At 40.1% G+C, this 52,751-nt stretch overlaps 1 protein-coding gene and 1 long non-coding RNA gene across 3 annotated transcripts; one reads left to right on the forward strand and one right to left on the reverse strand.

Annotated features, from left to right (window-relative positions):
* Positions 1-9,725: 9,725 nt before the first annotated feature.
* LOC144598985 (uncharacterized) lies at positions 9,726-12,591 on the reverse strand. Of its 2 annotated transcripts, none has more exons than XR_013547938.1 (6): positions 12,328-12,591; positions 11,522-11,545; positions 11,112-11,144; positions 10,978-11,028; positions 10,796-10,900; positions 9,726-10,721 (listed from the first exon to the last, which is right to left on the reverse strand). It is a non-coding gene; the product is annotated as an uncharacterized LOC144598985 (long non-coding RNA). The 2 variants fall into 2 exon arrangements; XR_013547937.1 differs by having other exon boundaries at positions 11,522-11,548; positions 12,328-12,585.
* A 183-nt stretch (positions 12,592-12,774) lies between these two features.
* Positions 12,775-48,606, forward strand: get1 (guided entry of tail-anchored proteins factor 1). Its single transcript, XM_078409675.1, has 5 exons — positions 12,775-13,065; positions 39,314-39,479; positions 40,487-40,554; positions 42,737-42,851; positions 44,843-48,606. Exons 1-5 carry the CDS (start codon positions 12,841-12,843, stop codon positions 44,914-44,916), a joined length of 648 nt encoding a protein of 215 aa, XP_078265801.1. The 5' UTR covers positions 12,775-12,840; the 3' UTR covers positions 44,917-48,606.
* The last annotated feature ends 4,145 nt before the right edge of the window (positions 48,607-52,751 follow it).

The following is a 52,751-nucleotide window of genomic DNA, read 5'->3' on the forward strand; positions in this document are numbered from 1 at the left end:
TGTTGGCCAAACTTAATAAATCCATGCTGGCTCTCTAATTGACTGAAACCTCTCCCAAGTACTTGTTTCTCCCACCCTCCCCCTGCCCAATTGTTGTTTCCAAAACCTATGCTAAGCTGACCAGCCTACAGATAAAATAAATGTCCTTACAACCAAGAACAAGGGCATCACATTTACCATGTTCTAATCTTCTGAGTTTTTTTTCTCTATATTTAGGAAATAGTGGAAGCTCATCTGTTCACAACTACATACAAACCATCTACATCAGATTTATCGAGTCCAAGCAATCCCAATCGTTCAAGTTGGTCCTGCCGATCAATATTCACTTCATCCATTTGTTCCATCATTTCTGTCTCTTTCAATGTCTTTCTAATATCTTCCACAATGAACACTGTTACAAAGTATATATTAAGTATTCTACCAATGTCCTGTGCCTCTAAGAATATATCACTTAATATTATCTGACAAGCTACATACTTACTTGAAATGTGACATTATCATGAATTGGATTATGTACGTTACTTACAGATCTATAAAGTGTTACAGCATCAAATGCGTTATTTGCTCCATTAAGTCAGTTGCTGTGATTATTTTTCTACATCAGTGATGTAGATTATTAATTTCAATGTTACACTTTGCCTTATACTATTTTAATCAATGATTTAATTTCCATTTGGAAAAGATTCATGTTGGGTTTGCTTCTGAGTGGCTCAAGGAAGTGACTCTAAACTCTTCTCATAGCTTTATTTAATTATTGGGCTTTTTTTCCTTTTATGCCAGCATATTGCCAACTTGAAGATATTCATAAGGTTGCATCTCAATATTCTTTTTCCTCCTTTTGTGATCTGATTTGACTTTAATATATATTGAACTTCTGGATGAAGACATTACGCTTTTTTTTGCATCAAATCTCCAAGTTGCGCAAGTGGGATATCTACAAATTCTTATCTATCATTTCTCAAAATTCTTCTTTTCCTTTATTTGCAATGTATTATTTTATAACAATTAAATAATTCCTCTCTTGTGTTTGATTGAGGAAATGTGTGGTTCTCAGTCATTTGCAGTGATTCAATTTGTTAAATATCTGATATGAGCAGGATCAGATTAGCTAGGATACCCATTAATAAAATGCAGATCGGATGAACAGTTTGCAGAACATCTCCAATTCGTCTGCAAGAGTAATCCTGAGCTCCCAGTTCTCCACTCCACTCCTACTTTGGCCTCTCTGTCTTTGTACTGTTCAACAATTGTCATTGGAAACTCAAGAAACAGCACCTCCCCTTCAGACGGGGCATATTGCAACCATCAGGTGAAATATAGAATTCACCAATTTCTCTATACGGAAATTGCTGGATATTTCAGTTTCAATTTGTTCTTTTGTTTCTTTTCTCTTAGTCTCTAATTGCTGGAATTTAAATAAATGTTTTCCTTTATCACTTTGGCATTCATCCTGACAGAGATAAATATTCTCAGTTCACTTCCCTGTTCTTTAATGCCACTAGATCTTGTACATTCACTGATAGAATAAACAAAGCTTTGGTTTAATACTGTATCCAAAGCTGGAAACCATTGCATTGGACCAATCTATATCTTATAGTCCAGTCTTTGGAGTGAGATTTGAACTCAGAACCAGGAATAAAAATGCTAATATCTGACCATACAGTAGCTGACACTTTAACCTCATACACTTTACAGCTTTCCACAATTCTTAATTGATTTGGTCGCAGTGTTAGCATAGAACTACTGTCCTTCCCTATCTACACCACCATCCCTGTTGCCTTTGAATTAAAATTAAACATTTTAACCAAGGAAAATATAAAAATGACAGGTGAAATAGTGGATGGGAGAGGGGAAGATGTAATATTAGTCTGTTGTTCATAAGATCATAAGTGATAGGAGCAGAATTAGGTCATTCAGCCCTTCAGATCTACTCCACCATTCAATCATGGCTGATCTACCTTTCCGTCTCAACCTCATTCTGCTGACTTCTCCCCATAATCCCAACACCTGTTCTAATGTATTTAGGTAAGACTTGGTGTGTGAATGCATTGGTTGAGTTACTGGAAGAGTATTTCAGAGGCCTGGCAGAATAATTTGGACACCACAACTACTAATGAACCATTGCAATTAGAATCATACTGCAATGAAATAGGTCCTTCAGGTCCATGCTGACCAAGATGCCCCATCTAATTTAGCCCCACGGACCTCCATTTGGCCCATATTTCTCGAAACCTTTCCTATCCATGTTACCTATCCAAATGCCTTGTAAATGTTGCTATAGTGTAGTAAAGTACTCTAATTCACCCCTTCTATTTCCCCTCATGATTTTAAACCCCTATGTAAGATCACACCTCATGCTCCTAATTAATTTGGGATCACAATGGCTTTTACTTGACCTTGCCTTCTGTTCCTTAGGATATGGGCACATATTCCTCCCACCATCTCCCATCTTCCGAATCACCCTGGCCCTTTCCCCAAGTCCCATATTCCCCCTTTATCCCTCCTCTTTCTTCTCCTCCTTGTCCCGTTTCACATATCCATCCATCCGATCTTTACATTTCACTCCTACTCTTCTCTCCTTATCTCACACCTTCACCTTTTCACCTCCAGCCTTTGTCTCTTACTCCACCCATCTGCCCCCCCCCCCCCCCTCAGCTGTATCCACTTGCCTGGCTTTGTCCCATCCCAACCTCTCTTTTCCAGCTTTCTTCGCTCCACTACAATCAGTCTGATCAAGGGTCCTGACCCAAAATATCGTCTGGCCATTCCCTCCACAGATGCTCCTGACCCACTGAGTCTGTCCAACATTTTTTTTTGCTCAAGATTCTAGCATCTTTGTGTCATAAGGTCATTAGAAATAGGAGTACAATTAGGCCACTCAGCCCATCAAGTCTACTCCACCATTCAATCATGTCACATAAGCAGAATACAAAATTGTCATAGAAAAACACAAACAAGATATTGCTGAGGCATAAAGTTTATTCCATACCTGCAATTAAGAGTTTGAGTTCCTAATTTAAGCTTTGTCTCTTTGACACCATAAACTACTCTTTCTACATTTATTCGCCTATGCTGATCCTTCAGGCAAACCTCTAGTTTTCACTAATTAGTTTCATCAAGGAGGCTGGAAGTGTTGTCAAGGATGCCTACTGCCCCACCATTCTCATTTATTTTTTACCTTCTGGGAGAAGATACAGAGCTTGAAAGCTTGGACAGCTTTATGCGAATAAGGAATTTCATTGCATCCTAGTGTATATGACACTAAATTAATCTAAATCTGAAATCATTCTGTACAACCTATTATTTATTGAAACCTGTCACAATCATATAGAAACATAGAAAATAGGTGCAGGAGTAGGCCATTCGGCCCTTCGAGCCTGCACCGCCATTCAATATGATCATGGCTGATCATCCAGCTCAGTAACCTGTACCTGCCTTCTCTCCATACCCCCTGATCCCTTTAGCCACAAGGGCCACATCTAACTCCCTATTAAATATAGCCAATGAACTGGCCTCAACTACCTTCTGTGGCAGAGAATTCCACAGATTCACCACTCTCTGTGTGAAAAAAAACTTTCTCATCTCGGTCCTAAAAGACTTCCCCCTTATCCTTAAACTGTGACCCCTTGTTCTGGACTTCCCCAATATCGGGAACAATCTTCCTGCAACTAGCCTGTCCAACCCCTTAAGAATTTTGTAAGTTTCTATAAGATCCCCCCCCAGTCTTCTAAATTCCAGCGAGTATAAGCCTAGTCTATCCAGTCTTTCTTCATATGAAAGTCCTGCCATCCCAGGGATCAAGCAGGTCTTCAAAATTGGCTTCCTGCATTGACACTTCTTCCTCTGATTTCAAACCTCTGTCATGATCTCATATTACGATTTAGTTTGTGGTATGGTTAAGGTTCTAACTTTAGTTTTGTGTGTGATTCATCTGCATTATGTCTCCAACTCTTAGATGAGGCAAATCTTTGATAGGCATTATCATCCTACACACTTTTGCACTTTTGTTTCTAGCAGCTGACCTGTTATTCAGAGAAGACTTGTAATTGACTCGGCACAAATTGCTTGTCATCCCGTGGGTTTAGGTATTGCAGAAGGTAAAGATGTTAATTTACGGGGAAGACAGTGATTCTCCAGTTCCTGGACTCCAGCATACCCTCCACTGCTTTTCCATTACTTTTTAAAAGGTTGTTGATATTATATGATGCTCACAGTACTGGATCTTTGAGAAGCTTAGAAAGCTCTGGTATGACCTGTAGCCTCTTAGCTATGATCACCACCTTAGGAATATTGTCAGGAATAATCTGTCTTTTACATTGCTTTTACATTGTGATTAATTTTGATAAATGGATGATGGCAAGAAACATGGACAAATAGGTGCAGCAGGCTATTCGGCCCTTCGAGCCAGCACCGCCATTCAATATGATGATGATTGATTCTGAAAATAATCAACTATCACTCGATACATTTTTCCATCTCGATGAAACAGGTGACCAGTCTTTAAAAAAACAAAAAAAACAAACAGAAAATCTGGAAATATTTAGGTCATGCTGCTTTGGAAGGTGTGTGTACCATTCAAGCAAAAAGTGCAAAATTTTTGCTTTTCCATCACTAACAATATCCATTGGGCTGAATGATGATAAAGAGGCCCCTCCATGCACAGCCCTTTAAATACACCAAGAATCTCAGCACCATTCTAAGCTATCCTCAGGCTCGCAGCAAGAAAAAGACCATCACTTGCAGTTGGAAAAATGCAGAGAGCGATGAATTCGTAAATTTTACACTTCATTCCCAACTTTGAAGATAACTCATATCCGCGAACTGCTCCCAGGTTAGCATACGAAGACAGCAGCAACTGCTGTTGGAAGATCATTAAAGCAATGTAAGGAGTATTGTGGTAGATCCGAGCTTGTACAATTTAATGTTGCCATTATAGTATGCTCCAAGGTCCAGGAGTATGTATTGCATGATGTACTCATTGGGGATGTGAGCAATGCTTTGGATCTATGAGACATGCATATTGAGTAATGACTTCCCTACCAATACATTGCACTTAAAAATGATAGAACTTCCTTTTACAACTCTGTATTTTCCATGACTGGAAATATATGTATTGTAAAAATATAAACAGGTGCTAAAATAATATATATATAAATTTTCTATGAAATAAAGTGCCTACTTCCGTAAAATAATTTAGATAATGTGAAAGAGGCATATGAGAGCTAATGTGGTCTGAAGAGAAGATACACTGAGGCAGGACAGAAACAAACAATAATGGAAGTATGAAGCTGATTCACAAAAATCTTTTCACCAGATGATGTTTACCCCAAAAATCGTTCCCTCAAAATGTTTTTCATACTTTGCCAGGAATTTTAGTCATAGAGTGATACAGTGTGGAAACAGGCCCTTCGGCCCAACTCGCCCACATGGGCAAACATTGAACCAGCTACACTAGTCCCACTTGCCTGCACTTGGTCCATATCCCCTCCAAACCTGTCCTATCCATGTACCTGTCTAACTGTTTCTTAAACGATGGGATAGTCCCAGCCTCAACTACCTCCTCTGGCAGCTTGTTCCATACACCCACCACCCTTTGTGTGAAAATGTTACCCCTCGGATTCCTATTAAATCTTTTCCCCTTCACCTTGAACCTATGTCCTCTGATCTTCGATTCTCTTACTCTGGGCAAAAGACTCTGTGCATCTACCCGATCTATTCCTCTCATGATTTTGTATACCTCTATAGGATCTCCCCTCATCCTCCTGCGCTCAATCAAATAGAGATCCAGCCTACTCAATCTTTTGTTAAGTTTGACTAATATGTACAGTATTTGCTACATTTACCATATATTTTATTGAGACAATATTGCAGGTACCCACAATACTTGTTATTCTGGTAGGCTGTGATAAGTTTTCAGTTATCGGTGATCCAGATCTATGTCAATGATTTGTTCCCACTCGAGTGTTGTGTAATACCATTGCACCATTATTGTATTTCTTGTCTGGTTAAGCTTTTGACATGAAACCTTTTGAATGCCATTTTTGTTAGTACCTGAAATATCCAATGTTCAAAATATTGCTATAAACCTTCTTGGGTGTTTCAAAATGCCAGGACTTGTGCTCATCGTGCTGTCTTGTCAATATTGGGTATTGAATTGTCAGATGTTTGTTAATATTGGAAGGACTAATACCATTGTCATCAGTTTCTATCACAAACTCTATCCCTTTGACATTGACTGCAAACTGAAGTTGAACTGGAATGCAATCTTCATTTCCTATTTGAGTCTGAGCTGAGATACCAACTCTCTGTGTTCCAGGGCTAGGTAGCCCTACCACGAACCTTATCCATCTCTGAACCCTCCTCAGTTTATTTGTCGGAGATTGTCTATTCCTGGCTTTCCTTCCATCATCTCTCTCCCATTAAAAATATTTTCTTTTTCCAAGACTTTGGTAAAATTTTAGTATCTCATGTGTGAAATTTGTGCAATACTCAAGAGTGTTTTATTGTCATATCTCCCAGATAGAACAATGAAATTCTTACTTGAAGCAGCACAACAGAATATGTAAACATATTAGTCTGTAAGCAATATAATAAACAAGAGGAAAGTTCAGTGTATGTGTGGATATATATATATTATATACATTCTCGTATATACACATTATTTACACGCTCGTAAAAATCAAATAATAGTGCAATAATAATCTATTTAGTTCAGAGCTTATTTGAGGTGTTTAATAGCTTGATGGCTGTAGGCAATAAGCTGTTTCTGAACCTGGACGTTACACTTTTCAGGTTTGTTTCTTGTACCCGGTGGCAGGAGTGTAATGAGTGCGTTACCAGGGTGTGTGGGTCTCTGATGATGCTGGCTGCCTTTTTGAGGCTGCGACTCGTCAGTCCCTTGATGGTGGCGAGGTCAGAACCCGTGATATACTGGGCAGTGTTCACAACTTTTTGCAACTCTAAACACAGCCTAACCATAGTCCTGTAAAGGTGCGTCATGATTCCTGACTTGTACTCAATACCCCAAACTATGAAAGCTAGCATGCCATGTTACCACTTCTTTACCACTTGTGTTGCCATTTTCAGGAAGTTATTTAAAGAAGGCTAGAATACAAAAACAGGGATGTAATGCTGAGGCTCTCTTAAGGCGCTGTTCAGGCCACATTTGTATTGTGAGCCATTTTGGGCACCATATCTGAGGATGTGTTGGCCCCGGAGAGGGTCCAGAGGTTTTCAAGAATTATCCCAGGAATGAGTGGGCTAACTTATGATAAGCGTTTGACAGCACTAGGCCTGTACTCGCTGGAGTTTTGAAGAATGAGGGGGACCCCATTGAAAGGTATAGAATAGTGAAAGGCTTGGATTGAGTGGATGTGGAGAGGATGTTTCCACTAGTGGGCGAATCTTGGACTCTCCTCAAAGCCTCAGAATTAAAGGATGTTCACAATTTTTTGTAGCTGATCGATATCCCGTTGTTACCTTGACAGCCTTCATTAGTCTGTGACCCCCAACAACCTTGGTGTTAAATGCAAACTATAAACCAACCCCTTCACACTTACAGTTTGTGAGTGGGTAAATTCAGAGGCACTCCGGTGTATACAAGTCCTTTATTAGCAGATCATTGGCAGTACAGATGCTGGCTACCGTTACCTCCAGCCCTCAGGATAGTCTCCTAACTAACACCAGGATAACGCAGTACAAAACCCAGCCTGGATTATGGAGCGGATGCACAACAGTAAAACCAGACATGGATCTACACTTACGTCCAAGTTGTTGATATATTTCAGAAACAGCAGAGGTCCCGTCCCAGCACAGATCTTCACTGGTCACAATTCTCCAGCTTGAATATTTTCCTTGAAAACCCTATCAGTAAGCCACTTCTGAATCCATGATTACGTCACTCGTGCATCTTAATCTGCTGGATCAGCATACCATAGGGACTTTATCAAACGCCTTAGTAAAATCCATGTAGACAACATCCACCACCCGACCCTCACCAATCACCTTCATCACCTCCTCAAAAATCTTGATTGTTAATGAGATATGACCAACTGCATACAAAGTCCCTAATGAACCCAGTCTCTTTCAAATGGGAGCATATCCTATCCCGAAGAATCCTCTCCAAGTTTCCCTAGCACTGACACGAGTGTCCAATCCCTTACTTGAGAAGATGCATTTTTTTTTTTTTTAAACTCCCACAATCTCCTTTCTTGCCTCTGAATAACCTGGAATAAATCCCATCAGGTCCTGGGGATTTATCCACTTTACTGATTTTCAAGAGCCACAATACCTCTTCCTTCTTAAACTCAAGCTGACCTTGCATATTAGTATTCTCCTACTGCCCTCCATATCCTTCTTGGTGAAAACAGATGCAAAATACTCTTTTAGTATATCATTACACCCAACTCCATGCACAAATTCTCTTCTCCATCCTTCACCTAGACTTTCAGCTAATTTCCACGTACTCCCTATAAACCCTATTAGATAAATTGTTTGTTCTCTTCAAAGTCTGCTGTATTATTTTTAAATTATTGATGCACTAGACATTTGATCAAAACTTTCAAATTCAATTCACATAAAATCTTAATTGAGATTTATCCATTACCGCAATACTTATATTTTAAATAATGTGATTAGCTACTTAATTTCTTAATACAATAAATATTTCTGCATTTACATTTGGAAAATTGTACTGCTAATTAACTTCAATAGTGTTGCTCCTTCCTTTGCACTCGTTATTTTTTGTAGGTTTGTTCAATGTTTTACATTCAACTATTTCATCATTCTCCTTGTTGGCCCTCACTTTACTTCTTAAATTTTCAAACTGAAGGAGACGATAGTGGAGTGCTAAGTGTATTCGTAATATTAAGGTACCGATTAAGTATTTTATTGAATACTTAAAATTAGAATGAGAGAGGAATAGTGCAAAAATCTCTTTAAAAGGTTAGTGCAGCACATTTCAGAAAGCTTCGTTCAACTCTGCTGCTTGCACCCCGACTTGTACCAAGCCCCATTCGCCCTCACTTGTGCTCGGCTTATAATGTTGACTCCAATTCAATGTCTCAAACTTACAATTTTCACCCTTAAACTAACCCTTTCCAGGGAAATAAAATGTGTTCTTCCAAAGCTATCCTTGAATATCCCCAATTAGTTTAGTTTAGACAGCACGGAAACAGGCCCTTCGGCAAACCAGATCCGCGCCAACCAACTATCATCCTTACACTAGTTCCACTCTACGCCGTAGGGATAATTTACAGAAGCCAATTAATCTACAAACCTGCACATCTTTGGAATGTGGGAACAAATCAGAGGAGCAAACCCATAATGTCACAGGGAGACCAGATAAACTCTGGTCAGGATCAAAGCCAGGTTTCTGGCTCTGCAAGGCAGAAACTCAACTGCTGCACCACTGTCACCTGTATTGTATTGCCGATTTAAAATGTAAAGTTTTCCTAAAATCTGCCCATATCTGGATGTTAACCATTCCTCTTCCCATGTTATGCATTTATCCGTTGTATTTTTGCTGCATTGGTCTTTTCTCTTTAATCCTTGCTCACCTGTTCCAATGTGTTTCAGTGCCATTTTTTTCCATCAAAACCTCCTCTCATATTTTCACATGTTAAAAAGTTGACATCTACAATCCAACTTGGTGTTTTCAACAGGTCCTCTCAATATGCACATTTCAGATATTAATTCTGGAAAAATTCAGCCCATTCCACAAAGTACACACTTCAACCATGAATTTTATTTAATCCACCAGTACACAGATATAGCTATAAACAGCCTGTACAATCCTACATAGAACCTGTACGGAAATAGAAAATGTAAGCCTCCAATATATGTAATTAAATGTTAATACCATAATTCTAAACTTCCAGTGACTTTTCAGCATGATTTTTGTTTGAATGACAGCAACTATAGGGTACAACATTGACCAAAAATACCTAAGACTTTTGATGTGCATCTCTGGTGGTCAGTTTTCATTGCAGGCAACTGCACATATTTGCGCTTCTAATAAATCACACTATAAACCCCAAAAACTAGACTTAATGAACCCATTCACAGCAGTTTTGTGAAAAGAAAATGATAATCCAAGAAGCACTATCACAAATATAGCCAGGACAACATTGCCACAAATTATTATGAGGGAAATCCAGGATTAAAACAGGATATGAGGCAAAGTTATCTATTAAAAATTCAACAATGGGAACATTAATTTTCTGACATTTAACTTGTTCATTGTACAAATGCTATATATCTTTTAAAAAGTACCAGAATTAAAATTCTCCCTTAAATGTCTGAGTCAGGCTAACCAACCTTGCCCATGGAATGTTACAGTATGTCTACATTGTAAATGGTCTTTCAAAGCCTTCCAACTTACTAGTGTATTTAATAATGTATTTGTGGATTTCTTAGTAAAAATCCCTGTAACATCCAAGTACACATAACTTGTTATTTTTTTTATATTGCAAAAAAAACCATTTACAGACATTAACATCCTTAGATGTAAAAATGTATGCTTGGGGGGGAAGAGAGGGTAGAGGTGCTGGGATTCCCTATTTCAAAGTGTGTTGCCTATTACTAAGCTACTAAAACCTTGCATTTACAAAATAGTTGATAAAAATATTCCTCTGAATTGTACAAGAGGTGCATCGACCAATGATAAACATGCAAGACAGGTGTTATTCTGACTTGGTTTCAGTTTCGCCAGCTGCAGGTACCTGTAAAATATGAATGTGTATTAATATCCAAAATAAACTAAATTCCACATGATTATTTTGATTAACTTATTTACCTCGTTGTTTTTCCGTTCACCATTTTCTGAGGGTACAGAATCCTCGTTGGCTTCTTGATTAGCTTGTGGAGGATTTGCTTTTGTAGCCCGGGCCTTGGTTTTTTTCTATGGAAGAAAGGCAGCCTTATGGCACATTTCCAAAGAGAAAATACTGAATCCGTTTAAATACAAATAAAACTCACTTGGGTAGTTGCTTTCTTGTTTGGGACGTCATTGGTTTGTTTTGACTGTCTCTAAGAATGCAAACGTAGAAGTCAGCCATTTAAATAAAACCTTTATCTGAATAATGAAACAATACATTCACTTTGCACTTTACCTTCCTCAGTTGCATGAGACTTGGTGGTGGGGACTGAGAAAAAGAAAAAAAAAGTTTACATAGCAAAAATTTACATTCCTCCCAAATTTTCATCAGCATTTCAGGGGTATTTGCTACTGAATTTAGTGTATTTGCAAAAATAGCATAACGTGGGTTAATAAGATACAAGAACTCTATTGATTAACGTTCATTAGGAATTAATATTGTGCCTCCATTTTCACGTTAACTCAAAGGGAAAATCACTTTGTTTTATTATGCCATAAAATACACCATTTTGCCTAAAAAGACTTCTCCCATGAATTAAGCACGGCTCTTTCTTTCACGAATTCAATTCCACCCCTGCATAAAAGATGTTTTAGTTCTCAGTGAATGTTCGAAAACTATTCCCCGCTAAAGAAAATGCATCTTACCTTGTCTGTTACTGTATCAGATGTCTGCTAAATGAAGAAGATAAACATGTTGAAAGCATTACATTACTTAACTGCAACGTCACTAAAAGGGGTGGGAAGAGAGAAGAGAAAGATTTAAGCATAAGGATGGCAGTGTTGTGTTTGCAAACAGTGTGGGGATGCGAGGAATAGGCGCGTAGACAGGGAGGATGCCGAACGCAACAAGGGACGTAATGCAAATCCTTCCCGCCTATTTGTAACCTGCTGGACGAACTTCAGAACTCCGTTTTGCAGTCTCTCCCCTGCAAATGGTAACAGAACATTCGAGATCCCAAATGGAGCTGGGAATTAACAGGCAGGAGCATCGACAGCCGAACAAAAACACGGCTCTTACCCCAGGCGCTTGCCCGTAAAAAAGCCCGCCTTCAAAACGCCGCAAATTAAAAAAAACTTTTATTTATTTTTTAATCTGGGGTGAGATGATTAACAATAAACGTCTATTACGCATTTATATAAATGTTTTGACCTTCCACGCAGAAGTAATTAAATGGTCTTCATTCACGGGGTGCAATTTTCCACGTCTGCGTCTGGAAGGGGAACCTCTCCATAGTTACAGACACTTTGCTATTTTTACTCAAAAAACAACAAGGCTTTTTAAAATATATATTATTTTTAAAACCCAGTCCATTATTATATAACCACACTCCGTCACGGTACACTACAACATTCCGGACACAATCACACGCAGGAGCAAACGCATAAATAATTTTCCCTCCCTTTTTAATCCACGTCCTTTCTGCCAGAAAGGGAAATTTAAAATTACTCACCTGTTTCCTGGGCATGTTTTTTTTTGGGGGGATTTTTTAAAAAATAATTAAATAATGCAAAATTTAAAATTGGGATAAGCTAGAATGCAAGAGGATTGCACTGCTTAAACATCAACTTACTCAACCCCGGAATCGTATTGAACTACCTTGCTACAATACAACTACTGCACGTTAATGCTGCCAAGCGAACTAGTTCGAACCAGATTTGTCCTCGCTCCGTCCTGCCGAACGTCCCGATGTATCGCCGCCTCCCATTGGCCGGATCTGCTTGTTATCTCGCACGCCGTCCGTAACGCGCTGTCCTGTTGGTCAGCTCGACGCATCTTCGCTCGCTGCTCCCCGGGACCCCTATTTTTTTTAAAGTTCGGTTGGCTCGAGCGGGCAGAGCTCCCCAGGATCTTGCTGATTGGAGCTATCCTCTCACATGTCTTGCAGCCCAACAAAGGGACGAAGCGATGTAAATCTAAGTGTTTAGATGCATTCAATAAATGGCGTTGCATTGCATATATTTCCATGAGTTGTTTTTTTCTTGCCACCTGCTCTGCTGAAGAGGAAAGTCCCCCGCAAAGAGATTACATTGGAGTGGAATGGCTTCTATTTACTGTTGTCGTGGTCCTTCGGGGTGGGGTTATGATAGGAAACTTAAACATGGCGGAGAGCTGTGCGTGGTTGTTAGTGCTTGGCTCCGTTTTGCTTTGTAGTCTGTTTAAGATGCTGCTCCCGACCCTTTCTTTGCTTGTAAGTATTTGTTTACGAATGTACAGCAGCAGTAACTGTTCAGTAGGAAGTATAAAAACGGCCACTGGAACTGTTAATAAAATGCGACCATTTCGAATTGTGCCAGTCCCCTTTCCTGCAGAAATATTTTGCTGAGGCGATGTAATTTGAAGTGAAAACGTAAAGCTTTGGAAAGAGACACCTGATATATTATATATTTTTATTCCACGAAAAACAAACGAAACTATTCCAAACAGAAAACCCTATTAGTTCACAAGGTGCTGTACCGCAATTGTGCTGTACCGCAATTGGAACTAGAATTACAGAGTAAAGCTTTTTTTAGGGAAAGGTATGATGATGTTGACCAAAATGAATTATTGTTGTGACCTGTGAAATGTAGTCCAAAACTGGGAGGGATGCTAGGGTGTTGCCTTGGATAATTGGGCAACTACCAACAGCAGTGGAAATATACTTTTTTTTAAAAAGTATATATTTTTGTTAGCTGTAGCTTTTGGATGTTATTCATTTTTATTATTGATGTCGTCTAACATGAGTATCATTGACTTAGATAAAGATTTGGGGAAAAAACGTTGGTATAAAAACAACAAAATGTAGATTTAAAAAAAATGTTTATCAGATGTGAAGTCTGAAATAGCTGCCAAATTCTTGTATGTAGTAATGCGTTAAACTGACCAATTAGCAACCTTTGAACTTGGAACCAAAGTTGTATGTATATATCCCAAAGTGTAAATATTTTGGAAAGTTAACTTTAATCTTGTTTGAGTTTGCAATGACGATAAAATAGATTATAATGGGAACTGATGTGGTATTCAGACAGCTGTTTTTAAACTATTTGAAGAAAGGGGCTTGATTATTTTAAAAATCAAATTGGGTGAAATAAGTTTTGTGATTGTATTGTATTTGATAAAGATTTGTTGCTGATGCGTGGAGCAAAAGTTTAGTTTGGTGTTAGTGAAATAATTCTGAATGAAGAAATTTGTGATTTGACTTTGGTGTTTTCAAAATTGGCCAAACCACATTTAATTGTTTCTTTTTGTATCAAAAGAACCTGGCAATATTGTTGCAGCAGAAAGCTTTGGTAAATGGGTATAAAATGTTTAATGGAGAATTTTCAGATGTGAAAGTGCCCAGCTTTTGATGGAAACATAATGTGAAATATTGCAAGTGGAGTTCTTTTCCCTAAACGTGTTCACACACAAACATAGCAGTGGAATGCATTGTTGTCATCCTCTGCAACAGCTCTTCCTAAACACTTGACATGCCATTGCTTGAATCCACTGAGGAACTGGTGCAAGATGCCGAAAAAGCAATGTCTGTAAATGACTGAAAGTTCACAATGTTCCAGCAATTTGGCATTATTTTGGGATACAATTGTTTCTGCTTCTTAACTTTTTGGAGGGTAATTTATTATCACTTTTTAAAATAAGTACTTATGGTCCAAATTGGAATTAATCTACTAGTCTATTTTGATGGGGTTAATGGAGTGGGATTAATTAACAATCTGTAGCATTGTGTTGACATTGACTAAAGGAATGGACAAATGTGATCTGACGTGGTGGCATTGACAGTAGGGACATGGCCCACTGACAATTCTGATATTGCAGCATGATAGACCTAGTAGGCCATTCAGTCCCTCAGTGCTGCTTTAATAAGATCATGGCAGATCCTTTACATCATTGGCTTTCCTTGATGTTTCCAGTGACCCAAAGATTAATCTTGAATGATAACAGACTAGCTGCAGACCTGAGGAAGGGTGGAGAGGGAGAGATTCTTAAAGGTATTCAAGCCACGGCAAGAAAACCTAATGGAGATGTGTGGTACAATTTTTTTTTACAGAGTGGTGGGGACCTGGAATGCATTGCCAGGGGTGGTGGTGAAGGCAGATGTGGAATTTAAGAGGGTTTTAGGTAGCCACATGGAAGTGTGGGGAATAAAGGGATATGGATCATGCACAGGCAGATGAGATCAGTTTAACTGCATCATGCTCGGCACAAGCATTGTGGGTGTAGGGCCCTTTCCTGTGCTGCACTGTTCTTCTACATTAGGATAACTACCACTTCCTAGCGATGTCATAGCTCTAAGTGCTTATCTGGGTACTCTTTGTAAAGGTGAGGGTTTCTGCTTCTGCCTTCTGAGTAGGTTCCTTCCAACTGTGTGAGCAAAATGCTAGGAAACATTCCTCTTCTTGATGAATCTAATTAATTAATCTAATTCAAAGTTTTACATAACTTTATCATGCTGATATATTTAATGTGTTTGCCAAAAGGTTAAGTATGTTAAATGCTCTCTTAATCCCAACCTCTAGAAACATTGAAAAATAGATGCAGGAGTAGGCCTTTCGAGCCAGCACCGCCATTCAATATGATCAAAGCTGATCATCTAAAATTAGTACCCCGTTCCTGCTTTTTCCCCATATCCCGTGATTCCTTTGGCCCTAAGAGCCAAATCTAACACTCTTGAAAACATCCAGCGAATTGGCCGCCACTGCCTTTTGTGGCAGAGAATTCCACAGATTCACAACTCTCTGGGTGAAGAAGTTTTTCCTCATCTCACTCCAAAATGGCCTACCCCTTATTCTTAAACTGTGACCCCTGGTTCTGGACTCCCCCAACATCGGGACCATTTTTCCTGCATCTAGCCTGTCCAATCCTTTTTTATACAATTTTATATGTTTCTAAGATCCCCTCTCATCTTTCTAAATTCCAGTGAATACAAGCCCAGTCGACCCATTTTTTCATCATATGTCAGTCCCACCATCCCGGGAATTAACCTGTGAACCTACGCTGCACTCCCTCAATTGCAATAATGTCCTTCCTCAAATTAGGAGACCAAAATTGCACACAATACTCCAGGGGTGGTCTCACCAGGGTCCTGTACAACTGCAGTAGGACCTCCTTGCTCCTAAACTCAAATCCTCTCACAATGAAGGCCAACACGCCATTAGCTTTCTTCACTGCCTGCTGTATTTGCATGCTTCCGTTCAGTGACTGATGTACAAGCACACCCAGGTGTTGTTGCACCTCCCCTTTTCATAATCTGACGCCATTCAGACAGCCTGCCTTCCTGTTCTTGCCACCAAAGTGGATAACCTCACATTTATCCACATTATATTACATCTGCCATGCATCTGTCCACTGGCCCAACCTATCCAAGTCACCCTGCAGCCTCATGGCATCCTCATCGCAGCTCACACTGCCACCTAGCTTTGTGTCATCCGCAAACTTGGAGATGTCACATTTAATTCCCTCGCCTAAATCGTTAATATATTTTGTAAATAACTGGGGTCCCAGCACCGAGCCTTGCGGCACCCCACTAGTCACTGCCTGCCATTCTGAAAAGGACCCGTTAATTCCTACTCTTTGCTTTCTGTCTGCCAACCACTCTATCCATGTCAATACTCTACCCCCAATACCATGTGCTCTAATTTTGCACACTAATCTCTTGTGTGGGACTTTGTCAAAGGCTTTTTGATAGTCCAGATACAACACATCCACTGGCTCTCCCTTATCCATTCTACTTGTTACATCCTCAAAAAATTCCAGAAGATTAGTCAAGCATGATTTCCCCTTCATAAATCCATGCTGACTTTGACCGATCCTGTTACTGCTTTCCAAATGTGCTGCTATAACATCTTTAATAATCGACTGAAGCAACTTCCTCACTACCGATGTAAGGCTAACTGTTCTACAATTCCCTGTTTTTTCTCTCCCTCCTTTCTTAAAAAGTGAGTTACATTGGCTACCCTCCAGTCCACAGGAACTGATCCATTTCTACGTCTGGCATTGTGGATTTGCATTCCAGGATTCCTATGTTCCTCCATGTGACTCACTCATGCCTTTGTTTGCTCTGCCTAAACCTTGCATTTGAATTCCATTTATTATTTTTGTTCCCATCTTGTCAAATGATAGATTCCTGCAACCTAGAGGTTCTCTCCATGTGGCCAATTTTGGTTCAGCAGCAAACTGTTCAATTGTGGCCCATTATACGTTAATACAAGACCTTGTACTGAGCCCAGGAAGCTCGTGCTCGTCAAAATCTGGCAAATACGGACTCATTTTGAGAAGGCAAAGAATAATCATTAATTCAATGTTACTTTCTTTTGGATTTCCAGAGCTTTGACGTTTCTAGTCAATGTAAGGTGAGTATCAAATACCTCTCTGAAATCCAGGTAGACCACATAAAATAGGATGCCTGGGGAACCAAAACGCTGCACACACTAGAAAATGGAGCAAAAGATAAACTTCTGGCGGAACTGAGGGAGTCAAGCAGCATCTCGGAAGGGAGGAGGAAAATTATTTATTTCATTGATCCTCTTTATTGCCAAGTACTTCAGATGTAAATCTACGCCGAGTCCAAAATACTGATTGTGTTGTCCCTAAATTTTCCCAAAGTCCCTGTGAAGACACTACGAGCTTGACTTCATGCAGCACTGTCTCTTTGTGGGGTACCGCAAGGTTCGGTGCTGGGACCCCAGCTATTTACAATATACATTAATGACTTAGACGAAGGGATTAAAAGTACCATTAACAAATTTGTAGATGATACTAAGCTGGGGGGGTAGTGTGAATTGTGAGGAAGATGCAATAAGGCTGCAGGGTGACTTGGACAGGTTGTGTGAGTGGGCGGATACATGGCAGATGCAGTTTAATGTAGATAAGTGTGAGGTTATTCACTTTGGAAGTAAGAATAGAAAGGCAGATTATTATCTGAAAGGTGTCAAGTTAGGAGGAGGGGGAGTTCAACGAGATCTGGGTGTCCTAGTTAATGAAAGGAAGCATGCAGGTACAGCAGGCTGTAAAGAAAGCCAATGGAATGTTGGCCTTCGTAACAAGAGGAGTTGAGTATAGGAGCAAAGAGGTCCTTCTACAGTTGTACCGGGCCCTGGTGAGACCGCACCTGGAGTACTGTGTGCAGTTTTTGTCTCCAAATTTGAGGAAGGATATTCTTGCTATGGAGGGCGTGCAGCGTAGGTTCACTAGGTTAATTCCCGGAATGGCGGGACTATCGTATGTTGAAAGGCTGGAGCGATTGGGCTTGTATACACTGGAATTTAGAAGGATGAGGGGGGATCTTATTGAAACATACAAGATAATTAGGGGATTGGACACATTAGAGGCAGGAAACATGTTCCCAATGTTGGGGGAGTCCAGAACAAGGGGCCACAGTTTAAGAATAAGGGGTAGGCCATTTAGAACGGAGATGAGGAAGAACTTTTTCAGTCAGAGAGTGGTGAAGGTGTGGAATTCTCTGCCTCAGAAGGCAGTGGAGGCCAGTTCGTTGGATGCTTTCAAGAGAGAGCTGGATAGAGCTCTTAAGGATAGCGGAGTGAGGGGGTATGGGGAGAAGGCAGGAACGGGGTACTGATTGAGAGTGATCAGCCATGATCGCATTGAATGGCGGTGCTGGCTCGAAGGGCTGAATGGCCTACTCCTGCACCTATTGTCTATTGTCTAAACCAACATCTGCATTTAGAAACATAGAAAATAGGTGCAGGATTCGGCTCTTTGAGCCAGCAGTGCCATTCAATATGATCATGGCTGATCATCCAAAATCAATACCCCGTTCCTAAGTTTTCCCCATATCCCTTGATTCATAAAGTCATACAGCACAGAAACAGACCCTTCGGCCCAACATGCCCACACCGACCAACATGCCCCATTTACACTAGTCCCACCTGCCTGCATTTAGCCCATATCCCTCTAAACCTGTCCCATCCATGTTATTTAAATGTTATTGAAACATTGTTATAGTACCTGCCTCAACTACCTCCAGCAGTTCGTTCCATATACCTACTAGCCTTTGTGTAAAAAAGTTATTAAATCTTTCTCCCCTCATCTTAAACTTATGTCCTCAGATTCTTGATTTCACTGCTCTGAGTAAAATACAATGTGCATTCACCCCCGGTCTATTCCCCTCATGATCTAAAACACTGAAGGTCTGAACAGTAGGCAAGTGATTAAATAAAAATTATCCGTAATGACGACATAAATCTCTTGGATTGTTGTGATTCTATCTGGTCTATATGTAACTCCAAATGTACAGCAATCTACTTGTGTCTCTGAACTGACCTAGCAAACTGCTTGCTGCAGTAATTAGTGATGATTCTGTTAGCCCGAAGAGCTAAATCGAACTATCTTGAAAACATCCTGTGAATTGGCTTCAACTGCCCTCTATGGCAGAGAATTCCACAGATTCACAACTGAGTGAAAAAGTTTTTCCTCATCTCAGTCCTACCCCTTATTCTTAAACTGTGACCCCTGGTTCTAGACTCCTCTAACGTGGGGAACTTTTTTTCCTGCATCTAGCCTGTCCAATCCCTTAAGAATTTTATATGTTTATATAAGATCCCCTCTCCACTGAAATTTCACTGAATACAAACCCAGTCAACCCATTCTCACTTCACATGTCAGTCCCGCCATCCCAGGAATTAACCTGGTGAACCAATGCTGCATTCCCTCAAAAGCAAGAATGTCCTTCCTCAAATTAGGAGACCAAAACTGCACACAATACTCCAGGTGTGGTCTCACCAGGGCCCTGCACAACTGCAGTAGGACCTCCTTGCTCCTAAACTCACATTCTCTCGCAATGAAGGCCAACATGCCATTAGCTTTCTTCACTAGTTCATTTTTTCTACCCATTACTTGTGTTCAGCTGAAACTGCTACAGCAGGACTATATTTCTCCTTTTAAAACAATGGTATTAGACCTATGCATAATGAGAAAAGGGGAGATATATCATTTACACCCTTACGGCTGTTTAAGAGCCTGGAATACTAATTTCTCAAAACCTACATAGAACAATACAACACAGCAACATGCCCTTCAGCCTACAATGTCAGTGCTGAACATGATGTCATGTTAATCTCTTCTGCCTGGATGTGATCCATATCCTTCCATTCTCTGCGTATCTCTCTGCCTATCTGAAATCCTCTTAAAAGCCACAATCATATCTGCTCCACCACTACCCCAGGCAGTGTGTTGCAGGTACCCACCGCTCTTGTTTTTTAAAAAAACTTGCCCTGCGCATCACCTATAAAATTTACCTCTCTGACTTTAAAGTTATGTCCTCTCGTCTTTAACATTTCCACCCTGTGTGGTGTGTGTGTGGGGGGGGGGGGGGGGGGTGTGAGGGTGAGGTTCTGGCTGGTTACCCTATCTATGCCTCTCATAATTGCATCTACTTCTGTCTGGTTTCCTTTCAACCTCTGAAGCTCCAGATAAATCAATCTGAGTTTGTTCAACCTCATTATAGCTAATACACTATGGTCATTTTTGTACTCTGCAAATCTGGACATATGGGTCATCAGAAAAAGACCTAGAACAAGGGGGCATTACCAGGCAGCATTCTGATCAACTATTTCTACACCCTCTCCAAGCCTCTTGATCCTTCCTATAATTGGACCACCTAGAACTTCACACAATACTTTAAAAGTCGTGTAATGGAAATTTTCATTTTCCTAAGCCTTGCATTTTCTTCCTTTTTCTTTATGACCAAATTTAGAACCTCTGGTTATCTGAGGTACGATTACCTGACCCTCCTTATCCCTCCACCTTATTATAACATGCCAGTCTCGAACTCTGTTCAGCTGCTCTTTAAACGACTTCCACAATTCTGATGTGTATTTTACAATAACAGCTGCCTTCTGTAATCTACCTGAAGGATCTTGTTCTTTCCAGGTGTATCATTGGTACTGATGAGGACCAGAATTTACTTCACCTCCTCCCCTTTTATATTCTGTAGCTACTTGATAACATCCAATACATACCACCATGGAATCTCATCTGTGGCCACTGAAACATCTCAAATCTTAAGGCATCTGCTACTGTATCCAACACTGTATTGGCTCTTCTGTCCTTTCCAACTCCCTGCTTTTCAGGAGATTCATTCACAGTGCCATGGACTTATACCGTTTGCCTACTCATCAGAGACGTACAGGTTTGTAGGTTAATTGACTGGGTAAATGTAAAAAATTGTCCCTAGTGGGTGTAGGATAGTGTTCATGTGCGGGGATAGCTGGGCGGCGCGGACTTGGTGGGCCGAAAAGGCCTGTTTCCGCGCTGTATATATATAATATGATATGATATGATAAAATCTGTTAACGTCATCCTCTTAACCTGAGACAATGCCCCCTTGTTCTATGTCTTTTTCTGATGACCCATATGTCCAGATTTGCAGAGTACAAAAATGACCAAAGTAATTATTTTAGGAAAGTAGCACCATATAACTCGTAGATTGGTTTTAGTTTAGAGCTACAGTGTGGAAACAGGCCCTTCGGTCCACCGAGTCTGCACCGACCAGCGTTCTCTGTACACTAGCACTATCCTACCCACTAGGAACAATTTACAATCTGTACCAAAGCAAATTAACCAACAAACCTGGACATTTTTGGAGTGTGGGAGGAAATCAGAGCACATGGGGAAATCCCACAAAGTCACGGGGCAAATGTACATACTCCATGCAGACAGTACCCATAATCGGGATTGAACCTGGGTCTTTGGCACTGTAAGGCAGCAACTTTACTGCTGCACCACTGTGCTGCCCCTGTATGTGGATATTTACATTGTTTAACAGTTATCCAGAATTTTTTTCAATGTTTTTGTAGTTTTTTAATTTTGGGCAGATCCATTAAGATGCTAGATTTTGACAACCAAATGTTTTGTTAAGATTCACTGATCTTCCTTTAGACCGTAGGCGTTGATCAGCCTCACTACAGAGTAAGTGGTGGTGTGACAGGATAATAACTTTTTTTTAAAGCCTAAGAGCCAATTTCATTACCATTGTCTCAGAGTACTGTGATGTTTAGATATGCATTTTTTTGACAGAAAATTATTTTATCTTGGAGCAAAATACCTGACGTGTTGGTGTTTAGTTTCTTGTGTTAATGGTTTAATCCTGGGTGTTCTTAATAATTGTTAGGACAATTCTGCATAATTAGGTAATGGAAGGTTAATGGTTGACCATTACAAGGGCTGACTGCTTGGTTTGTTTAAACTTTTATCAAAAAAAGGCTTAATAATACAATGTGTATTTTGATAGAGAACCATTGAGGCCTTGTATTGCTGAACTTATCCTTCAAGTGATTTTCAAGACTTTAAAAAATAATCAGACTCTCAAGAACATATATAAAATAAGAGCAGGAGGCCAGAACCATTGAGCCAGTTCTGCTAATAAGTCCATGGCTGAGCTGATGTAATCTTAGCTTCAACTCGACTTTCCTGCCTGTTTGAAATATCCTTTGGCTCCCTTATAATCTTCCGATGAAAACCCAAGGTCAGTTAAGTTACTTCAGCGTTTTGTGTCTATCTTCCTTGTAAACCATCAACCGTAGTTCCTTCCTATACCTTTTGTCATTTAAGGAATGTTTAAAAAAAATTCTGGTCTGATCCAACAAAGGGCAGTCCCTATAAGGTATATTTTCTCGTGCTGCCTTGGATGGGATGGGGTATTTAATTTGTCTAAATCTATTTGACTTAAAATGTCTGCCTCAAGTCTCAGTCTTCTCATCCACCAGGAGAACACATTTAGCCCTCCAATTTATCCACACAGCTCTAAATTGCAAATCTCTCCCAAGGCTTCATTCCCTTCCTGAAGGCCAGTGCCCAAAGTTGAACACAAGGTAGGGCAGATGCTGGAATCTTGAGAAGCTGGGAATGAAATGGAGTTTTGTAGTCTTAGCATAACCTCTTGGATTTTGCACTACTGGCATTTATTCATTATGCCCTCAATAACCTATATTTATTGGCTGATTTCTTAACCCGCTCTGCCATGTTGAAAGATCTATGTGCAAGTACCCCCCAGGTGTGGCGGTCCATACACTCTCTTTAAAATTCCCTATTTGCATTTTCTCTCAACCAAGTTTCTCAATTTCCATCGATGGACACAAAATGCTGGAGTAACTCAGGGGATCAGTCAGCATCTCTGGTGAAAAATGTTCTCACTGAGTTACTCCAGCATTTTGTGTCCACCTTTTATGTAACTCAGCGAGTCAGGCAGCATCTCGGGAGAGAAGGAATGGGTGAAGAAAGGTCTCGACCCGAAACGTCACCCTTTTCTTCTCTCCCGAGATGCTGCCTGACCCGCTGAGTTACTCCAGCATTTAGTATCTACCTTCGATTTATTCCAGCATCTGCAGTTTTTTTTCCTGCAGTTTCATTAAAGTACTTTCTCAAATTTCCAAATTGAATTTCATCTAATATGTGCTTGTTCTTTTCAGCAGTAGTTCTTCTGATGCTTATTTCTAACTACTAATTGAGTTCATTCAAGCCAACTGCAACTTAAGCCTGAATTGCCTATGATTTTAAAAAAATAAGGATATCTCTTAATCAGCATGCATTGCAGTCATTATGTTGGGAAATCTTTGATCCATTTCTCGCCATGAGTAAGATCAGTAAGGTTTATAAATAGAATGTGGTAAGGTAGTTGAATATCAAAGGCAATGAAAGCTGCTCGTTGTCATTTATTAACGATCAAACTCATGAAAGGATAATATTTATATTGCGTCTGAAGAAGGGTTCTGACACAAAATGTCTGCCCATTCTTGCCATAGATGCTATCTGAGTTGTTGAGTTTCCCAAGCCTTTTTTTGCTCAAGATTCCAGCATCTGCACTTTCTTGTATTTCTAACATTCATTATTATTGTATTAATAATGGTGAGAGCAGTTTGAATGTTTTAGTTCCAATAAGTTTTGGAATATGAGGTATATTAATTCAGAAGGGAATGCTTAATGACATTGTGGGCTGCAGATCATGGCAAATCGGGAGAAGTGAAAGTAAACCAAGACATGATGGAGTGGCGTATTGGTTAGAAATGTAAGTTACTTTCATACCTGCCTCCAAGACTCGGCCATGAAACAACCAACTAAAACTTAAAGTGAGTGCAGTGAAGGACCTGAAATATAGCCAATAAAAGGAGCTCTCTGGGTCAATGATATAACCATCAAACCATTCTGAAATGGGGGCATTGTAACATGTGCATGGAAATTATATCCAATGTAAGGACAATAAAAAGGGAAAATCGGCAACTCCAATGTATCTGTGGAAATCTTTGTTAATTATCCAGTGAACCTATGCACGTCAATTGGGGAAAGTCACATGGAACAAATAACTTAGTCAAGTCAAGTCAATTTTATTTGTATAGCACATTTAAAAACAACCCACGTTGACCAAAGTGCTGCACATCTGATTAGGAAAAAAAAAAAAGAAACATACAGTGGCAGGGGGATACAAAGATGCATTCACGGTTTTCAAATCTACCTTTATACAGCCCTTTCACTTTTATTTGATATCTGCACTTTCTCTCTAGCTGTAAAACTGCATTCTGCATGCCCCCTGTGGTACTCGTATGTATGGTATGATCTGCCAGGATAGTACATAAAGCTCAGTTTTTCACTATCTCTGTATATGTGACATTAGTAAACCAACACCAGTTATCACATTGTTATCCAAGAATGAGGAAAACTTTAAGGAACAACTGAGAGTACTAAACACTGGAAGACATTTACCATGGAATCCAAATTTTAAAGAAAGCTGCCTGAAATTTAAAATAAAAGCAGAAAATGCTCAACGCGCATGGCCAGGTAGTATCTATGGAAGGGGGATGAGAGAGAGTGTGAGTGAAAGGTAGTATTGAGGTACATATATATTTTAATAAACCATGCTGGTTGGAAGAGCTCCAAATTTATCCCCATTTATTTTTTTAAAAACAGGTCATCAAAGAGGTTCAGGCTGGATTCATAAACCGTATGAATCAACAGATTGCAAAAGATTTGAGCTGTTGCTTTTAGGTCAAGTACTTTGATTGCAACTTGATTGCAAGTAAAATTCATGGACATTTGCTGGGGCAAGCCCAGGTACATGGAATCTGTTTCTCCCCTCACACGCTGATGCACAATATTTCAGCTAAATTAGCACTGCACCTTTTGGCTTCAAACTGTTAACTCTGTCTTGCAGACTGGTTTGACATCTGCAACCAAATATGTTGTAGCATCAATATATGCTAAAGGTATATCTTGAGCTGCCTGTCTTAGATCCTTCTAGTCTCATTTGCGATAGACTGTAAATTAAAGACCAATGGATTAGAGAGCCTCATTGAATCGCTTAAACCTAGAAGGATGGTTATTGATTTGATTTAATGTCTTATCCAAAAGCTGTTCCTTTCAGCTGTGCAGCTATCCCTCAGTACTGTACCAAGGGTTGGGTTCAGCTGTTGCTCAGAGGAGCAGTGCTGACACTGTGAAGGAAATCATTTTAGGAATGTAAAAAACATTGAAGTTCCATAATATCATGTTCATAAATTAATTTGTTTATTTCACGTGATGCTGAGGCAATGTTTGACAATAATGCAATGAGCTAAATTATTAGTGCTTCCGATTAATTCAGTAGTTCCTCTGTCAAGAGTTGAAGGGGAGATGTTTCTTTAATTTTAGTTGAGATCTTTTTGCAAAAATGGCTGCTCTGTTCATAACAGAGTACATTTCATCAGCTGAAACTCCAGGGATGGTTTTTAAGGTGCATGGTGTTCTATTAATTCCAACCTCTCTCCGTCACTGGTCTTCTGCGAAGAACAGAACTATAAAAATTGGATTTACCATTTTAAGTGGAGACAGTTGAATAAAAAATAGATAAACACGAGTTTTCATATTATTGAACCTAAATGATCTGATGATATTTCCGTGCCTCATGAAGAACAGTAAAATGTTCCAGATGCCACACATCTGGCAACTTGGGACCTTGCCAGGGGTATTGCCAGGAAACACAAAGACCAAGTCAGTCTTTTCACATTTGCTGTGTTGTCACGTGTTTACAGTCATGTCTTTCAGAAGGAAGATATCTGGTACTTTCCAAAGGTTGATGGATTCATTTCTAATGAAGATAATGTTGTAGAGTATATTGATGCTACACCATTTTTGGTTGCAGATGTCAATCCAGCCTGCGAGACAGAGTTGACAGTTAGAAGCCAAAAGGTGCAGTGCTAATTTAGCTGAAATATTGTGTATCAGCGTGTGAGGGGAGGAACAGATTCCATGTACTTGGTCCTGCCCCAGCAAATGTCCATGAATTTTACAAAGTTGCAATCGAAGTACTTGACCCTAAAGCAACAGCTCAAATCTTTTGCAAACTTTTGGAAGGTTAAGGTTTATGAATCCAACCTGAACCTGATTGATGAGTTTGTTTTTTTTTGTCGATAAATGGGGATAAATTTGGAGCTCTTCCAACCAGCATGGTTTATTAAAACAGTCTTGAATGGTGCTGAATTACAAGCCAGCAACAGGATGTATAAGTTTTTACAGAGTATGCAGTTATTCCTTATCATAACTAATTTGTGACGAGTACACAATTTGGCAAAGCAGCAAGACCATATAAAAACCTTACCATAAGATTGAGCATCTTTAGTAGAGGCAAGAGAAGATTGTAGAAGGAAAATAAATGCATTAAATGACTAATTTATTTAGATTCAAAGAATGTTCAGTCTCCAATTTGCATATCTGTGGAATGGGGCGTAATGAGGCTGATGACATTTTAGAAACACAGCTGTTTTCCTAAGATTACCTCTTGTTCTTCTAAATTCCAATTGATCTTGCCCCACTCTGCTCCCACTTTCCTCATAGGAAAACACCTCATCACAGGAAGCAGCTAGTGAATCCTGTTTAAACCAATACTAAAAGGAGGGTCATGGTAGCACCCATGCTAGTTCCCTGCTGAATAGAACTAATGGCACACTGAGGTATTGCACTGTACACTGTGCAAGATGCTGCCTTGAACAAGAACACAATTAATTTGTAGGAAGGAACTGCAGATGCTGGTTTACACCAAAGATAGGCACAAAATGCTGGAGTAACTCAGTGGGACAGGCCGCATCTCTGGATAGAAGGAATGGGTGACATTTCAGGTCTAGACCCTTCTTCAGACTGTTACAATTAATTTGTAATGTTTTTAATAACAGTGTCTGATTTAAACTGATCTACTGGTTAAAATAAAGTGTTAGTGGAAGAGTGTTTTTTTATTTGTCGTGAAACAACATTTACCAATAAATCTATAGTTAAAATGCATTCATTTTTTTAAATTATTAATTATATTTCTACATGGGTGTTAGGTAACAAAGGAGTGTTGTTGGCTATTGTACCCTATAGTGTGCAGAATGCTAGAACGACCATTGGTGACAATGTTCCCCCTTGACTTTCCATTCTCCTCTTTACCTCATTCCCTTCCTGAATACAATGTATCTGTAACGACTTTGATTATTTTTAACTTGGATTACTTTAAAATAAGATGAGGAATGTTTTTATTTGTGCTGTACCAGAACATGCTGTTCTTTGTCCACCGCAGCTTTATAAAATTTTGATTAGGCCGCATTTGGAATACATTGTGCAGTTTTGGTTGCCCAATTGCAAGAAATAAATGGAGGCTTTGAAGAGGAAGCAGAGGAGGTTTACCAGAATGCTGCCTGGATTACAGGTTGGACAAACTCGGATTGTTTTCTCTGAAGCGTCAGAGTTTGAGGGGAGATCTGATAGAAGTGTTTAAAATGATGAGAGGCATAGATAGGGTAGATGGCCAGAACCTTTTCTTTTCCCAGGGTGGAAATGTCAAAGACCTGAGGGCACAGCTTTAAGGTCAGAATGGGAAACTTTAATGGAGATGCATGGGGTAAGTTTTTTTAATTTCACAGAGTAGTGGATGACTGAACATGCTGGCAGGAGAAGTGATGGTAGCCGATCCAATAGTGGTGCTTTAGAAGCGTTTCGATATACACATCGAAGGTATCACAAAATGCTGGAATAACTCAGCAGGTCAGGCAGCATCTCTGGAGGGAAGGAATGGGTGACGTTTCGGGTCGAGACCCTTCTTCAGACTGATCAGTCTGAAGAAGGGTCTCGACCTGAAACGTCACCCATTCCTTCTCTCCAGAGATGCTGCCTGACCTGCTGAGTTACTCCAGCGTTTTGTGATACCTTCGATTTGTACCAGCATCTGCAGTTATTTTCCTACACAACCAATGGAGGGTGATGGATCACATGCAGGCAGATGAGATTAGTTTAACTTGGCATTATGTTCGGCACAGACTTGTTGGCTGAAAGGTCTGTTCCTATGTTGGACTGTTCTTCGTTCTATTTTCTAACGATTGATGCACTGAAGTATTCATGTTAAATCTGTTCTATATATCCTATAATACATAGTTTAGTCAGATTAACATTTTGGCCAAGCCTTAATCTTTTATCAACCTTGTAAACATTCAACCAGCTGTCATTAACCCAGGAAGAATTGTCCGTATGTGGAAAGCAGAGAGATCCATATATAATGCTTGTTATTGAAATCTCAAATGGTGCTGATTACGTGACGACACAGATTTGTTTGATACTTATTTTAAATATCACCGCTGAAGTAAAGACAGTAAGATGGAAATTTTGTCTGCTTGTTGTGAGTGCAGATACAGATATTTAAGCCTTCAAAGTACAGAATGCAGAATGTTTGAATTGCCTTTTAATAGGCCGTGGGTGAATGTGAAAGTGACTCCGTGATGTTCATTCAAACTTGAGGACAGTGTTTGAAAATCGTGCATTTAATTTTACACTAAATTTGTTTTTGAGTACGGTGTTCACTGTTACTTTAGTTGTTTTCAATAAAATCAATGTAGAATTCTGAACACCTTTTAAATTAATTCAGTGCTAATCACAACTAAACTCATGTTCTTAAGTTGTAGAAGAATAAGGCCATTTGGCTCATCAAGTGTATTGTGCCATTCAATCGTGCCTGATCTATCTTTCCCTCTCAACCCCATTCTCCTGCCTTTTGCCCCTTGATCCCTGACTGCTGACATTTTTAAAGATTGCTCCCATCTAAATTAGTTTTAAGATATTTAAAATTTGGAATATATGCAAGGTCTGCGTACAAACACTAGCTAAGCTAAAGTGCTGTGAACAGCTCTGGTCACCATACAACAACATGTAATAGTATTAGAGAGTGCAGAGGAGATTTATAAGGATTTAGAGTTGGAGAAATATAGTTATGAATATAGTCTACACTAAACTGGGCTCATTTTCTTTTGAATAATGGACATAGAATAAGGGTTAACCTCGATGTTCAAAATTATGAGTAATTTTGAGGGGACAGAATGAATAAGAAGAATCTATTTCCTTGAGGCAAATCTAATTTCTTGGGCATTGTGGATTTATGTTGTAGAAGAATTAAAGAGTTTGAAGATCTTTTTTGTTTCTCTTTAAGAATAGCTGATATCCTCTATCTTTTTAAGTTCCCTGGGATTAACGATTACAATGTTGCTGTGACTTAGTCACCTGCAGGTACACTGAATGAATTTGTGCTCTTCCTAAACTCTGTAGTAACAATGATGAAAAGTCATTGAATCTGAAGCGCTGTTTAGAGATGCAGCATGGAAACCGCTTCAGCCCACCAAGTCCGCACCAACCATCAAGTTCGAGTTCTATGTTATCCCACTTTCACATCCATTCCCGACCTATTTGGGAAGAGAAGTGAAGGCAGAACATAGCCTGTACGTGATAGGTGGATACAGGAGAGGGTTGATATGGCACATGGTTGGACAAAGACCAGAGATGAAAAGACAAAAGGTGTGAGAAAAAGATAGAAGTATGAACAGTGAAGTCTGAGGAAGCGATATAGGTTGGGGGGGGGGGGGGGGGTGGAGAGGGAATGGAAGGGAAGAAATGGGTGCGAATCTAGGTAGGGCACAGGGAAGAGAAGGATGAAAAGGGGGAAGGGATTATTCGAAGATTTAATACGCTATATTTGACATTGTATTTTGCTTTGACGTTGATTCTGAGGAAAGTGTCACCAAATTGTGACAAATTTGACAGCTGTTTTCCGAACGGTTTACTCCTGGAAACAAAATCGGAAATTGTTTCCCAAACCTTGCACCGTCAGAGTTAATGAACTAATTTCAGCAAATGTCTAAAATTCACTATAGCCTTGCAGCACGAGAGCCCTGGCTTCAATCCTGATTACGGGTGCTGCCTATACGGAGTTTGTACGTTCTCCCTGTGACCGTGTGGGTTTTCTCCGGGTGCTCTGCTTTCCTCCCACACACTAAAGGCGTACAGGTTTGCAGGTTAATTGGCTTCTGTGAATTGTAAATTGTTGCTAATGTGTAGGATTGTGCAGACTCGATGGGTCGAAGGACCTGCTTCCATGCTGTATCTCTGAAGTCTAAACTACAATTGATTTGGTGGCTTATTGGACTGAAAATGGGCTGAAGAATTGCACGTCAATGTTTCATTTTAGATCTGTCGATATTATCAGCTAATGGTAATGATATCATCACGCAGTGGGGTGTCACAATGGTGTAGAGGTTGCCGTTATTCTGGTTAAAAAACCTGGATTTGATCTTGGAGGCTCTCTACGTTTGTTCTACCTGTGACCGCACAGACTTTGCCTGCATTTTCTGTTTTTCGCCTATGTCAGAGAGATGCTGGTTGATAAGTTAATTGGCTCCTATAAATTGCCAACAGTGGGTAAAAGGGTGCTGAGCCTTGGCCATATTGATAAGGATTCTATAGTCAGGGTACAGTCAGACATTTCTGTGGCCACAAGTGAGACTCTGGGATGGTATGATGCCTGTAAACACAAGGAACTTCAAATGCTGGATTATTGCTTCGACGCAAAGTGCTGGAGTAATTTGCCTGACCTGCTGAGTTACTCCAGCACTTTATGTTCCTGGTACGATGGCAGCCTGGTGCCAGTGTCAAGGATGTGTCCAAGTGGGCACAAGACATTCTGAGAGGGGGCGAGGTGCAGCTGAAGATCAAGGTTCACCTACGTACAAGTGACATGGGTGGGAGGAACCTGAAGTCCTGCAAAACAAATTTAGGGAGTTGGGCAGTAGATTTTTAAAAAAATAGGCCTTCCAGGATTGTAACCTTGTCCCATCAAAAATAGAAAGATAGTGCGGTTCAGGAGCTGATGCAAGAGAGAGGGCTTTGGGTAAATGGATCAGTGAGTTCTTTTCCAGGGCAGATGGAACCTGTACAAAAGCTATGGGTTGCATCGAGAACTGGATTTTAAAGATAAATCACCCCCAATCCAATTTAGTTGTGCAAGATTAATTCTACACACAGAACAGATTTACACTATGCTACCAGCAGGAGAAGATGTACTCGCATGTTGAGGAGGATAACAGTGATTCAGCTTCAATGTACAACCCTACATTAAAGGACAAATATCCTACTAAAGAATATGTGGACAACATCCACTAACCTACCCTCATCAGTCACTGACAACTAAATTGGATTGGGGGTGATTTATCTTTAAAATCCAGCTCTCGACAACAAGGTCTTTTCCTATTTGTTGTTGGAACCCAATCCTAAGATTTATTTTCAACTTACTCAAGTTCTCAGAAAAACCATAATGACCTTGAATACCAAGGTACACGGATACTTTCAGTAAACTCTGCCCAAAGCTTTAAGTACTATATTGCCCTAATACATTTTTTTAAATGTTAGAATCCATTTCTAAGAAGTGATGGATTAAATTGAAAATTCTAACTAAGCACAAAATAATTTTTATTACAATAATTTAGACATTCTTGGCTTTTTAGTCCCCAGGACTGTTGCAATACCTAAACTGTCATTAACTCAAGAGGGATTCTTCTGTCAATCTTGCCACCACATGCTTTCCTTCCCATTCTTAAGATGAATCTGTAATGTATAAGCGGATGTTATGACTGTATTTTACTTATAAATTAATGAAGGATGAGTCTGCCTCTTATGTCTGTGAATCAAAAACATTTAACACCATTGTTTACTCTAAAGGAAGACGATTCATCTTGATAGACACAAAATACTGGAGTAACTCAGCGGGACAGGCAGCACCTCTGGAGAGAAGGAATGAGAGATGTTTTAGGTCGAGACCCTTCTTCAGACTGAGGTCTCGATATGAAATGTCACCTATTCCTTCTCTCCAAAGATGCTGCCTATCCCGCTGAATTACTCCAGCATTTTGTGTCTAACTTCGGTTTAAACCAGCATCTGCAGTTCCTTCCTACACACTTCTTGAGCTATTGTCATTCTTGTGATGGTGTTGTTCCCTCAAGGGGTAGTTTGGGAATGTTTTTTTCCCCTGTGACAATGGCTGCATACAAATGTGTATCTTGTTATCCAATATAATTTTGGCTTTTGCTGAACCTAGCGATTGAGGTCACTGGTAGAAAGTTGGTGTTAAAGTGGCCATAAAATAGAAAATCCTGGAAATACTCAGGCCAGGCAGTATCTGTGGATTGAGAGTTGGAATTATTATTTTGGATTGTTGACCTTTCATCAGAACCATTCCGACTTGGAATATTAAAGCTGTTTCTCTCTCCTCAGGTGCTGCCCGACCTGAGGACATATCCTCCTTATTCAGATTTCAAATGTCTGCAGTTTTTTTGCTTATCAAAGTATGCCATTTCAGCATGGCTAATTAATGCCATGGACGGTGGTGGTTAAATTTGCATTATAGACAATAGACAATAGACAATAGGTGCAGGAGGAGGCCATTCGGCCCTACGAGCCAGCACCGCCATTCAATGTGATCATGGCTGATCATTCTCAATCAGTACCCCGTTCCTGCCTTCTACCCATACCCCCTGACTCCGCTATCCTTAAGATCTCTATCCAGCTCTCTTGAATGCATTCAGAGAATTGGCCTCCACTGCCTTCTGAGGCAGAGAATTCCACAGATTCACAACTCTCTGACTGAAAAAGTTTTTCCTCATCTCAGTTCTAAATGGTCTACCCCTTATTCTTAAACTGTGGCCCCTTGTTCTGGACTCCCCCAACATTGGGAACATGTTTCCTGCCTCTAACGTGTCCAACCCCTTAATAATTGTATACGTTTCGATAAGATCTCCCATCCTTCTAAATTCCAGTGTATACAAGCCTAGCCGCTCCAGTCTCTCAACATATGAAAGTCCCGCCATTCCGGCATTGTTTTATGAGTTGAGATTTAAATACACTTCTAAAGCAATTGATATTTGAGATGTTTTCTGACAAGCGGACCTGTGTTATTATTGATTGTCACAGACTGATAAAGACTAAAAATGATGACAGACAGATTGTGTGACCAAATGCCCAAACAAGGAGGAGACATTCCAGGCATGGAAAAGGGAAACTATTCTTGTCTGATATATATTTGACTGTTATGTAGACAGAAACTACTCTGTTAATATATGATGACAGAAATGCCAGCATTTATTCTACTAAAAATAGCATGGTGTTTAAAGTATGTTTAATGTGAGTGGTACTCTGAAGTCATTGGTATTGTCAAAATGATGCTCCCTCAAAACAAGGTTGTGCACTACTGGTGGAGAGCTGTTGTAAGTATAATGGTGCCATTGTTTGGGCAAATAACCATCTGCCCCAACCAATACCTCATAAAGATGGGGAGGACTTTAAGGAGTCATGGTGTGAAGTACAGATCTTTGAGCAGAATAGTTCAAAGTGTAGTTGTCAAGCATGCAAAATTTGGACAGGGAGGTCAAGGTAATAGTGCATTCCAGTGATATGGGCAATGATGAACCAAGTATGATAGGAAGGCCATTTATAGGATCAAAGTGAGGGGGAAGTGGTTTGAAAAGTAAACATTAAACAGTAAATAGTTCAAAGTGTAGTTGTCAAGCATGCAAAATTTGGACAGGGAGGTCAAGGTAATAGTGCATTCCAGTGATATGGGCAATGATGAACCAAGTATGATAGGAAGGCCATTTATAGGATCAAAGTGAGGGGGAAGTGGTTTGAAAAGTAAACATTAAAAGCTTTATATCTGAGTTTAACAAGATAAGGAAATAAAAGGCACAAACAGATGAAAGAGTTTGATCCAACAGCCATTTCATAGACTGAACACTTCTGTATTTGGATGGGACCCGAACCGAAAGGTTCCCTCCACAAACGCTACCTGACCCGCTGCGTTCCTCCAACACTTTCTTCTTTACTCAGCCATTCTAGAAATGTGGTTTAAAAAGGGAAATTGTTGGAAATGTTCAGCGGATCCAGCAGCCTCTGTGGAAAGGGAAACTGAAATAACATTTAGGTTGAAGCTCCTTTATCAGAACTTCACTGGCCCTGAAATTGAAGTATGATTTAAAGGCAGTGTTAATTAAAAAATATCTGGTATCATAATTTATTCTTTCTGATAAGACAGAAGGGGCAGAACTGTTGTTGGGGGTTGTCTCTTGGCCCCAAACGTTTGGACAAATGGTGGTCAAGAAATGATGGGGGTTTGTAATGAAGTAAATGCAATAATATGGGTGACCTTTATCAAAAACAGTAGTTATAGTAACACAAACAAAAGATAAACTTCAAGCAATTAATATCCCAAAAGGAAGAATAGGAAGCAGACAAATGAGAATCCCCAGATCTGAACATCTGCATCATGGGATTCCAAAAGTCATGGATCTGTGACATTAGATACAATGGTTCTGATCTTCTAAAATTCATTAGAATTTAACAACTAGATCTTGGTGGACTGGAAAGCAGCAAATATAATTACCATTCATTAACCAGCACATCTCTTGGATCTTGAATGGCACAGCAGCAGAGTTGCTGCTTCACAGCACCAGACCCGAGCTTGACCCTGACCTCGGGTGCTGTCTGTGCACAGTTTGCATGTTCTCCCTGTGTTTTTCCCAGGTTTTCCCCAGGTGCTCCGGTTTCCTCCCACATTCCAAACATATGCAGGTTTGTAGGTTAATTGGCCTTTGTAAATTGTCACTGGTGTGTAGGATAGAACTAGTGTACTAGTGTTTGTCCGCGTGGGCTGGAGGGCCTATTTCCAAGTTCTATCTCTGAACTGAACTAAATTAAACCAAACCAGATCACCCTGGGGAATTTCTCAGACTTGCAGGGGGAATATGCAAACTCTACACAGGCAGCCCCAGAGATTAAGATTGAACTTGGTCTCTGAACCTAAGAGACACCAGCATTCTGCTGTGTCACTGTGTTGCTCAGGCCTCATTTGAGGAGTGACATTCAAACTACAGATTGCTTCCAAATCACTAATTAAGCTGCTTATAATTTCCTAATCTGAATTTATCAAGAGGGTTCATGCCTACAGCAATGTTGCAGCCACAACAATACTCTGGATATTATGGTTATTTCGCATTAATAGAGAGAGGGACAGCGTGGATACAGGTCCCTTGGCCCACTGAATTCACACTGACCATCAACTATGCATTGACACTAAACCTACATTAATCCCATTATTAATGCTCCCCATATTGTCATTAACTCCCCTAAATTCTATCATTCGCCTACAAACAAGAGACATTTTACAGTGACCAATCTGCACGTGTTTGGGATGTGAGAGGAAGCCAAAGCACCCGGAGAAAACCCACAGGAAGAATTTGCACTTTCAAACAGGTCAGGTTTGAACCCAGATATCTGCCAATGTGAGGCAAAGGTTCTGCTAGCTGCCCCGTTGTGTCGTTCGTTTAGTTTATAGATGCAACATGGAAACAGGCCCTTCGGCTCACCGATTCCACAATAACCATCGATCACCCGTTCACATAGGTTCTAAGTTATCCCGCTTTCTCATCCACTCCTTATATACTAGGCGTAATTTACAGCGGCCAATTAATAGACAATAGACAATAGATAATAGGTGCAGGAGTAGGCCATTCAGGCCTTCGAGCCAGCACCGCCATTCAATGCGATCATGACTGATCACTCTCAATCAGTACCCCGTTCCTGCCTTCTCCCCATACCCCCTCACTCCGCTATCCTTAAGAGCTCTATCCAGCTCTCTCTTGAAAGCATCCAACGAACTGGCCTCCACTGCCTTCTGAGGCAGAGAATTCCACACCTTCACCACTCTCTGACTGAAAAAGTTCTTCCTCATCTCCGTTCTAAATGGCCTACCCTTTATTCTTAAACTGTGGCCCCTTGTTCTGGACTCCCCCAACATTGGGAACATGTTTCCTGCCTCTAATGTGTCCAATCCCCTAATTATCTTATATGTTTCAATAAGATCCCCCCTCATCCTAAATTCCAGTGTATACAAGCCTAATTGCTCCAGCCTTTCAACATACGACAGTCCCGCCATTCCGGGAATTAACCTAGTGAACCTACGCTGCACGCCCTCAATAGCAAGAATATCCTTCCTCAAATTTGGAGACCAAAACTGCACACAGTACTCCAGGTGCGGTCTCACCAGGGCCCGGTACAACTGTAGAAGGACCTCTTTACTCCTATACTCAACTCCTCTTGTTATGAAGGCCAACATTCCATTGGCTTTCTTCACTGCCTGCTGTACCTGCATGCTTCCTTTCAGTGACTGATGCACTAGGACACCCAGATCTCGTTGAACATCCCCTCCTCCTAACTTGACACCATTCAGATAATAATCTGCCTTTCTATTCTTACTTCCAAAGTGAATAACCTCACACTTATCTACATTAAACTGCATCTGCCATGTATCCGCCCACTCACACAACCTGTCCAAGTCACCCTGCAGCCTTATTGCATCTTCCTCACAATTCACACTACCCCCCAGCTTAGTATCATCTGCAAATTTGCTAATGGCACTTTTAATCCCTTCATCTAAATCATTAATGTATATCGTAAATAGCTGGGTTCCCAGCACCGAACCTTGCGGTACCCCACTGGTCACTGCCTGCCATTCCGAAAGGGACCCATTTATCCCCACTCTTTGCTTTCTGTCTGTCAACCAATTTTCTATCCATGTCAGTACCCTACCCCCAATACCATGTGCTCTAATTTTGCCCACTAATCTCCTATGTGGGACCTTGTCGAAGGCTTTCTGAAAGTCGAGGTACACCACATCCACCGACTCTCCCCTGTCAATTTTCCTAGTTACATCCTCAAAAAATTCCAGTAGATTTGTCAAGCATGATTTCCCCTTCGTAAATCCATGCTGACTCGGAATGATCCTGTTACTGCTATCCAAATGCTCAGCAATTTCGTCTTTTATAATTGACTCCAGCATCTTCCCCACCACTGATGTCAGACTAACTGGTCTATAATTACCCGTTTTCTCTCTCCCTCCTTTCTTAAAAAGTGGGATAACATTTGCTACCCTCCAATCCACAGGAACTGATCCTGAATCTATAGAACATTGAAAAATGATCTCCAATGCTTCCACTATTTCTAGAGCCACCTCCTTAAGTACCCTGGGATGCAGACCATCAGGCCCTGGGGATTTATCAACTTCAGTCCCATCAGTCTACCCAAAACCATTTCCTGCCTAATGTGGATTTCCTTCAGTTCCTCCATCACCCTAGGTTCTCCGGCCCCTAGAACATTTGGGAGATTGTGTGTATCTTCCTCAGTGAAGACAGATCCAAAGTAACGGTTTAACTCGTCTGCCATTTCTTTGTTCCCCATAATAAATTCCCCTGCTTCTGTCTTCAAGGGACCCACATTTGCCTTGACTATTTTTTTCCTCTTCACGTACCTAAAAAAACTTTTGCTATCCTCCTTTATATTATTGGCTAGTTTACCCTCGTACCTCATATTTTCTCCCCGTATTGCCTTTTTAGTTAACTTTTGTTGCTCTTTAAAAGAGTTCCAATCCTCTGTCTTCCCACTCTTCTTTGCTATGTTATACTTCCTCTCCTTAATTTTTATGCTGTCCCTGACTTCCCTTGTCAGCCACAGGTGTGTCTTACTCCCCTTAGAGTCTTTCCGCCTCTTTGGGATAAATTGATCCTGCAACCTCTGCATTATTCCCAGGAATACCTGCCATTGCTGTTCTACCGTCTTCACTGCTAGGGCCTCCTTCCAGTCAATTTTGGCCAACTCCCGCCTCATGCCTCGGTAATCCCCTTTGCTATACTGTAATACTGACACTTCCGATTTTCCCTTCTGCCTTTCCATTTGCAGAGTAAAACTTATCATGTTGTGATCACTGCCTCCTAATGGCTCTTTTACCTCTAGTCCCCTTATCAGATCAGGATCATTACACAACACTAAATCCAGAATTGCCTTCTCCCTGGTAGGCTCCAGTACAAGCTGTTCTAAGAATCCATCTCGAAGGCACTCTACAAACTCTCTTTCCTGGGGTCCATTTCCAACCTGATTTTCCCAGTCTACCTGCATGTTGAAATATCCCATAACCACCGTAGCATTAACCTACAAACCCACATCGTTTGGATGTGTGAGGAAACCGGAGCGCCCAGAGGAAACCCACATAGCTACAGGAAGAATGTACAAACTTCATACAGATCACACCCAAAGTCAGGATCAAACCTGGATAATAATAATAACTTTATTTATATAGCACTTTTCATGCAATTGAATGCAGCCCAAAGTGTTTTCCACAAAAACAAACACATGTCCAAACAAAAATACAATTTTAAACAGTAAAGACATTGACAGTTAATAGCATACAAAGCACAGATTTATGTAAAAATATAAAATGTAAAATTGAGAGTATAAGAAGCCAAACAAAGTAAAATCAGTTAAAAGCTTGATTAAAAAGATATGTTTTTAACTGCTGTTTAAAAATGTCAACTGAGTGGGCATCTCTCATTGCCCTGGGTAGAGTATTCCACAGCTTGGGGGCGTAGTTGAAAAAGGCTGCTTTACCAATTTTTTAATTGCTGCGGCGTTGAGTGGCTAACAGGCCAGCGTCAGCGGACCTGAGCGCTCGAGTACGGGCTAACGGAAGGAGGGACTGTAAGATATGCAGCTCCTAAGCCATTTAGGGCTTTGTAGACAAGAAGGAGGACTTTGTAGTCTATCCTTAATCTCACAGGGAGTCAGTGGAGGGAGTATAATACTGGGGTGACATGTTCCCTTTTCTTGGTGTTTGTTAAAAGCCGGGCTGCGGCATTTTGAATGAGCTGTAACTTGTTGGCGGATTTTGAAGGCATTACAGTAATCAAGTCTGCTTGATATGAAAGCATGTATGAGTTTTTTACAGTCATGTTGAGTTAAGAAAGGCCGTACTTTAGCAATATTTCTGAGGTAATAGAAAGCACACTTTGTTACCTTTATGTGAGATTTAAAATTAAGATCATTGTCAATTATTACCCCCAGGCTTGTGACTTCTTGTTTGACATAGGCAGTCAAATTTCCCAGTTTACCAAGTAACATCTCTCTCTTGGGCCTGTTAGGCAGCAGCTCTACCAGCTACGCCACTGAACTGCCCCTTTGGTGATAGATGTATACTTGAGAACTTTAAAAATATATATATATTAAAATGCACAGAGGTTATAATAGTATAAATTTTCAGCACATCTTATAAATTTACTATCTTTCTCCAACAAATACTTACCTTTTTTCAGATTGCTAAATTTCTTCAGAAAGATGGAGAAACTGAGCTCCAAATGAGAATTGAAATTGGAAATATGAAGCAGGAGTTGGCAACAATTAGCATGATGGATGAATTTGCTCGATACGCACGTCTGGAGCGCAAGATCAACAAAATGACTGATAAACTGAAAACTCATGGTATTTAATTTTTTTTCAAAGGTTGCTGTGGACAATGGGGGAATAAAGTAGCACAGTTGCTTTTGAAAGAGAAGGGCATCAAAAGATGTAGGTACTCTGACCAACTTGCCAGAAAACTGAAAGTCATCATAGGCAAGGCTAATCCTTCTCTCCCAATGTCTACACCTTTGGGTCATCGAGGGCATTGCTCTTCTTGATTAGTAAGGGTGTCAGGGGTTATGGGGAGAAGGCAGAAGAATGGGGTTGAGAGGGAAAGATAGATCGGTCATAATTGAATGGCGGAGTAGACTTGATGAGCCAAATTGCTTAGTTCTGCGCCTGGAACTTATGAACTCTTGCATAATGCTCTTGCACCCATCCTTTCTTCTATAGAGATACACCCTGACCGCTGAGTTACTCCAGCACTTTGTGTTTATCAATAGAACGTTACCAACTCCATGTCCCACCTCTTGTGCAAATTGGCCAAGGCTGATTCGGTCACTTCACATTCGTTGCACTTGTTGATTTGTCCCTGACTCAAATCTTCCCTATGTTGAGATGTCATAATTAAGTAGTTGAGGTATTAAATGAGTTATGCAACTAATTGACAGAAAATATTGTTTAGTTGATTTTATAGTTATGGCAAATAATTTGCCAATGTAATAAGATTTTAACTAGATAACGTGTTTGAGCAGAGCAAGATTATTGTACTTTAACTGCTTTCACTTTCTGTGCTGGGTGGAATCTATTCTTTTTCATTATCTGGCGATGGTTAAGTCATAAAAACATTCGAGCGTTCTGTGAATCACCATAATTTATGACGAACATTTACAAACTCTCAAGTAACAGCATTACTTTCAGTTAACATTTGTGTTAGAAAGCTTTTATGCCTCAAGCCACTGTAGAATTATCCTTACCTCTTATTATTTGATTTTGAAAAATTCAACTTCTGGATTGCACTCGGAACGTCAATGTTGCAATATCCTCTGTTCTGTTAATCCACTAAGCAGCGTCTTTTCTTCTTCCAGTCAAAACAAGAACAGCACAGTTAGCCAAGATCAAGTGGGTGGTGAATATTGTCTTTTATATTGTTCAGGTTAGTACGTTTTCTTAATTTTAAAGTTACAGTCTTTGTAAGTTGCTTATCTAAAGAATGAATTGGCCGTTGCATTCCTACTAATTGAATCGTATTCTGTGTCAATGTATAATTCAGCTATTTTAGCTATGTATTTCAATCCCAATTTCTTTTCAAAACAAGCCTCCTTAAATGACTAAGATGTTAGCCAAAAACTTAAACTGCCTACACTTTCTTTCAATGGTCTCTATATGCAGCCTTGGCTAACAGTCTTGCAAAGTCTAGAGTCTAGACTGACCTTGTTGAGGAAATGTAAGACCGTTGTACAAAGCATCAATATCTAAAGAATGAATTTGCCATAGTATTCCTATTAATTGAATCTTACCTTCATATTTAGAGTCAATGTATATTTCACCTATTTTAGCTATGTTTCTCAATCCCAATTTCTTTTCACAATGAGCCTCCTTAAATAAGTTGTTTATTTGCCAAAACTTAAACAGTCTACACTTTCTTTAAATGGTCTCTATATGCAGCCTGAGCTAACAGTCCTGCAAAGTCCAGGATCTAGACTGTTGCCTTGTTGAGGCATTGCAAGACCATCGCACAAAGCATCAATACTGCTGGCAAAAAGTTGGAAGACATGCAACTAAGTTGGGACCATTGGAGAATATGCTGAATTATGTGCCTACGTTGTGGCAAAGTATGAGCATTCAAGACAAGAGTTAGGGAAAATCAGTGCTGTGCTTTGAGAAGATAACATAGCAGGTCAGTGGGTGGAAAATCTTAGTTGAGAGCAGAAGCTGAAATGGCAATGAGTGGAAATTGGGATTGATAAATAAGAATATTAGAACAGATGTAATGTGCACCAGTATAAAATAGGAACATTCAAATTTCTAGTGGATTACAAATCATGTCTGTCTTGAAATTTTGGAAATCCTGTGCTCCGCTTTTGACAAGAATTACAAATGCTTTAGTAACAACTTCTGTCCCTCTACCCACTTCTTCTGTTACTATCATAAATCAGTTTCAATATCATAAATGTTAGAGAGTATCATATTCCGTGCCTTCAATCACAAAACATGCCGTTGCTTAGTGGCTAAGTGATGCTGTATCAAGCTGAAGGAATTCTCCAGTTTGGGAATGGCCATTGGTAGTACAAAATCAAATGCAAGTCTAAAAATGTTTTGTTTTGAGGCGACACAGTAGAGTTGCTGCCTTACAGCGCAAGAGACCCTGGTTCGATCGTGACTATGGGTGCTGTCTGTATGGAGTTTCTACTTTCTCCCTGTGACCTTGTGGGTGCTCTGGTTTCCTCTCACGTTCCAAAGATATGCAGGTTTGTACGTTAATTGGCTTCTGTAAATTGTCCCTAGTCTGTAAGATAGAACTAGTGTTTGGGTGATTGCTGGTCGGTGTGGACCCAGTGAACTGAAAGGTCTGTTTCCACGCTGTATCTCGACTAAAATTGAGGTGCAAGTGCACAATGTTAAAGGATGTTGTAATTGTTTTGCAGTGTCACACAATTAGTGTCTTTAGGCTTCATTTCAGAGACAACGCGGTAACAGGCCCTTCAGCCTACCGAGTCCGCGCCAGCCAGCAATCACCCTGTACACTAGGTATTTATTCACAAAATGCTGGAGTAACTCAGCAGGTCAGGCAGCATCTCAGGAGAGAAGGAATGGGTGACGTTTCGGATCGAGACCCTTCTTCAGACTGAAGAAGAGCTTCTTCACCCTGTACACTAGCACCATCATTCACACTAGGGGCAATTTACAATTTTTAATGAAACCAAATAACCTACAAACCTGTACATCTTTGGAGAATGGGAGGAAACCAGACCACTGGGAGAAAACCCACATGGTCATAGGGAGGATGTACAAACTCCATACAGACGGCACCCGTAGTCAGGATTGAACCCAGATCTCTGGCATTGTAAGGCAGCAAATCTACTGCTGCGCCATTGTGCCACCCCCTCGTTATATTGTTGAGAGTGGCGTACTGTCAGTCAGGAGTAATGAACATGGGTAAAGGTTTTTTACTTTATCTTGGGAGATGTGGATGAATCATCTCATCTCTGTTTCAAGGTTTGGCTGTGGAAGGAAATGATACCAAGTGTCAAGAGTGAAGCAATCTATGGATGTTGATGTTGTTATTCTGTGTCAGAATTCCCATTATGCAAATGGTTATATTCTTTATTTTTCAGGCAGCCTTTATGATTTCCCTGATATGGAAATATTATTCTGAACCAGTTACAGTGCTCCCTCAGAAATGGATTGCACCCTTGGAGCGGATGGTGGCTTTCCCAACTGGAGTGGCAGGTGCTGTATGAATTATGCATTGATTTATTTAATAATGATTTTTAAAACATTGATTTCTATTGAGTAGCATTACTATTGCACTTTTTATTCAAATTGGCAATTGAGACATTGAGTTTTCATAAAATGTACAGAACCAGGACAAACAAGTTAAGTTTGATTTCTTCAATTTTGTCACAATTTTCATTTAGAAGGCACTGTTTTTCAAAGCCTTACAGTGAAAAAATAATTCCCGCTGTAAGCTAAAGACAAATGAATCGCAGAAGGAGTAGTTCAATTGGTATTATATACTGTCTTGGTCCCTGATGACAACTTAACCAATGCTGGTTCTTCTTCAGTAAATGGGACATAGCTAAACTGCAGTCCTGCACAGCTTATCTAATAATTACACTCCTCCTTTGTACCTTTGCATATGGAGAGATTTTCTGTAGATGAGATACCTGGCTATTAAATGAAAAATTGGTGCAGGTTCAGCAGAAATTTGCCATTTGTTAACTCCTACAGACAAATACTTTTTTTACAGGCAGCACCCCAGATTTTAAATTTAAAAAACATAGTTAATCTGTTAATTATGATACACACACAAATGAATCAACCATTACACTAGAGGAATAGTCCACGACAGGAATAGTCCCTTTTGGCCCACTATCCAATCTAACTAATCCCACCTGCCTGCATATGGTCCATATACCACTTTTCCTTGCCTGTTTGTGTGTCTGTCTCTTAGACAGCCTCTTAAATGTTGCTATCATATCAGCTTCCACAACTTTTTCTGTAAACATGTTCTTGGCCCCTGTCACTCTCTGTATACAAAAAAGTATTTCCTACAAATCTCCTTTGAACTTGCTCCCTCCCACCTTAAACCAATGCCTTCTAGTATTTTTCCGATCCATCTTGGGAAAAAGACTCTGGCTATCTACCATATCTCATAATTTTATTCACCTCTATCAAGTTGCCCTTCAGCCCCTGATGCTCGAGAGAAAACAATCCAAATTTGCGCCAACCTCTGCTTATGGCCGGTACTATTCAATGGAGGTAACATTCGGCAGAACCTTTTCTGCACCCTCTCCTAAGCCTCCACATCCATCCTATCGTATAGCAAACAGAACTACACACAGTAGTCCAACACAGTGACCTAACCAAAGTTCTGTACAGCTGCAGCATGACTTGCCAATTTTTATGTTCAGTGCCCCAAATGAGGAGGCAAGTATGCTGTGCATCTTCTTGACCACTATCTACCTTGTGTTGCCACTTTCGAGGAGCCTAAGTACTTGTACTCAAGATTCCTTTGTATATCAATCCTCCTGCCATTTATTGTATATTTTCTTCTTGCATTTGTCCCTCTAATACATCTTACACTTGTCCAGATTAAACTCCATCTGCCATTTCTCTGCCGAGATTTCCATCTGCTCTATCCTTTGACAACCTTCCTCACTATCTACAACTCCACCAATTTTTGTGTCATCTGCTTACACATTTTCCTTCAAATCAATAATATATATATTTTTAGCACCAATCCTGGTCACAGATTTTCAGTCACCCTTCCCAACTACAATGCATTATGCTATATTCGGAAAATCACAACCGTCCCACTTCAAAAAAATAGTTATGGAAAACATCTCTATTTTTACATAGATCTATCTACTATGATTATGCCTTTATTCAACCATCGTATTATTTTGTCATCATAATTCCAGCAATACCAACATTACTATTCTATAACTATTTAATCAGTCATGTGCATTTAAGTTCCAGTTAGATAACTATTTGACTCACCTTTGTATCAGTTGACTGATTGTACCTTGCTGTCTCCTGTTTGTCATTATACACCCATTCTTGTAATCGGAAGGGAAGATTATTAGTTTAGTTTTCTTGTTTATTTTGGCCATGTTTCATTTCTGCAGACCAGATTTGATGTATGTGGCTATGCTTGTTAATTGGTGCTCTGTATTACATTTGCATTAGACTTATCGCCTGTTCTGTTTTACCTCCAGGTGGAGTTGGAATTACCTGCTGGCTCTTAGTCTGCAACAAAGTCGTTGCTGTGGCATTGCAGCCATTCAACTAAAGCCTAACGCTGGGGAATAGTCTTACATTATTACATTCATTACTTTGAAAAATCACTCTTATGTTCAGCTCTTTTTTACATTTGTCGCAACATAATTTTGCATGGCAATTAAAAAAAAAAAAAATTTCAAAGAGGGATGTGAAGAAGAACCCAATAATCAGAGTTTGGAACGTGATCTAATAGAATTGCTGCATTTTGTTGGTTTTGAAATTCACAGGACTTTTAAAAATATGTGATGATCTCAGTGTCTTATTTTTAAAGCCTGGGAAGGTATGAATTGTATAGGATGTAATGACAACCTGGATTGTTGTTGTTTTCTGCCTGTTTGAGTTTTTGTTTTTGCGTTTCTTGGTCTTGTGAAGAAACAGCGATTGTCTATTTGGTTTGATCACTGTTTCGCACTAATTGCAATTTGGTATGTTTGCCAATTTATTATTTGCATTGTAGTTTTGTACAAAATAAACGCCTACAGGAAGAAAAATAATTGAACTGAACTGAAAGGAAGGCTTAACGTATTTTATGTTAGAGGCCGGTGGGGATTGTGAAGAGTGAAATGGTAAAAGACATTATTGTGGCGGCGTGCTACATTATACACTTTAGAGACATAAAGGTCAACTGAACAACAAATACCAGTCTTCTGAGATCCCTTGCTTGTACACTAATGCATCAATTGTGTCTTTGATCCCAAGGGAATATGAACTCAAGACTTTGAAATAAGTTATTTTAGTTTTATTAAGAGGAGATTTATTTATTTATTTACGGTGACATTTGTTTACTGGACATCACCATTGAAGAATTACAACATTTATGTGCTCCAACTATCTTTCCATTTTACCCATCCCATGTATTTTTTTTACAGGAAAGCAGTCATGAAGGGACCATTGGTGAGCAATAAGTCTATTGCTATTAAATTGCCATTTTCAAAATACGTGTAACATTAGTGTCACAGCTGTGTGCTTTTGTGAGAGTCAACTCCTTGAAGAGGGGGGAAGGTTGGAAATGGGAAAAATTCACTCTCAAATCTGCCAGATCTTTAATTGGTTCAATGATATTTCACCCAGGCCAATATGGTAAATATTTATCAACATGCAGGTCACCTATTGAACTTTTAAGACAAAAAATATATATTTTCTAACTTTTTTTGCAGGAGCTTCCAGCGTTTTATTTGCATTGTTTCCCGTTCAGCAAAGTTGGGAAATATAGCATAATATATAAACTTGGGTTTTCAATGAAGTGCATGAACTATCTTAATCACATCAGCAGTGAGTTACCATATTGTTACTAGTATTGTGTAGAGTTGACTAGTGTTCACGCTTCTGACAGTTTAATGCATTGATAAGATGATGCATTAGACAGAAATAGCTTCCATGGTAAAAATAGCCCACTTGAAATCAACATCTTTGCTTATGCATGAACATTAGGAGGGCCCATGCATGTTCATGAACCTTTAGCAGAGAGGGGGAAGATATTTTTTGAAAGGAAATGAGAAACTTGGAGTTTTCACTATGGTGACATTCTATAAAAGTGTTATAAATGGGTGCAGTGTTTTTCTTTGCATAATCAGCTAGCTTGGCATTGTTTACTGCCATCCCCCAATTGCCCTTGAGAACATGGTGGAGGAGCCATCTTGAACCAATGCAGAACTTGCACTCAACGTACTGATCCACTTGAATAGATGTTTTTGAAAACGCATAAAGCAGCGACAAGGAGTTACCGACAAATGAGACCATTGCAAGATGTTAGAAAGAGAATATTGTTATAAGATAATTATTTAATAAAAGTCAAAAGTTCCTTTTCAAAGTTTTTTCAATTCTATAGCTGACCAGAGGCAGTTGTATCTGGCAAAAACCTGAGTACAGATTTTCTTCTGCAGTATTTCTCATGTACGTGTTAGTGGGTAGGCTAGGCATTCCAGATTACTGGAAACTAGAACTGCTGTTTTTCCACTATGCTGCCTTCTAGTTGAAGATAATGGTAAAGCTCTTGTCCCCAGGCTTCTGTCAATGCTATTTCTGATTTTATTGCTCGATAGTATGTGTGGTTGAACACCCCCACCGATTTGCTTCTGTAATTCACAGAATCACAGAATGATTGGATGAGATCCCTGTATTCCAACCTGCTCCAGAATAGGTCCTTTGATATTGCACCCAGATAAGAATTAGGCTGTTATCGATAACAACTCCCATACTGAGAAGGCTTCTGATGTACAAAGGCATAATTGCTAGATCGGTCGAGAATCTTTAGGGAATTAATCATTCTTGATGTCTAAGACGTTTATGTAGGGTGTTGGGTTTAAAAAAGAAATTAGTTTGTTCAGTTATATTTTGTAATATATGTGACATGACTTTTTAAATCTTCATATACAGCAACAAGAAAGATGGTCACTGTTTAACCTAGCTATAAATCTGACTTCTAGGAAATATTGATGTAAATATTAATCTTTAGAGTTTAGTAAGCATGACAACAGAACAATAGTTAATGTCTTGAAACTTCTTTTTTCTTCTTAACCAAATAGAATTTCTTGCATGTTTTATGTCTTTTAATATATTGTGTTGTTTTGGAGCTAAATGCAGTGTATTGAATTAATCCATTGATATTGAATGCATTCTATCCCTGGTTACTCTCAAATATTGGTGTGCTTAAGTGACAATTGTTTGAAAGGAAGGAGACTATTTATTACCCCATGTTAGATACCCTTGGTGCAATTGTTTTATACTCTGACTACTGCAGTTTTTCCCGCCCTTGAATTCAACCTTGAGATAATATCTCGTCTGCACTTGTGGAGTTTGCATATAATATGGTGCAGATGTCCAGGATGCCTAGAATGTCCAAGGGCACAGTAATGTCCCCTTGGACTCTATTGCCTCTGTGCAGTACTCCACATAGATCAACAAACATTGGCTGCACGATGGTGTAATGCAATGGACTTGGACCATGTAATACTTCACATCAAAATGTTATCAGTTTAGTATTTTTCCTGAAGTAATTAGTTCATGATCTTTTGTAATTTCTCCTTGGTGAAGTTATGTAACACAGGGGACTTCTGATCAGGGGCCTTTTGGTACCTTTCAGTGGCCAGCAGGTGTGTCTTCAGCAACATCAAGGCTGCTCCTCAGAGTGCAAGGCAATGAAGCAGGAAAAATCTTTTAATGCAAAATAGCTCTTCTTTCCTGCAGCAAAAATATGAGCATAACTTTATGTAAAAACAGAAAACAGATCTGTTCTGTTCACTGGTTATCCAGTGCCTGTAATATCGGTCAATAAAGATTTTCTGGCTCCTTATTCCACTGTTTTTTGTCTTTACTGTGAAGACATTAGATATAATTTATAGACCTGCATGGATAGAGTCCATATCAGAATTGAAATATGGTGCTAATATTCTACTGAAGACATAGTTAAAAAAAAAATTTTAAAGGGGTTATTTCCTTTTTGCATTTGGCAAGGTTTTATCAGTGGAACCTGCACTGCAATGGCATTTGTGAATGAAGAGTTGTCATCCAGGGCATTTACATATTGCATGTGCTCTGGGAACCATATGCAGGTTGATGTGCAATTCAGGAAGGAGCCATACATTGGGTACTGTCCTTGATTATTCAGTAATATTTGTATCCTTTCTAGATGGATTCTGCACCAATTTACTTGCAGGGGTTTTCCACACTTGCATCAATGAAGTGATGTGCTGAGCAAGCTGCTTTTCTTTGCATATTGACCCAGCTAATACCAGTCGTAGAACTTAAAATCACAGTTGGCCTTGCTTTATCATTGTACTTGCGTCTACTGAGTGGTAAAAATGAATAATTGGAAACGCAGATGTCCTATTTCTAATGATTGTGTAGAATTATTTTAAAAATACATAACACCATTCAGCCCAAATCATCAAAGAGCCATCTCGCCTAATCTGATCTCCAATCTTCTGGTCTTTAATTTGACAGGTTGCATCACATCAATTGCCGATGCAATACTTTCCAAATATGTTTGAAGGTAACTTAACCTGCTGGCTTTCCAGGCAATGAAGCCTACATCCCGAAAGCCCTCCTGATTATGTTTTTATTCACAACTCCCTGGAAATTCTATCAATTGCCGTATGTGTATGCTTCCAAGTTAATGGAATCTACAAATGAATGTTTGACAGACCTGCCATATCCAGCATCTTACAAATTTGTAGACTTAAATGGCTCCTTCGCTTCTTGAGTTCCCAAGAAAGTTATCCCAATTTAGTCAACCGTTTCTCATAGTTAACATTTATCAGGTCAACGGCCTCAAATACTTTTATGCTATGGCCTAACTGTGTTTTGACATGACTTCCATGCTCTTGTATTCTAGTCTTTGGCCAATAAAGAAAGGATCCTGTCCACCTCTTGTCTTTCCTTCAGGGATGTGTGGATGTGGATTCAAAGGCACCTCTCTTCCTCAAAATGCACCTGAACAAGTGCTTAAATTTCCTAGGTATTGTAGGTCATAAGGGATAGGAGTAGAATTAGGCCATTCGGCCCATCAAGTCAAGTCAATTTTATTTGTATAGCACATTTAAAAACAACCCACGTTGACCAAAGTGCTATACATCAGTTCAGGTACTAAGAACGAACATACAATGGCACACAAACATAACAGCACATACATAAACAGTTCACAGTGCCCCCTCAGAGGACCTCAAATGCCAGGGAGTAGAAATAGGTTTTGAGCCTGGACTTAAAGGAGTCGATGGAGGGGGCAGTTCTGATGGGGAGAGGGATGCTGTTCCACAGTCTAGGAGCTGCAACCGCAAAAGCGTGGTCACCCCTGAGCTTAAGCCTAGACCGCGGGATAGTCAGTAGCCCCAAGTTGGCCGACCTGAGGGACCTGGAGATAGAGTGGTGGGTTAGAAGATTATTGATATAGGGGAGGGTAAGCCCGTTTAGGGCTCTGTATGTGAATAGGAGGAGCAAGCCTACTCCGCCATTCAATCATGGCTGATCTATCTCTCCCTCATAACCCCATTCTCCTGCCTTCTCCCCATAACCTAAGACACCTTTTTTAGTTTAGAGATGCAGCGTGGAAACAGGCCACCCGGCCCACTGGGTCCGTGCCGACCAGCGATCCCCGCACATTAACACTATCCTACACCCACTAGGGACAATGTTTACATTTATCAAGCCAATTAACCTACAAACCTGTACGTCTTTGGAGTGTGGGAGGAAACCGACGATCTCGGAGAAAACCCACGGGGAAAACGTACAAACTCCGTACAAACAGCACCTGTAGTCAGGATCGAACCTGGGTCTCCGGCGCTGCATTCGCTGTAAGGCAGCAACTCTACTGCTGCCCCACCGTGACCGCCCTATAACTGTACTAATCAAGAATCTATCTTTGCCTCAAAGATATCCAGTGACTTGGCCTCCACATCCTTCTGTGGCAACAAATTCCACAGATTCACCACCCTCTGACTAAAGAAATTTCTCATCTCCTTCCGAAAAGAACATCCTTTAATTCTGAGGCTATGACCTCTAGTCCTAAACTCTCCCACCAGTGGAAACCACCTCTCCACATCCACTTTATCCAAGCTTTTCACTATTCTATGCAGGCTACTGACCAAGTACTGTAAAATAGGATAGGTTCTCTAAATGTCATGGATATGGTGGGCAAATGGGTTTGTTTCTGTTCTCTGTCATCCTACGCTACTATTTATCAAGTATTCCTCTACCTTGGCTTCCCTCCATAAATTAATTATCATGAATTCTCTGGTTTGAATTCCATTTGGCACTCCTCTACCTCCCTGTCCAGTCCGTTGATTCTATCATAATGATTTAGCATCCTGCAATCAATACACTTTACCTTCCAGTTGGTTAAAGACCAAGCCTTGGTCGCTGACACTCTTGTAATTTTTTTCTCCTCTAATCCGAGAAATTACAGTGTTTAATATCTGCTCAGCCACAGTGAAAGAGACTAAGAACAGGCAGCGTACAAATGGTGCTGCAGTACACTTGTATTAACTGAGTGCCATCATTAAAATGTGTGTTGTCCATCAATATGGAGCACCTTGTAAATTACAAAACCTTAAGGTCTATCATGGGATCAGCAAGAGGATTCCCAAATGATCAGCAAATGCTAAATATGCATATGCAGTTGCTCGTTCTGTTGAAAGCATATTACACCATAAAGTGCAGAAAAATTCTGAGATTTCTCCCATCATGTGTAAGGTAAGAAGAAATAAAAAATCACCGAGCACTGACCTGGATTATATTTGATATCAGGCAGCTGTTAAGTCAATCAGCATCCATTCACAATATTATTATATTTATATACCTGATGTTTTGTGTGGAAATTACCATCCATCATTTACAGATGGCTGTTAAACCAGCAGCAGTGAATAGGTACCATAAAAGAGTCATACAGTGTGGAAACAGGCCCTTCGGCCCAACCTGCCCATGCCGACCAACATGCACCATCTGCACCATCTACACCAGTAACACCTGCCTGCATTTGGCCTATATCCTTCTAAACCTATCCTATCCATGTACTTGTCCATATGATTCTTAAATGTTGTGATTCTACCTGCCTCAACTATCTCCTCTAGCAGCTCATTCCATACAACTTCCACCCTTTTGGTTAAAAAAAAAGTTACCCATCGGGTTCCTATTAAATCTTTCCCCCTTCCCCCCCTCACCTTAAACCTATGCACCCTGGTTCTCGATTCCCATCTCTGGGCAAATAACTTTGCGTTTACCCAAATCTATTCCTCTCAATATATTTTTTGTATAAAATTATCTTCATTCCTATCAGCTGAAACCGAAGCGGTGTGTTTCATGCACATTAACTGTCAGCGAAACCATATAATAATGAAAAGCAGATTAAAAACATGCATGCATCTCAGCATGGTGCAAAAGGACACGGGATATGGTACTAATAACACTTCCCCTTCTACCCATTTTCTTGCTGAACATAAACTTTGACTTTGGGACTGACTGAAGTCTGCAATTTCTCCATTTTCTTCCTCCATGCCTGTCATGTTTGTTGCACAGGGAGGGTTCTTCCTGGCCTTGAGTGCAGAGAAAATCAAAGACACAGTGCTGGAGTAACTCAGTGGGTCAGAGTAGCACAGAAACGATGCACTCAAGGGGGGGCTTATGATTGGCTCGGGGAAGGGGCAGTGGCGCGGTCTGCTCTGATAAGAAATGCCCAAAAGGATGGTGTTGGGCACCCTTTTGGTGGAGAGAGCCCCAGCCTTGGACTGTGTTGCTAACGGTGCCAGGTGATCGAGAACAGCAACATCCTGTGACATTTCAGATTGGGACCCTTCTTCAGACTAATTTATACATTGATTTATAGTAGAGTCCCAACTCTAAACGTCACCTATCGATGTATTTCAGGGATGCTGCCTGACCCGCAGAGTTACAGGCATGATGGCAGCCTCATTAACGGTCTGTCTTGTCCTTTTCTTCTTTAGTTGTTTTTAGTTTGTTGTTAATGTATGTTTTAGTGTATCTTTAGTTTACATTATGTGCGGGGTGGGGGAAACATTTTATATCTTTCCTCGACGGAGATGAGACTTTTTCCGTATCGTATCTCCGTCTTCGCTGCGGCCTAACATCGAGGAGCTGGTGGACTCTTGCTGGGAATCGACTGCGGGAGCTCCAACCGCCCCGATTGCAGGAACTCCGATCGCCAGCTGCGGGAGCTTCGATCGCCCCGACTGCGGATGGTTCAACTGCCCCGACCACAGGAGAAAAGGAGGGAAGAAGATAATATGTTATTGCCTTCCATCACAGTGCGCTGTGGTGGATGTTTATGTTAATTTTTATGTAGTTGTGTGTCTTGCTACTTTTTTGGTATGACTGTATGGCAAATCATATTCCTTG

The sequence above is a fragment of the Rhinoraja longicauda genome, chromosome 12 (genome assembly GCF_053455715.1).
Source record: "Rhinoraja longicauda isolate Sanriku21f chromosome 12, sRhiLon1.1, whole genome shotgun sequence".
NCBI lineage: Eukaryota > Metazoa > Chordata > Chondrichthyes > Rajiformes > Arhynchobatidae > Rhinoraja > Rhinoraja longicauda.

What these genes read in the sequence shown, in the direction of transcription:
- get1 (XM_078409675.1), top strand. Translation starts at nt 12,841, where the DNA reads ATGAGTTGTTTTTTTCTTGCCACCTGCTCTGCTGAAGAGGAAAGTCCC. An exon ending in TGATAAACTGAAAACTCATG is followed by an intron (nt 39,480 to 40,486) that starts GTATTTAATTTT and finishes TTCTTCTTCCAG; the next exon opens with TCAAAACAAGAACAGCACAG. An exon ending in TTTCCCAACTGGAGTGGCAG is followed by an intron (nt 42,852 to 44,842) that starts GTGCTGTATGAA and finishes TTTTACCTCCAG; the next exon opens with GTGGAGTTGGAATTACCTGC.